Here is a 60,819-nt window from a genome sequence, read left to right as displayed (position 1 = left end):
ATTCCTGCCGTGTAATAAGTCAAATAACAGCACATGTTTACAGCAATGCAGGTGGTTTCATGATGAGTGAAAGCAACCAGCGGCTTTCCCTTTTTACCACTTCTGTAGTCTACTGGGATTTACTGCACAGACAAATACCATCTGTGTTTTTGTAGGTTAAAACTGAAACCTGTACAGATCAGTGCACGTTGATTTACCAATTCATAATATTGTTTAGAAGAAACGTAACATTAGGGCCAGATGATGTGTGATCATGATAAAATTATCCACCTCAGCCAACATCAATAATCATCATAATTAAAGTCAAATAATATTTTTCAGTTGAAAGCTGATTTTTTTTAAGAAACCAGACACTAATATGTGGTTTCAAATGATTCTTTATGAAACATGACAAGAACTTCAGACATATTTCAGAAATGTAGAGGTAGAACACTTAAAACTATTACAATGATAACATGTAGGTTCAATGAATATAATTAACCCTTTAACCTTTGACAGGTCTGTGGTGAGCATTCTCAATGTATGATTTATTTTAAATATTCATGAAAAAAATTCAACTGTTGACTCAATAGGAACAATGCTGAAACATGCTGATAGAATAGACCTTGTGCTTTCCATAGACATCTGAACATACCCAATGTACCCCCCACCGCCTGTGGAATGGGGGGCGAAACACAGAGCAGTGAGTGAGACCAACTCGCTACAAAAATAGATGGTTGTTTTTTGTTTGTTTGTTTGTTTGTTTGTGTTTTTTTTACACAGTTTTCCTTGCCATTTTTTGTTTTTACTGTTTGCAGTGTTGTGATTTTCCTTTTTTTTTTTTACTGCGTTATCACCAAGCTTTTACCATGTAATTGCTTTTTGGGGTTCAACCAGATGCCAAAAAGCAGTTGGAATTATTTAAAAAAAAAAAAAAAAAAAAAAAGAGGAGTCCCAAAACAAAAACTACGAGGCCAAACTTCAAATACTTGTTGTTCAGTGTGTTCCAGTTCAAAGTTCATTTTCAACATCCTAAATCTCTTATTAATGTACATTCTAAGTGCCTGATTTTGTAAAAACCTGCAAAACTTTAGTTCCTCTTTATCTTTTTCTGTTATGCCATCCTGTTTTTACCCTAAAACACACAGTAAAGCAAAACCACTGAAGAAAAGGAACACAAGCACATCCTCACAGCAGCTTTTATGACACTGCTACAGACGCAAATTCACAGGAGCTCATTTAATTGAAATAATGTCTCAGGGACATTATTTCAGGGATATTATTCAGTGACACAACCAAATATTATAAACTTTGTTATTCAACAGTGCAAACAAAATAAACCCTAAAGACAAAAATATTTATATTGTGATAACAATAATCAACTTTCATCACCTCTGACCTCACAGGAAAATTGTCACAAAGTATAAAAATGATTCTGTGATATGATATATAATTGCCACAGTAATTATCAATATTATTTTACTGCCCAGATCAAGTTTACACTGTAGTTAATCTGATTTTACAACAGAAATCTCACTGTACGCACACACAGATCACTTGTTTAATTGATATTTATATTTATGATATTTATTTTTTGTGGCAGAATGTGCTTTTTACACTACAGTGTAAATGCAGACATGATGAATACATTATACACCAGTAAATATAGATACACTTATAAATTACACAAAAACATTCTCACAATCTTCATATCGGTTAATAGTGACAACATCTAATCATTCTTTTTTTTAAGTTTAAAAGTTTATTTTATATGAAAGTGGAAGAAATTAGACATTTTTTGGTTTTAACTTATTGGTAAAAAAAAAAAGAAAGAAAAAGTAAAAACACACAATGAGATGGAAACCATCTAAAGACACAGTAAGACAAAAACAATGGAAAACAGCAAAAGGACAAAAAAGCACAAGGAGAAAACAATGTAAAACTGAAAAAAAGGAAAAGTCAAAAACAACCTAATAGATGCTTCAAAACAAAAATGACGTAGAACACAAAAATGACAAACAATATAAAAGACCCAACAAGATGAAAATGACGCAAAACACAAAAAGGACATAAAAGATGTAATGAGATGTAAATAACATAGAAGACAAAAACAACATCAAAGACAAAAATGGCATTGAATATGAAAACAATGTGAAAGATGTGCACAAAACAAAAATGACATAAAACACTAAAAATTACACAAAAGACAAAAACAATGTAATCAGAAAAAATACAATGAAAGACAAAAATCAAAAGATAAAAACAACATAAATGGTGAAAATGTCATGAAGATTAACATAATGTAAAACGTAAACCTCTAAAACTACATTAAAGAAAAAAAAATGTAAATGATGCAACAAAATTTGTATGATGAAAAAAAAAACACAGCCAGAACAAACACTGATAAAGACAGAAATGAAATGAGAGACAAAAATGACACAAAACAGAAAGAGGATGTAAAAGATGCAAAAAGATTGAAAATGATGTGAAGACAAAAACAACATAAAAGGTGAAAGCAATGTAAAAGATACATCAAGACAAAAACAATGTCAATGACAAAAAATGACATAAAAGACAGAAAATTATGTTAAGGATGAAAATGGCATATAGATTAAAACAATGAGATAGACAGAAACAAAACAAAATAATATAAAACACAAATATTAGCTACATAAAAGATGAAAGATGAAAATGACAAAAAAAAAAACCTGAACTATTATAATCATAAAATGTTTGATGTGCATTATGTATGCAGTAATATTAAGTAAAACAACATAACATGCAACATTTGTAAGTGTTTCAGCTGAAAATGTTAAATACAATATGCAAAATATAAACAGTCAGTATAGTCTATGGTCAGATTCTTTCTGTGCAAGATGTTGTGGACATCTATCTGAAACAATGCTCTGTAATGAAATTTACAATCCAACAGATACCTGAGTTGAGGTTTGACTGAAAGAGACCTGACACCAGTATGAATGATTGAAGAGGGACTGGGACACTTCCACAGCTGTTAGCATTGCACAGTGAAGATATACAATACACCTTAAAAGGAAATGTCATGTACCTCTGCTTTAACCCATAAAGATCCAAACAGCTGACGACGACCAAAACCATCTACTGATCTAAACTGTGTAATACCTGTTGATCCACTAATCCTATCAATGCGTGTAAAAAATTGGTGTAAAATGCAGTTTGTCATCTTTTCATGGTCATCAGATAAGACCCCTTTGGACGTTCAGAGGCTCTGTAGTTACCGTGGAAACACCGTCATTTTCTACAACATTGATTCACGAGTAAAACCCATGGAATTTGATCAACAACAGTGGATGCAGACACTTGGTATATATATTACGTTAGCGATAGATCTAGTGGAAAAATTTGCTTTTTCTTCAGCTTTCTCTGTTTCTAATATAATGACCCTTAACTGTAATTTGAACTTTAATGAACATCTGTATGATCAATGAATTAAATAGAGGAAAATACCTGATTTTTACTGTAAAAACAAAAAATACAGAGGATAATATTAGAATAAATAGTGAAAAATCACTTAAGAAATGTTAAATATAGAGAAAAAACTATTTTGGAACTGCCACATAAACAGCACTGGATCTTTATGGGTTAAACTTCTAAAGTCATCTACAAGTAACGTCTTACATACAGTAAGTATCTGACAAGCCACTGCCAGTTTAATATACCTTAACCCACTCTAACTGTGAGTGAATTGGCTATTCATGCAGCCATGCATCAGTGAGTGCATTTCGTATGATAAAAAGCTACACCACATTGAAATGTCAGCTTATTTTGCATGTGCAGAAGTCCTTTTACTTCCCCTTTTCTTTGGTCACACATCATTTTTTCCACTTCCTCTTGTTAATCGGAAGACACCGTGTAGCTTTCCATCAGGGCCATTTATGGGAGAAATGGTGAAAAAGACAGCTGCAGCAGGAAGTATCTATATGTCCCACTACTTTAAACAGCCAGTGAGTCTATCTAAAGAAAATATAGTGTGTCCATGTAAGTTATCTGGGTGCCTGAATGAATCCTATTTATTACTGAGCTATATATGTGCAGACTGACCGTACTCAGCAAATAGAAGCAAATAGAGTGACTGTGTGTGCCCCAGTTCCCTTCAGTTAGATTAGAATAAAACTGAAATAATTGACTTCAGGGCCAAAGAAGGAAGAATAGAAGTCAGTTCACTCCAAATCACAGATCGCACAGAAGTTAAGTTTGAAGAAAATCAGGTCAATACAAGTCATTTAGAATAATCAAAATCCCTGTTAGATTAAATGACCTGAATGGACTCGAACTCCCACTAGGCTTCAAGAACTTACTTTAAAACACTGCTGTTTATTAATTATTTAGCACACTATAATAAAATATAACTGGCTTTGTACTGCACCTCTGATCCCAGCCTGCAACTGGAAGTTCATCGTCAATTCATCTGATAATTATTTCCTCAATTAATAAAATGGAACAGAATAGAAATACTTTATTGACATTGTACATAAAGAATCATATACAACAGGATTTGTGTGGCCACATCTGTTCAGCGCAAGATGATTAAGAACAGATAATAAATGGGTAAATGAATGAGTAAAAACCAAAAAGTAACTGTTGCATTACTTAACTGGGTAAATCAGTGATTATTTAGAATACTTTGTTTTACAGCAGAGAGAGTGAAAAATTACAATCAATATGACATCCTTCAACATCTCATTTGACTCAAGATATTCAGTTTACTGTCACAGAGAAGGAAAGAAAAACAAAAATATTCAATAAATAGGTCTGATATAAATGATTTATTGTGTGTTAACAAGCAAATTATGCCCTCACAATTCTACTTCATACATTTCTCCTCCTAATGGAAATAAAAGAGAAAGCAAGTTATTTAATATAAATTGTTCATTTTGATGTTGTGAAAGAAGTGTTTGAAGATAAAAAATAAACAGAAAATCAATCAAAATTATCAAAGTAATGAACACAATCAATGTAATAATCACAAAATGAATAAAATATTCACCAAATGATTAAAAGGCAGAAGAAAATCATGAGTAAAATGAACAGAAATGAACACAGTAGCACATGACTAAAAGGATAAAGAAGAGACCAAATTTTCAACAAAATCAACAAAAATGAATTAGTCAGTAAAATGAAAAACAATAAGAAATACAAATGCTGGCTTTCACAGCGTTAATGGAAAATAACCAAAAAAGTTCTTATTGGACTTTAAAAAAAGAAATTGCAGACAAAATGAACAACATTATCAACAAACGGAACAAAAAAATTACCAAAAATTAAAAAGCAATCATGAAAATGAATGAAAACAAACAAAATAAACAACTAATTGAAAAGAAATTAAAAAAAAAAAAAAAAAGCAAAATAATGAACAAATCCACACAACATTTGAAAAAAATCAACAAAAAAATCAAATGTACAAAATAAGCTGCCGAAGTGAACCTTTGGATTACTGTGTCCTATCTTATGTTCATTTTACTTGGTGGTTATGTTGTTCAGTAAATGAAGTGAGGAGCATGTAGAGGGTCACATTAATAATCTGTCTGTACATATAAAAGTGTCTCATTGGTTCATTTTATTTTACAGTGACTGATAACTGAGGGAACGTATTTTAACATCTCCTGGTGAGAACTTGGCCTGAGCTGCTGTTGAACAGACTTCTGGAGCTGATCTCATTCCAAGGTGTGTCTAGAAGATAAGCACTCCACATGCATCAACCAGCAGATATATGTTATGTGGCTCAACCTGTTCTGTTTTTTTTTTCTTCTTTTACTCAAGGCGCTATGACTGCACATGAGAAGATGGAAACATACTGCAGTGTCTGTGCCTGAAGAATGACACCGTGTGGTCGGTCGGGGAAAAGCAAAAACAACTCCACTGCAAACAGCTCAGGAGACACACGGGTACATCTGAGTCATGAAAAAAACATCACAGTACAGAGCCGGGAACTGGATGGAGCTCAGGGTGCAGGGTGAGTCTCAAAGCTGTTCTCTGGCATCTTCAGGAGATGAAGTCTGTGGAGTAGAGTCTAAATCTGGGCTAATGCATTGAACAGACTGCTGCAAGGGTGGATCCTGACTAAGCCTCATGTCAGAGCAGAGACAGGAAGTAGAAAAAAGTGAGAAAAAAAACTTCAGTCCACATCTGCACTTCATCTCAAGGTTCATTTTGCTGGCCACTTTCTTTCCTACATTTTCATACAAATATCTGCACTTTCTACTCCTTGCATCTGCAAAACAGGCTCATTACTTGGCTTTTAACAGGGAAATATTGGTTATGTTTATTTTATGTGCTTGTGTGCCCTCTTGACATCAACTTAAATTCACTGTAACACAAGTAAAAGTCATTCACAAAACAAAAAAAAGGTGAAAGACAAAAAATTCTAAATGAAAACAAATGAGTGGTCTTTGAGTTTTGGTGTTTTAGTCCTCAGAAAAGATCAAGTAAACTAAATATTAGACAGTCAATATAATAATGATAGTTTAGAGCCATTACCCTCCAACCAAATATGTTCACGCTTAAAAAAGATTAAGCATGTGTAAAATTAAACTTTTTATTTATTTGGAAAAGTGTTTACACTGAACATCCAAGTCAAAGTAATACATTTCAATAAAGTTCAGTTTTATTTATACATGATCGATCATAAAACATGATTTTAAATATGCTATAGAGCAAATAAATGAAATTTGAATGAATGAATAAAGGAATTTATTTTTGGTTTTACATCAATCATTGTACTTAGTACATTAATCGTAATAAACATAAAAACCAAAAAAGGAATAGGCTAGAAGCAAAAGTGTATTTTTTTGCCTATCCTTTTCACCTAATATGCTGCTTACATCAACTTAAATGTGCACAGTGTGGAGCATTCACACCATAATAATAATAATAATAATAATAATAATAATAATAATAATAATAATAATAATAATAATCAACAACTATAAAAAAAACGTATCTACCATCTCAATTCAATATTTCTGAATAATTTTAAGCTTAAGGCACTTTTTTTTTTTTTAAACTTGGCCAAAGGAGTGAATAACTTGAATGCATCATAAGGTCCATTCCATAATTTCACACCCACAATCCCAGTCTATATTTTAAAAAAAAAAGAGAAAAAGATTGGGGTTCAAATTGGAGTGAATGGAAAAGAAGAGTGGAAAGCATAAATAAAGAGCAACAAACACCAAGACATGAGACAATACAGTCAGAAACTGAACAGGTTGGAATCCAGAACCAGATATGAGGACCACAGAGCTCCAGAATCAAAGATACCTGCAGAATGGAACAGGAGAGAAGACAGAAATAATCAGAAAAAAAAGAAAGAACTAAAACAAACAAACAAACTATAGCAAAGAGGAGACACATACAGTCAGGCATGCCTGCAGAGTGAAATTGTGAGGTACGCATGGACCGCACGCACAGGGTGGGGTGAATAGTTTGTAAGACGGGGGAGTTACCACGTGCAATGTACCATACCTACCTCTCGCTCTCAAACTTCACTCAGTACGCACAGGCCGAATGGCTGCAGGCGCCAATGCCTTCAGTTACCAGGCCAGTTTTTTAAGTACACCTGTTCACTTAAAAGAAAACATCTGATAGACCAACAACTCAATGCAGTCGTGTAGACATGGTCAAGACAGTCTGCTGAAGTTCAAACTGAGGAGCAGAATGAGGAAGAAAAGTGATTTAGGTGGCACAATCGATATCAACATCTGCCAATATCGATGATGACTGAAAACAGCATATAAGATGAAATGAGAGCAACATGTGTGACAAAGATGTCACATTAATTTTATGGTGTCAAGATGTCTTATCACGTATGTCTTATTTTGTATTATTGCACACCCCCATAACATCAAGACAAATTTCAACCTACATGGATGGAGCAATAATACATAGAAAAGACAACCCATTGATATGTAGACAATATCACACATGGCAAATGTGGACATGTAAAAGTTGTAACAGCACAACAAATGGAGAAAAAGTGTGTATTAATGAGTCTAACATGGATGTTCCAGTAAAAATGTAGAAATACTTTGTACTTTTGGTGTGTCAGTACCTTTCAAAACATGTACTTTGTAAAGAAGAATCAATGTTCCTGCTTTTACAGATTAAATTTCAAAACCTTAGAAGTTTTCCAAGACTGATAATTTTCATGACCATTCACAACCTGTAAGTATATAAACAGAATAATATGTTTCTGTATATAAACAGAAACATTGTTTTTTTTTTTGTTTTTTTTTTTGAATGAAAACTAAAAATAAACCTTTTCACTCTTTAATTTTCAATATTCACTTCAATCCTGAGAACCAATGAATTGTTTTCTAAGGGTAAAATATAACAGATCCAAAATTAGGGAAAAATAGTGTTTTTAGTCAAATCATGTCAACCAAAAGGTACCTTAACCTTCCATGAACTTGAGGTCGACTCTGTTTTTAACATTTGGCCTCAGTGTCCAGATTTTTCCTAATTATTGTAAAACCAAACTGATATGAATTGACACGGACACCAAGAAAACAAAGTAAGACTTTTCTAGCGTCTGGTGATGTCTTTTCTTTTTTAATTGATGTTTCTGTCCTCCAGCTTTCCATCAGCTTTGAAAAGATTTAGTAATAATAATAAACAAAAAAAAAACAACCACATATTTTCCAGTAACAGAAATGATGTGAAATATTGTACTTTGTGTATAAATGGGTCATGCTACTCTGTTTTTGTGAATTTCTTTACATGTAAAACTCAAGGGTGCAAGCTCATCTGTGGCAAAAATGACAAATCAGCATCCCTATGAAGACAGCTTTAAAATTTAGATGTTTTGTTTTCACATTAACATGAAGGGAAACGCATGTTCTAGTATTATTGTACAATGCCAGTAGTGTGAAATGTCTGACTTTAAACCCATTTTTCTGAGTGCATTTGACCTGAATGTCACACTTATTGAAGACATTCTGTGGCCAAACAATGAGGTTTATTCATCCAAATTCTTCCCAAATCTTTTTACTTAATTTTGTGATTGTTCAAGGGTTTTCATGAGAACCCTGCTTTTTACAGTTTCTGTTGTTCTACTTCATAAAGTGTAAAGAATCTGTAGACCTTTGCTTATTGTCTGCAAACATCTTCACAAATTCACCTGATGAACAAAATTCAACAAAAACTCAAGTTTGTTAAAATATTCTCAATCTATTTTTTTGTAGTGAAATCCGAACAAACAGCTACTAGGCTGAAACAACATAATAAAGTCATAAAATTATGGGTAGTTTTAACTATGATGAGATTTTATGTGTTAAAGCCTGCAAATGCACAGGCTGTTCATCTTTAATATTGAAATAACAGTGAAAAATGAATTACATTACAAGCACAGCTACAGTATAACTCCAGGACAAATCCATGTGAAGAAAAAAATAAAAATACAAACTTTAAATTTAAAAAATGTACAGAAATTACAGAAAAATCATCTGAGTTAAAAACCAATATCTGAAAATGGATTTAACAAGCCAGAATCCTAAGAACAAAATGCACTTGGCTTGGAAGTTGGTATTTACATGTTTATACACACCCAATGCCGTCAGCGTTATATACATATGATATTTGAGTGATACTGCAGAAATCAGACCAGGGGGAGGTTTTCTTGATAGAGGTCTGTGATTTTGTGTAAGTTGTGGTTTCCTTGTACAAACATACCTGTCAAGAGCTAATACAATGCCAAACGACAACCAAATCCACTTAGAGATGAAAATGGGAACTGAGAATGGACATGCTGGGGAAAAGACTCATCTCATGGCTACGATTGTGTACAAAAATCATCAGAATTTATCATCAGCCACAGTTCTTTTCTTTATTTTACAGCAGTGCCACGAGTGTTCAATGATGGCTTTAAGTCAAAGAAAGTCCAAAATATGTGCTTTTTTTTTTTTTTGCATAGTCTCAATGTGGTTTGTGTTTCCTTTTCTTGTGTTTTTTGTCTTTCTTCTTGCTGGAACATTTAACACAAAACCAAGGCTGGTCCTCTGGAGGAGCTGTTAGGATCCCCACACAAGGCCTGAGCACAAAACAGAAAGAACCAGTGAATTAAAAACAGAGCAAATCATCATGAACTATTTACTACTGTTACAGTCTTCAGCCACTTGATACTAATCCTGCCTTAACATGCAATTGGCATTATGGTAAATACTTGTTACGTGCTTGAAAATTACACATGAACGCCTCCTCACATCGTATTTTCCACTGGAGAATTGGATTTTTTTTTTTTTTTCATACACAAGTTGCCAAGATGAAAATAACCTTTGAACTTTTCAACATGGCAGAGAGCAATGAAGGGATTTATTGCAAATAATAAACAATGCTTTTATTAATGTTCTGCTACTGTTAGCTGATGATTTTGTACATTTATAGCACATACAATTTGCAAAAAGTATTTACAAAAAAGAAAAAAATGCTGTAGGAAATGAATTAACACTAAAACTGTTTTATCCAAGTAGCAAGTCATCATAAATTGGCAGCCATTTTTCCTTTTGTTAAGACAACAAAAGCACTTGAAGACAATGCACTAATTTCACAAGTGGCAAGTATCATCTTCCTGATAGCACATGAAGGCAGCATAAATAAGTGTTGTAGACCATTCTTAATATGATCTGTTTGAGGTTGGCCAAATTGTTTTAAAAACAGATACAACGGCAGCTTCTCATAGATAAAAAAGCCCATATCAAAAAGTATACACTCAAAGAGCCTTATTACAACCTAAATTAAAACTGAAAGTAATAAAGTGACATGCCATTGCCTTCTAGTCTTTCTGGACCGTTTTTTTTTTTTTTTTTTTAAATCTCAGATTTAGTGTGGATGAGATGCCTGAATGAAGGGAAAAATATTAATTTTGCAAAATATCTGGACAGTGAACAGGATGTGAATTCCAGCAAAAGGAAATGTCACACAAAAGAATGTCTTTGTCAAAACTTGCCATTTTCAGTGTTACAGTTACAAAATGTAAATCCAATTTAGTTAAAGAATGGTCTGAGTACACCCTCTGAGCCAGACCTTACCCTCAGTGATGATACATGATCCACCAAGACATTCACACCTTCATTTTTAAATGAAACAAACTAATGTGGTAAATCTGATTTTCCCAAACTGAGTCAGAACCCAAAATGGGTCATGGAGTGTTGTGTAATGAGTCAAATATACAACAATGATATGATACACGTATGTGAATTATGAATTATTGTTCTTAATCTAAAAAGGAAGAAGAGTGTTCCCAGGAGTTTCTGAATATTGACCAAAGCAATGAAAACACTGTGAAAATAATAATAAGGAATGCATGCATGCATACATACAGACAGACTTCATTGATCCCAAACTGGGAAATGCAGCATGACACAGTAAAAATAAAATACAAGAATAACAGAACACAAGAGCAAACACACTATACTTAATAAATTAGAAATAAAAAAGAACAGAACTGGGTAAAAAAAACAAAACATGGATAATTAAACAGTAAAGTGCAACAATAAACAGTAATGTGCAAAGTAAAATGTAATTTTTCAGTAGGATGAAGGTGAATAAATAACATTTAAGTGCATAATGGAAATAGGTTCATGACTGGAGTTAAAATACCAGGCAGAGGTGAGTGTATTGTAAAGTGAAATGGCACGTGGTAGGAAAGATTTCCTATATCTGTCCATTCAACAGCGGATGATGGAAAGTAGGAAATTCTAGAGAAAAATCAGTTGAACTTTGATGTCCTAACTTTGATATTTCGTATTTTTGTTGTTTCATTTCTCTGTCGCATACTAGTTTGTTCACTACTCATTAGAACTGATAGTGGATGTTATTACTCTGATTAATGTGCTTTTATTCAACATTGTTTTCACAAACATTAAGGACAGTTGAGACACTTTTGAGTCCTGACAAGACACAAACCTAGAGGACTATGGTCCTAATTTCTGTAAATCATTGTAACAACTGGTCTCAAGTTACCGTTTCTGCCAAACTACATTCAAACTGACCACAGCACAAAGGATAAGTGTCTCACCAATGGTACCAGTCGTCACAGTCATCACATCCTATCATGGGGCTGCCGTCGTCAGGTTTGTTGCATCCAGGACAAATCCAGATCTGGTTTCCCCACTCATCTCGAATCTTGGATTAAAACAGCAGACAGACAGAGGCAGGTTTTAATGGCTAAATATATCATGAAAAAACAGGAGGGGGAGTTATGGTGGGTGACAGGACTCACACACATTGTACTCCTTTTCACAGACAGATCATGTAATCACCAGACCTGAGTATTTGATCATCATTATTTAATCAAAATAACATACCTACCTTTTGCCATTCTATTGTTTATTTTCATACTTGCTTCAAAAGCTATTAATCTAACCACTCTGTCACAAACCTGATGATTCTGATCAATCCTGGCATTGTCTAATCTTTTTGACGTTAAAGAAATGAGAGGCTACTTGCTGCAGTTAGAGTTAAATAAACAGCCTGGCCCAAAAAAGGTAACTGCATGGATTTAACTAAGCAAATAGTTGAGATCCTTCCATCGGTAAGTACTGCAGTGGTTAATAATGTTTCAGCTGTAACAGGTTATTTAACTCTAACTGATGCAGTTAGTAGCCTCTCATGTCTTTAATGTTGAAAAGATTGGACAATGCCAAGATTGATCTGGATCATCAGGCTTGTGACAGAAGGGTTCAGGGAGAATGAGACATCATTTACACACATGGATTAGCCACCATAAATTCCAGACTCTAATTTGGGATGTGATGAAGACTTGATGCAGCGGTCCAATTCTCCATCATCAAAAATCAAAAATTAATGCAACTATGGATGGGAAAAATATTATGAACTTTATTGTGACATTACATAAGCATTATGTGACAAAAAAGATGTCATAATGATTTTCTCCTGTGATCAAAACCAAAGGTGGTGCAGTGAAATATTGCATATGTGACTTTTTTTTTTGGCTGGGCAGTGTATTATACTGTTGACAATTCACTTTTAATACCACCCAAATAAACAAGAAAACAAACTCCTAGAGTTCCCTTCAAATCTTCATAAATCTCAGAGGTAACCTATTTTGAAATGGATAATTTAAAAAAAATCCTTTAAAATGAAATCCCATGAATTTTCTAGGTCTTTCATGGCTCTTGGAACCTTGTCCTTATTTAGTACTGTCTCAAACTACTAAGATAAATATTGCAGTAAATCCTGTCCTGTTGCAATCCTTAGTAAATACTAGACCAGAATATAAGTACTCACCACATAGGTACTGACAGTCTCAGTCACTACGCTTCGGACCGGCGTTTTGAGGGCAGTAGATGGCGAGAGCAGAGGCCCCGGAGACAGGAGCAATGAAGGAGCTGGAGCAGGGGGGAGCGGGGAGGCAGGAGGGGGCAGAATGGGAGCAACTGGGGTGAGAATGGGTGGCGGCGGTGGTGTCCGAGGCCGATTTCCTGGTCCAGACTTGGTAGCCGGCGTCTTGGGTGCTGGTGTTTTGGGCTCTGAATTTGGGACTACCTTACTAATGACACTGTTAACAAACAATAGGAAGTTAATGAGAGGGGAGAACTTTGATATGAAGATGTGTGTCAGGTTTAGTGGAATGTATATTTTTTGTATTTATGTTGGTTTATGTAGAGATGGGCAATGCTGCCTCAAAATTAAATCCTACAATTTTAATATTATAATTAAGGACTTTAATCAATTGTTTTTTGGCTACAAGGCCTGAAAAGAAAGCATTAATACTATACTAAAACTATATGCCATGTATGACTGTAGAAACACATTCACAATTAATATATATAATTAATGAAACACCATCAGGTTGTGTTCTGAAATTCCTCCAAAGAAATACGCTACATTTTGCATTTTTCAAGATATTCAGGAGGCAAAAACTTAATCTAATTAATTTCATATATTATCTGGCCTTAGTTTCATGTCATTAGAAATAATATTTGCACCTTTTGCAAACATTTTGACTAACTGATTAAAAACTTCAATTCCTCAGAAGAAGAATGTATGAAAGTATGTTCTAAATTTACTTCCAAATTTAGCTAAACAAAGAGACCCAAAATCTTCACACATTAGGAATACAGTTAATAGCTGAAATGAATTTGTTATGTAGCAGCTACCACCCACCATCACTCCACAAAACAATACTTTTTAACTCTACAGTATGTATCAGAAAAAAGTAGACTCTCAGAAAAAACAACATAAAACCAAAATGCAAAGACATTTTAGAAATCTGATCATATGTCTTTATTGACCATGTAATTCTCCCTTAATTGACACCAGTGTCCTGGGTCAGTTTTCATGCATCAGTGAACAACGCTAATTTGAATTGTGTAAAATAAGTCTTTTGCGCATGGAAGTGTAAGGTTTAATATGAGATCGGTCGCCATGGATGACAAGTTCCATTGGTCTTTTACTTACATGCATTAAAACTGGAATAAAATAATTACACGTTAACCCCCTAATGCTGTTAGTGAGGATTCTTTAGGCTTGTTTTGAGCTGACCACTTGAAATTTTATACATTTCAGTCAGCATACGTAATTCATTGCATCATCACAGCTGAAGTGGAACTCCTGAGGCAGGACCGGGGCATGATTAGTTGCAGATTTGTTGGGGAGGGCACAAATTTGTGTGGCAAGGAACAGGGCCTGTGTGGAAGACTAAATGTGCTGAAATCCTTTAACTAACAGAAGTGTGTGCCTTCAATTAAAAATACTCATTGAGCAAATTTTGCTATTAATTTTCAGTTTCTCACAGATGTTCTTTGTATCGATGGTAGGGGATTAAATGCAGTTATTTTTTTCCTGTTTTATGTATGCAAGTATAAGACCAATGGAACTTGTCATCTATGGCGACAGAGCTCATATTAACCCTTACACTTCCATGCGCAAAAGACTTTTATTTTGTACAATTCAAATTAGCGTTTTTCACTGAAGCATAAAAACTGACCCAGGACACTGGTGTCAATCAAGGGAGCATTACATGGTCAATAAACACATACAACAAGATTTTCAAAATGTCTTCGCATTTTGGATTTATATTGTTATTTCTGAGAGTCCACTTTTTTTCTGATACACCCTGTGTAGGGAAATCAACATTTGTTTATCCATTACTTGTACTAAAATAACACTGGATATGAAAAAAACTGCTCACAAACAAAATGGAAACAGGAGTAAAATGCAAACGATCAATGCCAGTTTTCTTTGTGACACTAATGCTGAGGGAAACACACATAACACTGCAGTGAGATAATGTGATAATGTTACCAGGTTAAGACTGAAACATCACTTTGAAGCCTTACATTTTGTCCTGACCAGCTCCCACTCTGAGAGTCAGTCTGGGAATGACCGGAGATGGCAGAGCAGCTGGAGTTTCTACTTTAACCTGAAGAAACAGGAAGGACATGGTGAATATCACTGCCTCCGAATAGAGCACAAACACACACTGATCCCAAACTGAAAAACACTCACCTTCTCCAACCTTATCCTCTCTTTTTCTTTCTCTTTCTCCTTTTCTCGTTTTTCCTTTTCCCTCTCCTTTTCTTTCCGCTTCTCTTCTTTCTCCCTCTCCTTTTCTTTGGCCTTCTCTCGCTCTTTGTCCTTTTCCTTGTCTTTCTTCTTCTTTTTCTCCTTCTTTTCTTTCTTCTTGTCCTTTTCCTTGCTCTTTATGTCCTTTTCTTGGAGAATGGGGGCCAGAGGAGGCAACATGGGGGGCATGCGAAGGCAGGCAGAGGGGCTGAACAGTGGTGGGACTTCCCCCAGAGCAAAAGGAGCCAAGGCAGGCTGTTTCTGCCGGTCCTCCTTACTCCTGTCCTTACCCTTGTCCCTCTTATCTTTGTCCTTCTTACTTTTCTCTTTATCCTTCTTTTTGTCTTTATGTTTCTCCTTGTCCTTTTTAGGACCATCACCATCTCTGGATTTTATCTTGATGGAGCCTTCGGGCAGAGTGAAATCTCGAGGACCAAAGTGCTCATCATCCTTCACACCAAACTCCTTCCAGGGCATCTTTCCATCCTTGGAAAAGTCCTTGTTCTTATCCTTGTTTTTGTCCTTATTCTTTTCTTTGAGTTTACCTTTGTCCTTTTCCCGGTCTTTATCTTTTGGTTTATCTTTTTCTTTCTTTTTCATTTTAGTTTTAAGCTCCTTCTTCAGCTTCTTTTTAACATCTACTGATGGAACAATCTTGTTCTTCTCCTCAAACACCTTGAGCAGTGGTTCAGGGGTAGGCGGTGAGGCAGATCCTGATGACACATATTCTCCTTGGTTTGGCAGAGGTGCCGAAGGCCCACCTTGGTTGACCTTTCGAATCACCTCATTGATTGAATCCTCCATAGTCCAATTTCCCAGTCCTGTATGTGACTGGAGGTGAAGTGGTGTTGACGTGTCTTTAAGCAAGTTGCTGGCCCCAATCAGGACTTTAGGTGTAGAAGGCTCCATAATGGTCAGCCTCCTGGGGCTGGAGAATCCATTGCTATCTGAATCTGAGCCTGAGGAGAAGGCAAATGGATCAGGCTCCCGCTCAGCACAAGCTCTGGCAATCACAGCATCGATGGAGTCATCGATAGCTGTATTGTCAGGCTCTAGTTTCTTAAAGGGGCCTTCAGCCAATTCCCTGTCCTCTAAATTTTGACGCATATGGATGTTCTCTTTGCCCATCCGTTCACTGAGTGCAGACAGCGGCAGCTTATGCACAATGTCCGTCTTGCTCTGGGGTTGAGATGCTTTGGCAGAGCCCATCTTTGGGCTCTTGGGGCTTTTAGGACTCTTTGTTCTGCCTGGGGATTTCTTTCTTTCCTTAGATGGTTTTGGAGAATGGATGGGACTACTCCCCACTGGAACAGGAATTACCCCTTTAGGGGATTTAGTCCGTTGTCTTCCCGGTGACAATGCCTTAGGCTTTCTTCCTGGAGTGGTATGGACCTTTTGATCAGAGTGTTTTGGTACAATTGGCTGAGGCCTGAATGAGGGCAAGGCTCCAGAAGGTGTTTCAGGTGACAAGGGGACAAGGCTATCATGAGAAGGCAGCATGCCTGGGGGAACACGTTGTGGGTTGAGAGAGGTAAGGGGCTCCCTGGGCTCCATGCCCCACTCGGGGCTGAGGCCAGGGTACATACGGGGTCTCTTGGAGGTTGGCATCATGCCCTTAGCTGCATCAGGACTATCCAGGTGCCTCTTCAGAGGGTGGTTCTCGTCGTTGACCGTCTCATCTTCATCCATGTCCTCTTCATCCTCTTCCAGTGCTACCTGCATGGCTTCTGCTGAGGTGCCCATATCAGCGAGGTCCTCTTCCTCCTCCTCTTCTAGATAAAAAAAGAAGAAAGTCAAAAACACATATTTCTTATAAACACACCACCAGGTATACGTTTTAAATAATTATGTGATGATGCATATTGATACATTTTACACACAACTAAATTGTGATTGTATAGAGTTTATTAGGTATACACAGACAGAAACAATGTAGGGTTCAGCTCAGTGTACAGCATAATCAGTCTTTGTTAAGATTTAACAGTTAAACGTCAACAATGTTCCAGCTGCTAATTGAACACCATGGTCATTCTTGAGGCTGCAACTGGACTATACTGGTCAATGCTACAAGATGTTTCTCTTATAGATATAAATGGGTGAGTGAAACAAACATACCATTCTTACCCTTATGACAGACCAGTAGTATTACCTGGATGAGGCCTTAGAAATGGACTTTTAATTGGTGTCACTATTTCTCAAATTCCTAGAATTCTTGAAAATGTATTTTAAACCGCAAATAGCAATATACAAAAACTATTGCATTTGCTCTCTGAAAATTGTAGTAACAATTTGTGAAATGTGAACAAATTTGAAGTCACACATACAACCTGCAACCAGCATAAAAAATGGAAAAAGTACAAAAACACCATCACCAGACACACACTGGACATTTTAATGGCTGCCTTTTGCAAGTACATAATCACTCACAATGTACAATGTGTGGGCCTTCAGATTAATTGTGCAGCTTGAGTTTGCACCTAACAAGTATGTTTATTTACATCTAAAGAATAAGATTTTTAACCAGGGTATTTGTGTGCCTGGTCAGCACCGCTATGTTTTATCTGCAATGATATAATGTGACAGAATTTAACTTTCTTTAAAAAAAAAAAAAAATTAAAAATCAGCTCCTGTAATTTCGATATTACATCTGGCCAAGTTGCAATGGCAATAGCCATTTGAGTTACAATTCACCCCTAAACATACCCACCTGGATGGATTTGTTTAATGTAACTAAATTACATTTTTCAGCCAACTCTCAGATTTATCACAGCTCTGCAATGGCCCATAAATGATAACCTTCCCCATCATCTGTCAACCCTACAAATAAACACTAAACCTGTAGACACGACACACAGATGTGCCCAAAATGTTGTTCAATGTTACAAAAACTGACCTTCCTGCAGGGAGACCAGGGGTGGCATGTAATCTGGAATGTAATCCTTCCTTTCCTCTGCATCTCTGGCTCCAGGTTGGGGAAACTGCAGGACATTGTTTTTGCTCACAGGAAACAGTGGTGTTTGATGAATGAATGCAACCGGCTCCAGGTTGTGCACATAGTCCTCCAGTTCACTCAGACTCACACCAAGCAGCCTGAAGGCCTGGCTGACATCATCTAGGACTGGATCTGTTCTTCCATCTGGAACACAGGATCAAAACAGCTGCATAAATATGAATGCCTTCACTAATGTTGTGCTACTTCTGCATTCAGCTGCTCTATGTTTGGGCTGCATGTAAGTTAGACACACGATTTTACTACATCTTACAAATTAGAATAGCTAATGCTTAGGCTAATATTGACATCCAGTCTATGGGGGAAAATAATGACCAACAAGTTTAAGTTTATCAGCTAAAAAGTCAATCATTTAACTGTATGTGATAAGCGTTTGTAACAGTAGGTTTCATTTAAGTGAAAAGCATGTGCCGCCATAATAACAATACATAAAACTGCTAAGTATAAAGCTACTGTACTTGTTGACATGTGATCACTTGCTAGGGGGCGCCAGACAGAATCAGGCAACAACAACGTGATCGCCTACTGAGGGTTAAAAAAGTAATCGGTAGAGTAAATGAAACACTTACAGAGCTCGGAATACCGATGGCAGACTCTGGCCAACTGCTGGATATATCTGTGCAGCACATCGGACAGCAGATCGCATGCAGTTAACTGAACCGCATCCCAACCCAGAGCCTGGCAGATCTGCGCCACCGAAACACGCAGCAGCGACCGGGCATAGCTCTCGCACATCTCGCTGACTTTGTTATGGTCTGAATCCCGGTCAATTCCTGTTCCAAAACATTCTCCAGGTCTTCATGTTTCACAGAACCCCCTTGGGGCTTGAACAAATACCGCTTAAGCGGCTGATTTGAAACATCTACTTCAGTAAATATGTTGGCGCTTTTGCCTGAGACGCCATCTTGAGTCCATCGATAGACCATCCCCGAAATCCAGACCGCGCATGCGCAGAAGTTAGCGTCTTCCTCGGCTGTGTTTCGGGTGCGTCATCAATGTGAGGCGACACGTAGCGGCGAAGATTAACGTCCAAATTCTGTGTCTTGTCTGTCGTTACTGCTGCTCACTGTGTTTATTGGTCTATCAGAGGTTAGAAGCATTTTCTGAGAAGGTCGCTGAGAGAGGTTTTGTTCTAACTCAGGACACGGTTCATGGTGGAGGAAGCGATCCGATCCGGGTATTTACTTCGCTGAGTCACAATGAAGATGGAGGAAGTAACTTCACAGGCTACTGCAACGATATCAACAAGTAGCTTTTACACAAGCAGTCAAGGCTGATTCCATACAGTATCAAAGCACCGATTTAAGCCATCAATCGGGTCTCTTTTGCTGTAATAACGTAATTTACTCCCATCAGCTGTATGATGAGTATGATTTCTTCTTAGCAGTGAAGGGGTTAATAGGTAGTTCGAAACTAATGGGGGACAAACCAGTCTGAACTCAAGTAGTTTATTTAATGCCTAACTAGTTTCGGTCTCTGCTTTTCAAAATTTAACAATTAAGACTAATAAGAAAAGGAATAAGATTAGGTTTAGTTCCAAAACGGTGAAGACATTTCAAGCGGTTTCAGTTTCAGTGTTTCATTTCGAAGCCCGACAGACCTGAAAAACTTGTCTTTACACGCACCGGAAGTGTGGATTATGTTGAAATTAATCATTAAAATGAGCTCACGTTGGACCCCTGAGGCTTGTAACCTTTCAGTTTTGATACCTTTTGTCTCTGACCTCAAAGCACATAGACGCAGTTCAACCATAGTTATACTGCAGTAAGTGGATGTTAAATGAGCTGTATGTACACTGAACAAAAATATAAATGTAACACTTGTGTTTTTGCTCCCATTTTTCATGAGCTGAACTCAACAATCTAAAACTTTTTCTATGTACACAAAAGGCCTGTTTCTCTCAAATATTGTTCATAAATTTGTCTAAATCTGTGTTAGTGAGCACTTCTTTGTTGAGATAATCCATCCACCTCACAGGTGTGGCATATCAAGATGCTGATTAGACAGCATGATTATTGCACAGGTGTGTCTTAGGCTGGCCACAATAAAAGGCCACTCTAAAATGTGCACTTTTACTGTATTGGGTGGTCCAGGGGGGTCAGAAAACCAGTCAGTATTTGGTGTGACCACCATTTTCCTTACGCAGTCTTCTTCATGAATTCTCTGAAACACCTTTGGAGATGGCTTGTGGTAGAGAAATGAATATTCAATTCACAGGCAAAAGCTCTGGTGGACATTCCTGAAGTCAGCATGCCAATTGCATATTCCCTCAAAACTTGTGACATCTGTGGTAATGTGCTATGTGATAAAACTGCACATTTTAGAGTGGCCTTTTATTGTGACCAGCCTAAGGCAAACCTGTGCAATAATCATGCTGTCTAATCAGCATCTTGATATGCCACACCAATGAGGTGGATGGATTATCTCGGCAAAGGAGAAGTGTTCACTAACAAATTTAGACAGATTTGTGGACAGTATTTGAGAGAAATAAACCTTGTGTGTACACAGAAAGAGTTTTAAATCTTTGAGTTCAGCTCATGAAAAATGGGAGCAAAAACAAGTGTTGCATTTATATTTTTGTTCAGTGTATGAATTATGTTCCAAGTAATCATAAAATGGCCTTAAATGTCACCAGACATTAAAGAATCATGTTCATTTCAAATACTGATATCACTGACAGTAGTGGTCCGGCCAGAATATTCACATTTGAAAAGCTAAGTGGCAACCCACAAGTAACGTTTATGTTGTCATTTTGTGTTTTGGTCTGATGCACCACCCATCACCTATCTCCCAATCACAAAGTCAGTAGCGTCTCAGCATCCAGGTTGAGCGTTCCCACTGAGGTGCATCTTGGAACATTTCTGATCATAAATTTCTCACATTACTAAACTTAAAAGGCCTCGTTATGATTCCCAAATATGTCATGACAAAGTGAGAAACAAAACAAGGATATGTATAGGAGATGCTTTTGAAACATGGAGACAGCTGAAAGCGGAGAGGAATTTGAAGACTGCCGGTTCTCCCGTGGTCAACCACAACCTGGGGCTCACCGCCCAGTGAGAGCCACCAGGTGAAGAGACCACCTGGGCCGGTATTTATTTTAAACCATGTTGGACTCGTTGCTTGCTATGGTAGCTCCTTGTAGTAGATGCTCATACTGGATCTGGCATCCCCTAGTCTGGAGGGGAGGGGGAGGGGATACCACGCCTTACAGTGTTTTGAATGTGATTGCAGTACTAGTTTTGGCCACAATCCTACATACAACTCCTTTAATGCATGTTTAACAGGGTGTTGGGTTAAAGGGAAAGCGAATCTTAGTTTGTAGTTACATTAAAAAAATATTTTAGAAATGTCTCACTCAGCTTACTTCCGTTTTTAATTTTCATGTGTGTTCTTGAACATTTTAGCATAAAAAAGCATCCTGCTCTAATTTAGGTCTTCTCATTTTAAATGTCAGGTCTAAATCTTGAAAAAGTGTATATCACACTTTACACTATACATGTTATTAATGCTGCCTCATATTTTATCATTATTTGTAAAAGTTGATTTTCTTGTAGTATCATGTCTACAGATGTTCTGATTACAATTAACTTGCTCATGGATTATGGCTAATTTTTAACTCCATATACTTAAAGTGTTGTTTAGTTCAGCTTTTAACCCCTTTAAAAAAAAAAAAAAGACCTGTTCTGTTGTATTAAAGCTTTTTTTCATAGCCATATTTGGTGTCTGAGTGGTACCTTCATATTAATTGTGGTAGATGAAATATACAAACATTATAGTTAAATACTACTATAAATGTAGTGGGTTTTCAAAATTCACACTGGGTGACTGCCACAGACCTTAACATTTACACTGGTGCTTGTCTAGATTTTACCATTTCCCCTTGTTATGGATAATTTTGGAGACAAGGTTCAATGAGAAACCTGACAAGAATAAATTGCAGAAATAAAACATGAATATACAGTACAGGCCAAAGGTTTGGACACACCTTCTCATTCTTTGCATTTTCTTTATTTTCATGACTATTTACATTGTAGATTCTCACTGAAGGCATCAAAACTATGAATGAACACGTGGAATTATGTACTTAACAAAAAAGTGTGAAATAACTGAAAACATCTCTTATATCTAGTTTCTTCAAAGTAGCCACCCTTAGCTCTGATGACTGTTTTGCACACTCTTGGCATTCTCAAGAGGTAGTCACCTGAAATGGTTTCCTAACAGTCTTGAAGAAGTTCCCAGAGATGCTTAGCACTTGTTGGCCCTTTTGCCTTCACTCTGCGGTCCAGCTCACCCCAAACCATCTCAATTGGGTTCAGGTCCGGTGACTGTGGAGGCCAGGTTGTCTGGCGCAGCACTCCATCACTCTCCTTCTTGGTCAAATATCCCTCACACAGCCTGGAGGTGTGTTTGGGGTCATTGTCCTGTTGAAACATAAATGATGGTCCAACTAAATGCAAACCGGATGGAATGGCATGTCACTTCAGGATGCTGTGGTAGCCATGCTGATTCAGGTTGCCTTCAATCTTGAATAAATCCCCAACAGCGTCACCAGCAAAGCACCCCCACACCATCACACCTCCCCCTCCATGCTTCACGGTGGGAACCAGGCATGTAGCATCCATCCGTTCACCTTTTCTGCGTCGCACAAAGACACGGCGGTTGGATCCAAAGATCTCAAATTTGGACTCATCAGACCAAAGCACAGATTTCCACTGGTCTAATGTCCATTCCTTGGGTTTCTTGGCCCAAATAAATCTCTTCTGTTTGTTGCCTCTCCTGAGCAGTGGTTTCCTAGCAGCTATTTGACCATGAAGGCCTGATTCACGCAGTCTCCTCTTAACAGTTGTTGTAGAGATGTGTCTGCTGCTAGAGCTCTGTGTGGTATTCATCTGGTCTCTAATCTGAGCTGCTGTTAATTTGCGATTTCTGAGGCTGGTGACTCAGATGAACTTATCTTCAGCATCAGAGGTGACTCTTGGTCTTCCTTTCCTGGGGCGGTCCTCATGTGAGCCAGTTTCGTTGGAGCGCTTGATGGTTTTTGCGACTGCACTTGGGGACACATTCAAAGTTTTTGAAATTTTCTAGACTGACCTTCATTTCTTAAAGTAATGATGGCCACTCGTTTGTCTTTACTTAGCTGATTGGTTCTCGCCATAATATGCATTCTAACAGTTGTCCAATAGGGCTGTCAGCTGTGCATCAACCTGACTTCTGCACAACACAACTGATGGTCCCAACCCCATCAATAAGGCAAGAAATTCCACTAAGTAACCCTGACAAGGCACAGCTATGAAGTGAAAACCATTTCAGGTGACTACCTCTTGATGCTCATCAAGAGAATGCCAAGGGTGTGCAAGGCAGTCATCAGAGCTAAGGGTGGCTACTTTGAAGAAACTAGAATATAAGAGATGTTTTCAGTTATTTCACACTTTTTTGTTAAGTACATAATTCCACATGTGTTCATTCATAGTTTTGATGCCTTCAGTGAGAATCTACAATGTAAATAGTCATGAAAATAAAGAAAATATGAAGAATGAGAAGGTGTGTCCAAACTTTTGGCCTGTACTGTATCTATTCATCGCAAATTATTTCATGAGCAAAATTGAAGATAAAGAAATTGAATGCACTGGGATGTATCACCAGTACCATTTCAGTAAGTTTTGGGTCTTTGAGCTGATCAGAATTTCTAACCCTTGGGACCCACTCTGGGACTGATCAGACCCCATTTTGAGCCGTAACCACCTACAGGAGGATCAAGGTCTGTACACTCTTTGCAATTCTGAAATATCTCACTAATTTTCCAAGCACCTGCATTAGAAGCACCATCATGAAGTTCCTTAAAGGTTAGAGATTGTGGAATTTAATTGCACAAATAAAACTTCTTCCACAAAATAAAACAAAGATACAGTTGAACCTTCTGAAAACACTGCCAACAAAAGCACAATCACAGTATTGGGATTCATAGCTGCACAAGTCTGCTGGGATGTTCTTCCACTCTTCTGTGCTAATCTTTGAGCTGCCTGATATTGGACATTGATGTTCTACCTTGCATTTGTGTTTCAAGAAGTGTTTGATTGGTTCCAGATAATGCCAGGCCACTCCTTCAGTCTGTGCTCTCCTTGGAGCAAAGCTGTCGGTCTCGGTCATGCTTAAAATAAAAAACAAGCTTCATAAGTAACGGGATCATCTTCAGAGTACTTAAGATCTCGGTGGAATCCATTGTTCCATCAATACATTTGAGCCCTCCAGTCTTAGCAGCACTCATGCAGCCTCGAAACATGATGACATGACACACTTTTCTTGGTACTGATAATCAGGCCCTCACCAAACATACTGCACCCCATCACATACAAAAAAGTTCTCATTAGACTTCAAGAGAGTAATACTAAGTATTGACATTGGTACAGACCGGTCATTGTTTCAGAAATCTGTTTGTTATCCTGAATCTGTTTGGTTTATGCAAATATATGAGAATGTAAAACTTTTAAACTTTTAATGAGCTTTATGCCACTGCTCTAATCCCACCGCTTCAAAAGTTACAGTGAAATTATTAGAAGTGCAAAGGATGTGCATACTTTTGTGAGCTTCTGTAGTTGCACCCTCTGTGGCCTCAACTACTGATCTTGAGGCTTTCCTTCTGGCTACTCGACACGTTAAATGCTTTGAGGATCGAGCGTCTTGCAAAGATTTAGGTAGATGTTCCAGTGATTACATCCCAGAGCACAGCTCAGAGGAAGAGGTGCTGGTCTTCCCCCTGTGGTGGAGGTTTCTGAGACTTGGAAGGATGTAGTAAAACAGCCAAAATATCTCTTTATTCTCAGTTGTCTCACTGTACAGACTGAATGTTATCAAAATTAAACAAGCAGTAAAAACATACTAAGAATCATTGCGAGTAGCTTTAACAGTGTAAAGTATATTAAATATGTAACATACATAGCTTGTCAACAGCCTACTTTGGCCAGAATGTACCTACAGAAAAAAAAGTTACAGAAACACAATAATATATTTATAATAATTACAATAATGAAAATCAAAAATCTGAACAGCCTTTTGACCATAAAAGACAAACTAATCCAACAAATGATCAAATGCTGAATAGTCTGGGTTTTAAGGGGAAAAAAATATATGCTCGACTTAAAAATAGCTTTCTAGGATAAAAATACAATGTACAGGTTGCATACAGTATATACATAGACATCTGCCTGCATATTGGCATGATTGTCACTTCAATCATTAACTGAATGTTAAACACGATTTTTGCTGAAATGGTGGGCTGTGAATACTAAAGAAATATATTTTAAAGAATCATCACAGATTCTCCCCTCCAATAGAAGAGTTTTTAATTTTCGTTTACTTGCAATCATATGGTACAGTTCAATCGTCTTCAGCTGTCATCAACTTTTTCAAGTGAATATATTTACCGAGTTCATCAAGAAAGAGTTGACAGTCATTGTTAAGATTCCACTCCTTCCAAAAGTGTTGTCTGTTGTGTTATCTGTGAGGAAAAGAAAACATATCAATCCTTTTTACACAGTAAACAATTACTACATTTTCTAACACTGTGTGGCTATTCTAGCATACATGAGCCTCATTAGAGTGCAAGACTTGTAATACTCCATATACTTATGGAGACTGGGTTCATTTGAACACAAAAACAATAATAATACAAAAAAAGTTTCATTCAAAATCTGTGCAAATGTGAGCTAAATGGTGTCAAAGTTCCAAAGATCCTGAACAGAAGTGGTGCAAGAATCAAAACTAATTTGGTGAAAAGGAGAACTTAAATTGAATTTTTGTTTCCATTCAATGAGATATGTTGTATACTAGCTTACTAGGCTGAAGCTTTAAAAGCACACAATCTTAATTAACAGTAATACAGTGGAGATGTTATGTGATTTACCAAATGTTGAGTAAGTACACAGTATCTCACCTGTTACATAAACAGGGTAACGGGCTGAGATATTCTGGACTTGCAGATGGCAAAGGCAAGTGAGATAGTCAGGTTGTTGTCTCGACATGAGGTCACACTCGTGATAAGGCAAAAGCTCCAGTATTCCTTCATCTTGGCACTTGTTTAAGAAGAGGTTCCTCTCCTTTGCTTCAGTACACAACCTAGAAAACAGTGGAGTAGTTTAGACACATTTATCTTTTTCTCAGCTGATAAGGGTATTTCTTGGTTTTCTGACAAAGTTGACAATGACCTTGCATTTTCTTTTAATCGACGACTCTCTCGGTAGTGCATAAACCATTTCCACTTTCCCGTTTGGCTTAGCTCTTGCAAAACATCAGCCAATTTTTTCACGTTACCTAAATATCCAAAGTTGAGGTCAGTTCATGAGTTACACTGGGTTAAATGGGGAAAAAAACAAAACAAAAAAAAAACCAAACATATATATATATATATATATATATATATATATATATATATATATATATATATATATATATATATATACACACACACACACAGTAACAAATTGACTTACAAAGGCTGAGGGAATCCAGTGCTGCTCCATCGAACATTACAAAACCACCCCTGTTGAAGAGCTCCTGATGTGTTAGATTCACAATATCATCTGGTTCGTCTATTCCTACAAACCGTACACCTTTGGACATCTTCAGCTTAAGCAAATGTGGGACCTGAGACAGCCAAGTGCAGAGTCATTATTCCTGATCATCTACTGCTACTACTACAAAGTCAATCATCCTTTTTACAACAATTCGTTACCTCACAAATGTGCTCTGCAATGTCCTCATTCCTGATAATGATGAGTAGAGATGGACTATCCTCATCCAGAAAAAATGTAGATGGATGTACAGCAGTGTGGCCCTCTGCTTCTAAATGTACCTTTTTGGGGAAAAAAGCAAGAAATTACAAAAGCTGAAAAAGGCCAATTTACATGCAACTTAAAATTTCCAGTGAATAAGGAATTTGATTTTGTTATTGTTATTTATTTGTGATGCTTTAATCTTTATTCTTCTATTGTACAGCACTTTGGTCAGCTTTGGTTGTTGTAAAGCGTTTTAGAAATAAAAATGGATTAACTGATTGATAAGGAATTTGATTTGATAATGACAACTACATACATTAAAACTAACACAGAAACCCCATTTCAAAGAAGCTGTATTTTAGAAAATATCTCAACCTTTCTGGAAATAAGATGTATATAAACATGCTGTCCTTTTGATTTTGACAGTTACTGCAATTTTTTGCTATGTGGTGGTTCATTCAATTTAAAGGAGGATTTGTGATCTAGTTGTGATTCACTAGGAAGTTGCTCAACAGAATGTTCCACTTCTTTGTTCAATACATACAACATGTGGTCTGCCCAGCGTGTGTTCCTCTTTCGTTATATTCTGGTCTACTTTTATTACCCCTGCCAATGAGTTGACCACCACCCCGGGTTTGTAGACAAAAACTATAGTTTTGGTACAGTTTTGGAACACAGTCATAAAAAGAAGCAGAGACTGGAACCATTTATCACTTTACCACTGATAAGCCCAAAGCTAACTAAGATTAACTTCACCAACTGGAAAAATTAGCTGCATGTAGTGCCTCATGGCTTTTATATTTATTAATTTTGTAGAATACATTGTTATATCTATTTGTATAAAGTAAACATGTCACATTTTATCACATTTATAGACTGTTTAATGTTCCAGTTATACTGACCAGTGCCATCAACCTACAAAAATGAGGAAAACAAAGGTCAAGGATGACGTCTTTTCTGCAATGAATTAGGAAGCATATATAGTGACTGGTAAGACCTAATCAGGCAGTGACTGCAGAAGTCTGCATCAATGATTCTAAAAGTAATTTTGTCTGTCCACATTCTAAAGCAATCCTGGAGGCAATTTATGACTGGGTCAGCAGTGGTTTTAAAATTCTAGGGAGGTTAAAAAAGGCTGGAGTAGTGTGGACGATGAGGGTAATGCCATCAAAATGTATGTTTTAAAACAATACATATTAGTGTGGAAGTAACACTAGAAATGTACTCTATTGACAGTATTTAACTGGAAAAAAAACAGTATTATGAATTCTGTTTAGGTGACAGTGTTATATGTCTTACCTTCGTTTCTTCAAAAAAGGCGCTGTCTGATGTCACCAACATGAAGAATCTGTATTTTGTTTTGCAGGATTTCTTCACAACTGAATTCAGGTGACTGCGAAAACTCTCATCAAGCTCTCTCTTCATTTGACTACAGAAGTCAAAATAATTGCCTGGATCACTCTTTGGATGACCCCCATGCATTTGAGAATGCTTGGTTGTCGATGAGACCTTCAAGCCAGAACAGATGTCATTCATCAAGTCCTCATATAGCCTGGTACACTCTTCTGTCATAGCAGAAACCCCAACCTTGTCCATTGGGTTTCTTGTGTCACAAGAAATTTTTTGAAGCTGTAAAGGCCTTTTTTCTTCTGTGGCATCTCTCAATTGGTTTCTGTCAGACATGTCTACTTTAATTTTTTGTCCAACAAGTGATGGGAGCACCTCAAAGTCCTCACTTGAATCATCTTCCTCATCAAGACTGGAAAAGTGCACAGTCATCCAGCCAGTGCATGGGAGTTCTGATTTGTCCACAGGTGCCTGTTGGTGAGGAAATTGCCTTTTCAAAAGCCGTTTCATTTGTTCTGAGAAGATAAGGCACTCTTGGTCCATTGATGCCTGAGTGGGGTCCTCTTGTAAGCACCTGCTAGAAACTTGCTCCAGAAAAGAACAAGAACTCTTTTCATTGGTATTATTATGGACTGTACATACAAGGGAGGTTTGGGTTCCTGGAATAAGGGTGTCATCTGTTACTTTATTAGTTTTGTAATCCACAAAAGAAGTTGGTTGCAAGCAATCATCTGGATCCTCACCAAGGTTGGATTTTGCTGCCCCAACTTTCTTAGAAAAATTCCGTAATTGTTGATGCCCATCAAAATGCTTGGAGGCAGTGTTTGTGGGATTAAAGGGCTGTACAGAGAAAGACGATGTTGAAGTCCCAAATGCTGGACTGTCCATGTGTTGGTGCTGATAAAAAGAATCACAATGTAGAAATGTATCTTTATTCAAGTTAAACCTTCTGTCAGTTGAGGTGCTACTATCCTTGAAAGAAAGCTCACTGGCTTCTTTGTGATCAACATTTTGTCCACCAGACTTGAAACTTGTTGTCTTTCTGACAGAAGGCATGGACTTAGGTGTAGATACTTTTCCCTTTGGGATTTTAGTCTCTGCATTTTTGGAGGAAGCTGACTGTTCACTTGATCCATCTTTTGAGATGAAATCTCTTTGGCTTTCATCACTTTTGGATGGTTTTACAGCCATGACAGGACGGTGACTGGTTGAACAGGGTTCATGGCCCAAATTTGACTTTGATTTTGTATTAGGTCTGTCTTCTGCATCACTTGTTGTAATTGTTTGTAAAAATTCACTTGACGAAAAGAGTCTGTTGGAATCCTCTTGCTGCACAGAGTCTTCCTGTAATTTAACTACTTGTCCAAAACTGGGGGCATGATGAACTGCTGAATTCATTTTCTTGACTTGGAGCTTAACACCTACTGCTTCCTCAAACTTATCTGTGAATGACAATGCAAGACCATCCTCTGGTGATTCTGTATGGAGTTCTTGTGAGGTAGATGCTAATGCTGAAATGTTGTTTGGGGATGAGTGTTGTTTTCAGCTGTTTGAGTCTGACTGGATTCATTTGTGTGGGGCAGTGTGAAGAACTCACCTACACTCTGTAGGACTCTAAGTGTTCTTAGTTCAAGATCAGATTTAACACCATCGCAGAAAGAGTCGCTCAATATGGACTTGTGTTCAAGAGCGGTTTCATCCATCACAGGTGTTGAACTTCTACTGTGGTCTTTAAGAGTGATGTCTCTGTGAATCACACTATTTAAAGCAGCTGTAGGGCCAGAAAATGCATACCGATAAGGTCTTTCATCAATGGTTGGGGTAGGACATCTGTCATCAGACCCACTTTCTTTGCAGACCACTTGTTCTTTGGTGTCACTTGCATTGAATGGCATTTTACCACAAAACAGTTCTGCATGTTCACTGTTCACATGAGTTTCACTGTTTACCTCTGTGAGCAGAATCTCTTCAGTACCTGTAGTTGTACTGATGAATGGTATTGCCTCCTTGCCTTGAACCTCCCATTTTGGATCTGAAAACCGTGATTCCATTATTTCCTCAAAGGAAGTGTCAACACCAATGAATGGAATTATAACCCTACCGTGGGTGTTCCAGAGTCCCTTACGTTCTTCATCATATTTGACATATAGTTCATCAGTCATTCCCAATTCAGTTTCCATGTTTTTTATAACCTCATCTTGAAATACAGGAGCTTGGTGATCAACTGGTTCTTGGGTAGTATTATCAACTTTTTGCTGTTCCATCACTGATTTAATGTCACCTTCATTATGCATGTTTAAGTTTGTCATTAATTCAGCCTGGATTACTGGCTCAAGATTGTCCATCTGGATACTGGGCTCACCTGCTTTAGACACATCTAAGCAGGCTGTGCTGTTCTTGTATGTTGCCTTATCTGACAAACAAATATTTTCTGAACATGTTTCAGTGGCAGTTTCTCTATTAACATCCTCTTTATTTATAAAAGCATTTTCTGAAACAGCACATTTATCTGGCAACACATTGTCATTTGCACACAGCCTCTTAAAAGGCAAGTCTTTAACTGCACCTCTTCTGCTGCCTGCTTGCAACTGTTCCTCAGTAACTGGAGCTTGGCAATCCAATTCTGGAATGCAATCATCCTTTACAGAGTCAGGTCCATCACAAACGATAGACAATGGCTGATCACTCAAATCGCTGCCAGTTTCCACATCTTTCTTGGATTTGTCTTCTTTTTCAAAGGAATTTCCATCTCCAATCACTTTACTTTCGTGTTCTGTACAGTCCTTGTCTTCAACAGCATTTTCAGACTGACACGGTGAGTGCACTTTTAAGTGCCTTGTTTCCTTTTCAAAAACATGTTCATTGCACACTGCATCTGGCTTTTTATCTGTAGAATTATCATCTGTACAAACCACTGTTGAAGAATCTTCTACAGTGGCTCCAGTGGCATGTGAATCATCTTTCACTTCAAAGTTTTCACCATTTTTGGATACATTTTTGTAATGCACAACTGAATGAAGCTCAATTCTTGGGTCAGTGTTGGATTTGACTTCATCACATGTCACCACTTTCTTCAAATCTAATTCTGGTTTATGCACCAAACACATCGTGGTATTGTCTGAATGTTCCATTCCATCTTTGAAACCTGTTCTCTCATTGCAGGATCCATGTGACATGTTGTTAATCTCTAAAGCAGGAGGAACACTTGGTAACTGAATGCTTACATTTTCCTTTCCTCCTCCTACTGAAATTCTGTCATTTTCAGAAGATGGTTTATCAGTATGCTCTAGACAGTCATCTTTCTGTGAAGGAACACAAGTCCTCTGCTTTGCATGGATACTTCTGGAATCATTCACCTTACGAACAATTCCTTTGGAGTGTACCATATTCCTGTAACACTGTAGAAACACAATATATAAAAGTTATTTTATACAACACACTCCACACACACACAGAAATTGTCTTCATGTATACCCACACTTAACTATGTCAGCTGGAATAACCAGCTCCAAAGAGTAAGGGCAGGACAGACCAAGGGGGTGTTAAGGGAGGCATATGAATCAGATACATCTACTAACTTTGCATCATAATCTATTCACGCAGATCTGTTAAATGCTACTAAGCTCCAAATAGTGACAGACATTTAATTTTACTGATATGTAGTTAAAATTATCATCTTAGATCTTTGAGTAAAAAAACTGTCTCAGTTCATCTTCAAGTCCAAGTGAATGATTATATATCAAATTTTAAAACATTCTGTCAAGTCATTTTTCAAATATCTCGCTATTAAGATAATTGGGACAAACAAAATGTCTAGAGTTGTGTGGATGCACATGGAATAAAAAGTTTGCATGGAAACATCAAAAGAGTCAATTGAACTCCATCTCCCTGACTTATACTGCATTGAATTCAGACCTGTCGTTTTGGAGACAATCTGAGCCAGTCATATAACATCAAAATTTGGCTCATCAAAGTTGCTTTGATCCATACACTTTCCACACATCAACTTCAAACATTTAACATACACTTGCTGTCTAATATATCCCAACCACTTAACGTCATCATTATTAAACTATATCATTACCACAAAACTCTATAAAATTATTTTTCCTAATAATTACTATTTAAGCCAACGATTGTTAGTGATCCTATCACTATGTGATATGTAATAATAATACAATGTTCTGTATCATAGACCATCTGAAAATATTGACAAAAACAATCAATACCTTAAATACCAAAGTCACATTACAAGGTAATACCTGAAATGGGCTCGCCACATGTAGTCCCAGGGATGGTATCAATGCATTCTGAGTTTCACAAAGTCCTTTCTGTTCATCGGTCTCCAGTAAATGTTTGTTGCTGACTTTTGGATCCAAAGTGGCAACGTCTGCATCAGTGGTTCTCAGTGACAAATCCAAAAGAACAGATCCCTGGTCCAAGACAGAGTTACTGTTTTTGCTCAGGTCCAGAGCTTGTGAGGGTGAAGTGTCAGTTGCACTTGGCACAGGATCATTAGATACAGGCTCTGAATGTAATGCATCTGACATCTTGCCACTGGACATTTCCAAACCATTACTGTCTTCTGAAGGTGAAAATGTAAAGTTTGGGTCAAGATGAAAGAACCTGGCTGTGGACCGACTATAAAAGAGCCCTATCCACATGTGGATGATGAGCCGCACCTCTTCAGTGGTGTCATACATGGAGAGATCCCATGGGCTATTGAAAATGCAAAATGCAGAAGAATGAGCTGATTATTTGGCATGCAAAGTAAAAGTCAACTAATAACCACCATTGCCTTCATTTTTGAGCTGAATAGAAATATGAAATCATACATTTTTTTCCACATTTCTGTTGAGAACATTGTGTACATAAGTAACACAAAACACATAACTTACCCATGTAAGGCTCTGTTGACAGCTTTATCCAGTGAGTCAATTGTAAATCTGCTGTCTAGATTAAAGTCATAGTTTTCTTCCCATTGCCTAGTGACTTGGACAGTTCTATCCTTGTTAACAAAGGTCCTTGAGTGTCGAAACTTTCTCCTGCGTGTGCATTTTTTCAGCCAGCCTGGAGTCCTTTGGTTGAGTTCAACTTTTTCTTCCAGATAAACAGAGGGTTGTAGTGTTTGTGTTCCATCACTATACTTTTGCTGGGGATGGAGCAGAAGTCTGGTAGAACCACTTAAAGGTGATACTTGGAAAGGTGTACCTGGCAAACCCAACAGTAAAGAGGAAGATGGGGGCAATGAGTAAGCATGTTCTATAGATACCACATCAACCAATTCACTGCCTCCCAAAACAGGGCTCGGTGAAGGAGGCTCAAGAGGCTGAATGGGTCTAGCAGCAGGCTGTCTAAGTAAAGCATGAAGAAATGACTCTGTTTCAGGACTGGTAACACCTTTTGTAAGGTCACAATTCTTCAAACTTGACTCAGGTTTTGTTGCAAGTGCTTGGGCTGGTTGTGGTGGAACCTGGTCTTTATTGGCACTAAGTGCCAAGTCAGCAAGCAAGTTCAAAGCATCTGTAGGTGAACAAGCTGCCCGCATTCTTTCCTTAACAGTCTTCCTGACTGAAATATCCCTACCACACTCTTTGTATTTGAGTTTTTCAGTGTCAAAACAAGCTGGGGTTTGAAAATGCAACCACCCTGTGAAGACAAGAGAGGAGAAAAAGAGAAACTGCATGAAAATATAAAGTAGCACATTGAAAGCATTTGAAATATGTACATAGTTTTCACCAACATATAAACTAGCCAAGATATTGAAGAAAGGGACTGGTTTATCAAGCAAAAAAACACCACCACTGATTGCAGATGTGCAGGATGAGCAGGAGAGACATGCGCAAAAGCAAGATAAGGAGGAGCAAGGATTAAGCAAAGTGCAGCAATAGCATGCGGAGTATGTTTGCATAAGTGTCAAAAGAGTAAAATGGTTAGTTTCTCTGATATGCACCATGTTGTGGACATTTCACACAGTATAAACAAACAATTGACATCCAATGACAAGAATTAATTATGACTCACATTTGCTTCTAATGTGTTCGGCAGGAACGCTTTGATGCTTTTTGAGCATTTTAATCCTACTTCTTCTTGGGAAAATGGAAGGGGGTCGCAGAATAATTTGTGGTTGTTTGTGTGCAATGCTTTGTTCTTCTGTCTCTGGCGAGTCTTTCCTTTGTTGAACTTTGTGACCAACAGCTTTCTGTAATTTATCTGGTGTCTCTTTAGGAGTAAGGCCCAAGGCCTGCGCAAAAACAAGGTCAACTGATAGCATCTTAGAGACTTCCTGGACACACACATTGGTCTCCTGGACACATGTAATTGCATTGTTACTCTTCAGCATCTCATCATCCAAGTCACTTCTTATTTTTTTTGGAGAAACCTCGGAGTCAGAGGCAGTTTCTGCATTGGGCTTCTGTGAGACGTGATCGCCTTTTCTTTTACTTCTGAAAAGAACTGATTTCAGCTTTGTCAACATAGTTTCCTCTTTTGATGCACACTTCATTGAGGAGAGGGTCTCCAAAAGGTGTTCCTGAACAGTTGCTTTACCCTGTGGCGTCTCTGAAACATCATTAGATTCATGCTCCATTTCACCCATGGTTCCAGTATGCACAGGGGCATCAACCAACATTTTTTCGGGGCACTGTTCAACTGCTGAAGACCAAAGCTTCCCCTTCAAAGATTCAATTTTATCAGTGAATTCCAGAGTGCCATGAGGAACCAAAATTTTTCCGCATTCACTGATAACTGGTTTCAAGTCCCACCGCTCGGTTTTCTTTCTTAGTGAGTAAGCTTCTAGTTCATGTAAAACTGTGTCTTCCAACATATCCTTTGGAGAGTCTTGCTGTTTCTCTTCTCCTGCTTCCCTTCTAGATAGGAGATTCCCAAATTTCCGCTTAGCCCTTCGGACATTGCCAGTGTCATGCTTTACTGGTACTACTTTACTGGGTGACAGTAATCTGGGGGTCTCAGTACAATGTTTAGATCCCTTTTGCTGAACTCGGGGATGTCCTTTGCACTGTTTTCCCCAATGTGGTTTAGTAGGATTTTTGGCCTCTGTACACTCCAAAGTCTGTTTGGTTTTGACAACCTCATCATTTAAAGAGTTCAGACCCACCATTTGTAATTTTTCCATGGATGAAACAGAAAGTTGACTGTCATTAAGCTTTGTAGCTGATGCAGTACTGATCACAGTCAGATCCTCCTCACTAACAGTTTGTGCTGCTGAAGTGATGCTCACAATCAGCTCTGCTGGAAGGTCATCAGATATAGGGGGAATCAAGACATTTCTTAACCCTGATTTTTCTGTTTCTGTTGAGCTTGTTTTGCCCTCTCCATCCTGGAAGTCATCTGGCACAGTGTTCTGAGGGACAGCTGTTACAACAAGCCGTTTTTCCATATTTGTTGTATGACTCTCCAGAGATGCCCCAGCATCTGCTGGAGATGTCTCAGCATCTGCAATAGATGTCTCAGCATCCGCAATAGATGCCTCAGCATCCGCAATAGACGTCTCAACATCTCCAAGAGATGACTCAACCTCTGGAAGAGATGTTTCAACATCTGTAAGAGATGTTTCAACATCTGCAAGAGATGGTTCAACCTCTGGAAGAGATGTCTCAACTTCTGGAAGAGATGTTTCAACTTCTGGAAGAGATGTTTCAACCTCTGCAAGAGATGTTTCAACCTCTGCAAGAGATGTCTGAACCTCTGCAAGAGATGTCTCAACCTCTGCAAGAGATGTTTTAAACACTGCAAGAGAAGTCTCAACTTCTGCAAGAAATGTCTTGGCATCTGCTGCAGGGGACTTGGCTTCTGCTGGAGAAGTCTCAGTATCTGGAGAAAATCTCTGGTCTACTTGCTCTTCTGATGCTTTACTGACAAAATCTGCAGGTGCCTCCTCAGGAGATGACAAACAGATGTAGACATCATCGTCAAGCTCTTCTCTTCGATCCTCTTGTCCGGCTGCCAGAATTTCTGTGGCTGTCAAAACTGGCACTTGAAAGGAGACTGGTTTGCTCAAGTAAGACCTAAAGCTCTGCCATGACAGGTCAGTCCACTCAGGGGAAGCATAAAGGTGTTTGTGGGCATCAGGTACATCATACTGATCCACAAAGATACTGACTTCCCTGAGGGGGCTTAATGCAAGCACAGGATTTATCAGTGCTGCATAACTTTGCATATGCTGGACAATTATTTTATTGCGTTCTTTACTTGGGTTGAGAAGTGTTTTCTCAGCTTCACCCTCTGCATAAGTTAGCAGTGGAAGTGCCCGTTGAATATCAGATGGAATGGCAAGCCTCTTCTGTTCAAATTTGATATCTGTGGATGACAAAAACAAAACAAAATTAGTTTCAGTTCAGTTGTTTGGCTGATGCCATTAAATTGTATAAAAGGTAAAATATATAAAAATCACCTCTCTGTGTGACTTGAGAATCTGGAAACACAAACATGCCTTGCAGAACATCTTTTGAGTTAGACCCAGTATCTGATGAAGAAAACAAGTTTTGTAGGCACCTGATCAATGGGTTATATACTGTTTGCCACAAATGTAATTACTCTAGCATTTTCCTATCTTACCATTTTCATACATGCAGAAATGGGAAGAGTGCAACAGGATAAGAAAACCAGCATCATCCAATGGAACAGTGAAAGCCTGTCCAAAGATAAGCATGTTTGCTTGTTAAGACTTGCAGATACTTGATATAAATTTTTGTAATGCACAAATGATTTGCACTGATACAAACAATTTATTACAATAATGCATAAATACCAGTTACAGTTCTGTTAAAACAAGTTTTATTTTTTGGCAGTAACAGGTTACAGTGGGCATTTTTTATGGATACAATATATAAGATACACAATCATTAAATGGGTAGCAGTAAACAGACACTCACAAGGTCTTTGTATTTGATCTCCTGCAAAAGCTGAGAGAAAGAGCTGTTTTCTTCAACCACAGAAACGGTTAATTCACACAGACTGCAGTACAAGCCATCTAGAAAGGCTAAACAAAAGACAGAAACAAAGACGGTAAATTCAGCAATGATTCCATTTTTGTCCAATTATGCAGAACATTTCTTGCTCATACTTTAAAACAACATTTAGCTTCTGACATCTTGAACAAGAATCTTAAATTTCATCTGATGTGTCCACTACTCTTGTATGATAGCTGAAATCTTGTGTTATGCCCAAAAGTTTGTTTTAAGGTGCCAGCAACCTACATCTTTGGCAACCAAAATCTAACCTCAAATTGGACAAAGTTGAGATAATATGAAAAGACCAACTAAAAAAGTTATATTTAAGTTACATTTACTCTGTTTTTCATTGTAGACAGTAGGAACACAACATATTTTCAGATTTTTCTGGTCAAATTTTTCTGGACACTGATGCCCTGGGCTAGGATTAATAATTAAAATGACCATCCAGACTTCCAACCAGGCATAATATCAAAAGCCTGAGTCTGTCATAGCTTGTGGTTGTGCCAATGCAAGAAACAAAGGTTATTATCACTTCGTTGATGCTGCATTGTGCTGAAAAGTAGAACATTTTGCAGCAACTATACTTCCCCCATGATGACTACTTTCCCCAGAAATGCCCATGCATATTTCAACATGCATGGGCATGCATTTGCACGTGCAAATCCACAATCTACACATATCGCAAAGGACTGGATGATAAAACAAAGGATGTGGGTTCAAGACTGACCTGATCCAGCCCTCACTTGCGCCCAATAGAGTACATCTTTAATCACAAAACGCAATGACAAAACGACTTTCTGTTGCACACTTCTTGATTGGTTCTTTGGGAGAGTGACAGAAAACTACATCTGAAATATTTCATCACTTGGTATCTTCAGGCCCTGAACATCATTTAAAACTTGTGAAGAAAAATGGCAATGTTACAAGGTAGCAAAAGCATTACAACCCCAAAGACAGTTTGCATACTGTCCCAAATTTATCCCATTTGAAACTGATAAAACATCATTCTTGATAAGTTATAGGTTGAACAAAATTTGAAGAAATTTTCCAAAGGTTATGCTGGTAATAGCAGAATAACCTTTAGGAAATTTCTTCAAATTCTGTCCATTCTTTTGATTGATAGAAATGAACAGATGTGAGGTCAGCGTGACCTTGAGCTTAGGGCACCAAACTATTTTTACTCTATCCTTGAGTTCAACTGAGCATGTGTTCCAAATTCTAAGACAATGTGTTTGTTCCAAAATGCACTGCATTGGCACACCTACCGAAGATTTCATGAAAGGAAGGATTTCTTAAAGATTCTGTAGTGTGTCTGTGAGGATTTCTCCACATCCATCCAAAAGAGGATTTGTACTGTCTGATGTTGGACGACAAGGCATAGCTTGCAATCTCCATTCAAGTTCACCCCAAAGGGTTGAAGCCAGGGCTTTGTGCCACCCAGTCAAGTTCTTCAAAACCAAACTGATCCAACCACACCTTTCTGGACTTGCTTTGTGCTCTAGGGCACAGTGATGGTGGACCAGGACCTTCCCCAAACTGTTCCCACAAAGTTGGAAGCAAAGAAATGTCCAAAATGTCTTGATAAGCGGGAGCATTAAAATGTCCAATTCCAGAAAAACCATCCTATAGTATCATCCCTCCTCCACCAACTTTACAAGAGACACACTGCAATTAGGCAGGTAACATTGTCTTGGTATTGACCAAATCCAGACTCGTTCATTAGATGGACAAATGGAAAAGTATGGTTCATTACTCTGCTGAATACATTTACACTGTTCCAGAGTCTAGTAGCAGTGTGCTTTACACCACTCCCTTCAACACTTAGCACTGTGCTTGGTGATTGAACGCTTGCATGCAGCTGCTTCGTCATGGAAACCCATGCCACAAAGTCCCATGCCACATGTGTTTTGTGCTCATGTTAATACCAGAGGAGGTCTGGTATTGTACGGTTATTAAACACTTCCACTTAACCCTTTCATGCATGAATTATGAGAACGTTAGCCAAGATATTTCTTCCTGAGTGTTTTTATACCTCTTTAGGCATGAGTTTTTTTTTTTTTTTAAGGAGTTACAAAAATGTCCATTCAGCCGGACACCATGCATTTAATTTTTGAAGCAAAGAAACATGTATTTAAAACCTAATATCAGTAAGTAGTCATTTTTCCATTGACCCTCAAATTGTGCCAATTTAACTTTTTTTTGGATTAGAAGTTTTTGCGCTGGCAAGAGGTGGTTTTTCAGGCGTAGCGCAAATGGTATATCATGCATAACTGCAATAGAAAGACCTTTTTCCACAACTAGTCAGGTGAATTTAAAAAAACAGATGCTGACGTATGTTACAACAAGCGAAGAAGAAGAAGAAACATGTTGCGGTATGTGTGGACAAACCCAATCATTTTTTAATACGAGATAGAGGGGTAATATATAATAATAATGAATATATCTGTAAAACAACACCATATTTACGTTCATCAACATGTTTATGGAATGACTTCTTGTGTCATCTTGCAATAATAAATAAATAAATCATCGCATTTATGATTTAATGGAAAATCCAACATTACGCAGTTCTGTTTTTTCAACATTTAGTAAATATGGGTAAAGTTTTGTGCAGATGTCCAATGGAAAAGTGACTAGTGATACGGAAAACTACGCAATAAAAACATTTTTAATGCTGCTAATCTGATGTTTTCTCACATTTTAACATACTCTAATACTAGTTATTCTTCACTTCATGGAGATAATATGCAAAAAAAAAAAAAAAAAACCCTGGTAATTAAAGTCTATTATCAATTAGCAATTGATTTACACTGAAACATGTTAGTGCAGATCAGGTTTATTAAGAACAGAAAAGTTACAGTACTGGTATGAATGTCAGTGTATGGGATGGTGCATAAGAGTCCACTGTGTTGTCTGATATGGAACTAAAACTACAAAATCCATGAATATACAAGAGAACAGCTGGAGAAGAACTATCCACTGGAGTGACCACTGTGCATGAAAGGGTTAAAGTTGTAAGTGGAATACCTGTGTTGTAGAATATCTAAGAGGGAAGAAATTTCACAACTGACTTTTTTCAACAGTGGTAACCTATTTATGGTACCACAGTGACCTCTTTAGACTGAACCATTCTCGACAAATGTTTGTAAGGGCATACCAAATGGCTCTATGGTGGACTATACATCTGTGGCAATGGGACTGTATGAAACATCTCAATTCAATAACAAAGACATTTGTCCTTATAGTGTATTTGGTAATGTAATAGGAAGAGACCGACTGAAAAATCCTCTCATAAAGATGCAGCATTTCTGAAAACACACCTTCTCCAGAGAAAGAAGTTTCAAAGGCAGCTCTTGGCAACAGCTGTCTCAGATCCAACATGGAAATGGCTCGCTCAACTTTAACAACTGGTGGCCTTACACAGAAAAATATGACAGAGGAGAAAATGGGTCATATATCCTAAACAATCAAAATCATTTTTCATTGTGGACATTTTACTTACAGTTTTGCACGGACCAAGGACCCTGCTGTTGATCGTAGCCCAACACTGTGAAATTGGGTGCCTAATTGAAGTTGACCTGTCCATGCTAAATAGGGAAAAGCTAAGCATATCAAATACAACAGTTCATTAGAATGAAATGTATTTACAAAAAACATTCCAGTGATTTACTCACCTAAAGAAAATCCTATGACAAGGGTGTAAAATGTCTGAAAACTTCACAATTTGAAATTATATCTCTTTCAGCGTAGTAACTGTAAATGTATATTCCGTATGTTTCTGTTTGAAAGCAGATGTACACAAGGCCATACAAAACTGGGTACTTACCCACATTTTTCACCGCACTGAAAATAAAAGTTAGAAAAAAAAAATGTAACTAAACTGTTGACCATTTGATGAAAGAAATGTTGTCAAATACAGAGTGTAGGATATTGATGTTGTAGTACCTTTTCTCCTCTGTTGTTTCAGTAGTTGCTTTAGTGTCTGTATATGAAAATGCTACAACCGCAAATGGACACACAAGGCTGGGAGCTTCTGCCGTTTTATCACTTCCACTGTCTAGCAGCTCATACATATAATACTGCCAGATCAAAACAGGAGACATATGAGCAGTTTCATACGTTAACATGCATTCATGTATAATGTATAACAACAAAATTTATCTAGAGCAACAGAAGAGAAAAACACACATACGCAATTACAACCGGAGCATTTGGACATTAGAAATGAAATATAATATTTAAATCAGTACAATATATTAGAAAAAGCATTTGTATTTACTGTAAGTGAAGCACAAGCAGTTTAAAATGTGTGCTGAGCTACATTTATATCAACAAGCAAATAATTTAAATTAAGTTATCTGTAACATTTCTACTTCTAACACAAAAAAATTTATATATGTAATTAGAGTGTTCAGAAATTAGCATAACACAATATACTGTATTGCAATGATCTATGCTAAATATTAGGTTATAACTTTAAACACTAGAATGAGTAGGGAACACTTGTAGCCTCAACCAAAAACCAAAATATTCGGTTCAGTCTGCTGACAGATGGTAAAAAAGGAAGTTGTTCAATTCTAACCTATTTTCATTCTGGTGGAAGGACAAGTATACACAGCAATGGCTAAAGCACAAAGCAACCATTATCATCAATAGCATCTGAAGCCATAAGAAAGACAGTTCTGGTCAAAGAAAATAAATTCTAAAAATAGAAGGACTGCTGTATATTGACGTTTGGTGCTAAAATTGCAATTGCAGTGTTTCCTCTACACTGCCTAAGAATGCAAAGTTGCAATATTTCTGAAGGGGCAATGTTTCAATTTGAGGTTATGTTGCCGAGTTTGTTGTTTGTTGGTCCACAGCTCAGGTTAAAATGTGACAGTTCTGACCTTGTCTGGACAATTCCAAACTGATTTTTAGTGCCTTTAGTGTCTAAAAACAGAGACAACCTCATAGAGCTATAATGCAAACTATCAGCTGATGCAGTACATGAAAATGATAATTTCAGTCTGAGTGACTTTGTTTTTGTTGACTCAATAATACCACAAAATAGATGTAGGTAGATATGGACTGGTATAGGGTTAATTTTGTGATGGTTTAAGTGCTTGTGGGCAATTTCTTGTATACTATTGTCCCCTACTGTTACTTAAATAGGTTAGAGAAAGTTTTGATTCTCAAAATGATAAATAACCCCTTCAGAAGGCATATCCCCCCAGCTCCACTAACTGTAAAACCTAGTACACATTATTTCTTTAAATGAGTAAAGTCAAGGCGTTTCAGAAAATGGCATCTTGAATCACTCAACATACCTGGCTGCTGAAACAACAGAAGGACATCAAATGACTAGCAAAAGGCAGCAGTTCAACAAATAGGTAATAAACTGTAACAGGTCTGGTGGAAAACACATACAGTTCTCTACTTAAATTTCAGACAAAACCTTACCTGCGTTCTCTCAAAAGCAAGAAAGGAACTGGTTTTAGAGGAAACTGTAGGCAGCTGTTCAGACACATGACAGTCAAAGCCCACAGTCGGTGTAGTGAAATTCTGAGTATAGTTTTCCAAAACCTTTTTAACTCTCCCCTGTAAAGAACAACAAAGAACGATTGTATTTGTAGACCTACATATTTTCCTTGAAAGACAACCTGTTGGAGGTGTTAGCCAGTTCAAATATTTCACATTTTTCTATACCTGTGTCAGTCGAATGATGGCTATGTATCCAGATTTCCCATGATACCAGCTATTTAGGTCCAGACAGTCAGAGTACATTGATAAATAAATACCTGAGTAAAACAGAAAAAAATATTTAGCTCAAAATTAATTCAGGAGAAATCGTTTATTGGGGTATATAGACATTTTAACAGCCATATTTACTGTTTAAAGCTTATTTAAAACTACAACGACACTCCTACAATACAAAAAGCTAGCAGCCAAAGATTTAATTTTAGACAAAACTGCTGAATATGATCATACTGTAAGGAAAATACAGGATTTCAGGTTTCAAACACAACAATTTAGAGAACAGATAAGTTGCTTTAGAATAGCTCACGTTCATACTCACACATGGAAACGAACAAGGTAAAAATCTGCGTAGGCGTAAGATCAAACAACAAAAACTGGTTCCGCAAGTTAGATGTGTTTTACATTCACTCACCAGCAATGTGCTGCCAACATATCCAAACTTACCACGTTTGAAGACTATAAGCTGTACAAATGTCAGTTTAATACATATCCTTTTGTTAAGAGTTCATATTTTTATCTGATGTTCATGTTTATGAACAAAATAACAGATGTAAAATAAGATCAGGAATTATGGAAAAGGATGTAAAGCAATATACTATCATACCATATCTTTGTGCAACACTACTACATTAGATTACATGCGACTATGACTGGACGATACAATATTATGGCAATATAATTTTTAAGTCACTTTTTGTCATGTTTCTTGTTAAATATGAAGTAAGACGGCACTTACTTTCTTCATTGTTATTTCTTCTTTTATTCTAGCCTTCAAATTAGAAAGATATTGTGAATTATTTAGCACTTGTGATAATTATAGACTTCAACTGATGTGCTTTATAAATACAGCTGACTTAAGTAAATACTACATAAGGCTAAATATATTAATGAAATAAATACTAAACACTTCCTATTCAGTGTCCTACACGTGTATACATGTCCATGCTGTTTGTTTCATTTCTTAAACCTTTCCACTTTCATTCTTATACATACGCACATAAAGGTCTTGACTGAAAGTTTCACTTTCATAACCAGCGGAGACTCACCGCACGGATGACTCCTGATTTAGACCAGACTGTACACTTTGGACACTCTGAAGGTAATAACTTTAATTTATTACTTAAAATAATTACAAAGGGCTTAATTGATTGATCAACTAAAAAAACACAACAAAAAATTGTATAAAAAAAAAAGAAGTAGAGACGCTCTATCTGACAGCATAAACATTTTTTGGGTAATGTCACAGTGATTCGTCTTATTCAGACTTCTGACACAGTGGAAATTAAAGCGTAAAAAAAAGTTTACCCTTGGAGGGATCTCCCAGAGTTGAGCATGTCCCGTTTCTGGTAAGCACACCACCCTCTCCAACTGCTTTTGCCTTAATAAACATATATGAATATTCTCTTCAGAATCATAAGTTGTATTTTAGCATGTCATGTAAAGTGTAGCAGCGTTTTTAGACAATACCTTGCTAAGTTCATCGAACAATAAAAACCCGTAGGTTTCCTTCAGTTCCTCTTCAGAATATCCCAGATCCTTTCTTTTGGCTCGATAGGCATTGTACTGTATGAAAAAAAAAGAAAAAAAAGAAGAAGAAGGAAGTTTCAGTTTTTCTCATTGCATTAAAGTCCTATTTTGTGCATTGTTTTTTTTTTTTTTTACTTTATAAGACACTGTTTTCAGAGTACATTACTTCTATTTTGACACACTCAGCTGACTTTTTATTTAATTATTTTACGGTTTATAAGTGAAACGTAGACAGTGAACTTTTCTGAACTTACCTTTTCTTCCAGTGCGGGGTTCTTTATCAAAAAGCCAGACTTGTATCTGAATGACTGCTTTGACTCCTCAAACAAATACGCACTTTGAAGTGGTGCCAAAATGTTGTTTTTAAAGTCGTCGGTGTTTTCTGACACAGGTCTTAAAACACCTAAAAGTGAAGAAAAACATGAGAAATAAGCAGAGGGTACATAGAAGCTGGATGTGTGTTCTTTTTGGGGTTAAAAGTTTTGTGTTATTTCACGGGCTCGGTTTGTGTGTCGTGGGTGACACTTGATCCATGGGTCGTTTTCCACCGAAAGGCGAAAAAACCGAGTTAAAAATCCATGTCACCAGTCACGCCACGACTTGTGCTCGGCTTGTGGCTCATGAAACTCTGTCGGAAAATCGTAATCACCTGTACTCGATGAAACGTCGCTTTCTCTCTCCATTGCTCAACAGTTATGAAATCTGTCGTTCTTCTTTGTCCTTCCCTGGAAACAGTCGTGTCTTGTTTTTAACATTACAAACGCAGTGTGAAGCCTTATGACTCCCGTGTTCGTGGAGCTTCTCAAAGTCACTCGGGCTTTAACACCAGTTTCTACAGACATATTATTGCGACAACCAGGAAGTTACAAGAAACGCCGTTGGTTGGGTTGAAATCGTAATTTCACCGGACATCCACATCTTTTTCGCTCCACTTTCACAAATCCGTTCACACGTAAAATCTCCAAAGTGTTCCGCGTGTTTGTAATTGTCGATGACCACCGCATGTACAGCCGGATCCGAAAAAGAAACAGAAACCTATCTAGACGAGAGCATCCATCTTGAAAGTCTACACCAACTGAGGCGATGGGAGTGGGGCAGTTCAGCCTTTGCGCCTGCTATGCACTTTCCTGTTTTTCTGCTTCGCTTCTGCTGGTGAAAAATCAATGATTGACAAACGAACAGCCGCTGTCACGTGTTTGGAAGGTTATAATCTAAAGCAGAGACATACTTTTAGTTTATCTGTCAAGGTTAAAGGGGAAATTGAGTACAACACATTAAATTCAGCTAGTCTCTGACATGTTCAACCACTTGTAAACAGCATAAATTCATCCATAAAACAACGTCAATACTGGTTAAATGTAAGCGATCCCCTGGATTCAGAATTACTGCAACAAAAAATACACAGAAATTTCATATTTTTGTAAATACTGATTCTTTACATGGAATTAGTGACTTAAAAGCACTATGAAACAATATTTATAGGATTCTTCTAGGTTTCTGAAGGGCGTTAGGTGCTGTAAACGTTGTTATTTAAATGAAAACTATGTTTTGTTTTGTTTTTTAATTAAATTTTTGTTTGCATAATTTCAGACCAAAGGGCCAAGCCCTCAGCTCCAAAATGGGGAAACCTGGAAGCCAATACTGAAGTATGTGAAAGATGTAATACCGCTGATGGCCCCTAAATGATGCTTCCATAAGCCCCAGAACCTATTGACTTACATTGGAAATCTCTCCAAAAGAAATGAATCAATAAATATTTGTCCTTAAGTCATTCCAATCTCACCTTTATCATTTATAACCTATAATAAATTTTGTGGTCCATCTTTAAAGTTTTCATCCATTAATTTGATCACAGGTTGAATAGAAGCTTTAATGTGGAGTCATAGTTCCTCCATACACTCATTATAGTCTATGTTTTGGACCTGTATTATTGCATCTTAAATGAACACAAAATCATTAACAGTCAATGATACCAAAACCATGCAAAGCTAATGTATGTAATTCCACCAAGAAAAACTGTGGGTTCAGTCAGATACATTCACTCTCTTTGCATCGAAAAACATTCAGGTTATGATGGTATAATGTTATAATGTGTTAGGTGTGTTAGGTGAGGTCACAACGACTTTGATTTTGGCCAACAATATTTAATCAGTTCATCCCTGAGTCCTAGAGCAGCATATGAAATTCCATACTAACATGGGCTCCATGAGATTGGCCTGGTTACCAAGGTTAAGTACTGGCAAAGAGGCTTTTGGGAAGTGACATGTATTCACACCATGAGCAATGTTTCCCGAAGTATACATTCTACTATTTATCTACACAAAAGTATGTTTAATATTAGTATACATATTGTATGGGACATTGGATGGACTTGTAGCATACAATGATTGTAAATTTGAAAAAATCTCTAAAATATTTCATTCATAAGAATAGACAGACATGAGGTCACAGTGACCTTGACCTTCATCCACCACAATCCTTTTGGTTTATCCCTCTGTAAAAGCGAACATTTGGGCCACCAATTTGACAACATTATGTCAAACTGTTTGTGAACATAAAGGAGACAAACAGTTTAACCACCTTATAGAGATGGTTTGATGCATTCAAAAAACATTGCCTCTCTGGGTTAATATGGTATCTTTTAATGCTAGTGGTTGAGTTTTTGTATTTCTTCAGTTTAGGTGCATCCTCTGAATCTTATAATTGCAGAAAAAATTATTTGTGATATTTGCCTATGTGGACAATGTGAAGTTGCTTCTAGTTGTTGAAAACCATTCTAACTTTTGGTTTCAGTTTTTTGTTCCTCACACTATTTGAAAAGAAGTGTGTTTTGCATGTAAAGTAGAACATGACAGTCCTCCAAATAGGGATTTCCCCTTGTGGCTAGCAGCATAGTATCTGACCTGTGTGTCTATATCATCAGAAATTCCCAATATAGGGAATAGGAAAGAAATGTAAAACCCAATCAGCACTTAAAGCAGAACTATGTAACATTTTTATCTTAATTAAACAGCTTCAAAGTAATTGTTATGGTTAAATGGCTTGTTAGGGTTACAATGGAAGACCTTCCCCTTCCCGCTGGGGTTTCTAGGGACAAATATGCCACTTGAAACTTCTCTGGCACCGTCCCAGTGGCCTAGATCTCATCTCTCGTGAGACATAGTGCGGTTTACACCACTATGACACAAACAAACCCCCAGCCAGGTACTGCCGGCTAGCTGTAAACACAAGCCAGCCATGCCTTCATTTCACAGGTGTTTACCATGGCAGAGAAAAGGAAGAGGTGGCCATTGTCAGAGGATGCTAGGAAGAAGAAGAGTGAGTGACCAAATGAGGAACAAAACAGCACTCTGCCTTGGTCCAGCTTTTGCAGAATGGCAAGAGCGGAAAGAAAACAAAGCATGCAAAATGGATGCAGACTTGGCATTGTTGCTGTTGCACTTGTAAGTATCGCTGAGATAAATTCTCTATACTCTATGTATTTCAGAGTATTCGCACGCTCTTGTTGATTACTATTGGTTGAAACAGTGCTTCCTTGTCTATGACCTCATTTTATGAATGATGCCCAGATGCTTGCTAGCTAGCAGAGATATTAGCATATTCACTAGTCATCAAGGTTGTTCGTATCACATAGGTGTGTATTTGTTTACTAGATTACCCTTTGTCTGCCTCAGGAGTACATTTTTACTACTTGCCACATAATTTTGTCTGTTGAATCTAGTTGTTGTGAGATGAATGTACTTCATTATATGACCAATGTGTAATTTGTTTCAGACTCAGCTTTATTGTCATTTGATCAATGGTACATGATAGAACAAAATATAGTTACCCAGGTCTCGGTTTTGTAGCAAAGAAGATAAAAGGATAAAATTTAAATAAAATACATAAAAGGTGAAATGTGCAAACAAAATAAAAAAATTAAAAAAAAACAAAAAACTAATTAGTATATAAAAAATTTCACAGCATGCAGCAACTTTACAGTTTAACCCATACCGACCCAATGCTACTTTGTAGCAGTTCCCATATGATTTCTTCTTTTAAAATTTCCATTGAGCAACAATGGAACAATGAAATGAAGTGGCAATTGTGACTGCCGCATCATGATTCTGTTTGGGTGCATGGTGGACAGTCTATGGGGGCGGTGTATGGGGGAGGTGGAGCAGTTCAGCAGTCTGACGGCCTCCAGGTAGTAGGTGTTTTTCAGTCTCGATATTTTTGCCTGGTTGCAGTGCAGCCTCTTACTAGAGGGCGGGGGGTGAACAGTTCGTGTGCAGGGTGGGTGGGGTCTTGAGGGATGCAGGTGGCTCTCTCCCAGCATCTGGTGGTGTAAATATCCCCTATGGGTGGCAAACTGCACCCGATGGTCCTCTGTGCCGACCTAACCACCCTCTGCAGTGCCTCCTTTTCTGCCACAGTGCAGCCACCGTACCACACAGTGAGGCAGGAGGTCACCATGCTCTCCACCATACAGCTATAGAAGGTCCTGAGGAGGTCAATATCCAATCCTGCCCTCTTCAGCCTCCTCATTAAGTAGAGGTGCTGGTGGGCCTTCTTTGCTACGGCTGTGGTGTTGGTGCGTCAGGCATAGGTGGTGCTATTAAGAGGCTAGGGGAAGCATGGCTTCCCCAAAATTGCCACTAAAAAAAGGCTATAGCGTATATATATTTATTTTATTTTATTCTGTTTTATTTTTTTTGTGAAATTGGACATCAAGACATCAAAAAAAAAAAAAAAAAAACAACACACTTTGAGGTATTATTTATTTATTACATTGATATATGTGCCAGATATTTGATAGGATACCTGCATTATTTCCTTTACACAATGCGCAAAATAGAAGCTAATGTTTAATATTATTGCTAGTTTCATACTCTCCTGTTTTACTGTACGGTGTCCTTGACTGCCAAGAAAGGCGCCTATAAATAAAATGTATTATTATCATTATTATTATTATTATTATTATTATTATTATGTTATAACCTAGCCACCTACGTCACCATACTGCAAAATGAAAAGAAGACAGCCAACTGATAAGGTGGTCATGAAAACGGACATTAGAAATTTTTTTAATGTCAAAATCAACAATGACAGTAAAGAAGACGAAGCCAACACTGTCTCAGACTATCTCGTTGTCATGCCCGCAGCCAGACGTTAGTCTGGTTTTGTCTGTCTTTTATGTTTTGTTTGTCTTTTCCTGTTTTATTTTGTTAGTTTCCCCTCATGTGTCTTGTCTGTCGTCTTTACTTCCTGTTCCCTGTTCTCCCTGACCTTTTACCTGATTACCTGTCTCCGCCCTGATTTGCTCCACCTGTGTCTAGTTGTCTTCCCTCCCTTTTGTGTATTTAAACCCTGTCTCTTCCCCCAGTCAGACGCCAGTTTGTAACTCTCGTAGTTCTTACCAGCGTTTTGACCTCGTCTGTTCGTTTGTCTGCCTGTTGTGACCCTTTTTGGATTCCTCGGTTTTTTGCCTACTGCCTGCTCCCTGTCGGTTTTGTCTGCCTCATCTGATTTCCTGGTTTCGATCTTCTCACCCTGACTTACTGGTACGTGAGTATTTGTCTAGCCCTTATGTCCTGTTGCCTGAGTGATAGCCTGCCTGTGCATGACCTGTTTCCGTCCCTGACCTCCCTTTGCTTTTCCCCAGTCGGGAAAGATACCCCAAACGCCGCTCGGGGAGACGGGCTGCCGCCCTCGAACCGGAGGACGAATCAGAGGAGGATATTTCCAACCTTTATCCTCAAGATTCTGTCATTATTATTATTCTTTCACCTGTGTGTGAATAATAAATCTTTTGAACCTTATTTTTGTGTCCGAGTTACTGCATTGGATTCAGTGTTTGTACTAACGCCATTACAGTACAAACTGGCCATAAAATGAATCCAGCAGAACTCACACAGGTCAAGGAGGCTATCCAGTCCCAGGGGCACAGGCTGGGTGGACATGATCAGGCCCTCCACACCCTCCTCGACAAGATGAACCAGCTCACTACTCAGGTCGCCCTACTCACCAGTACCCAAGCTGCGGCTGCAGCTGTGTCAGGCGAGAATCGGGCCACTATCCCGCCAGTTCGAGACTCGGTTGAGCCGAACATTCCGGCGCCATCCAAATATTCTGGTAACCCTGACACCTGTCGTGATTTTTTCACCCAGCTCCAGTTAATTTTTGATTCCCAGCCCGTTCGATTTGCTAAAGACTCTGTTAAGATTGCCTATGTGGCCAGCCTGTTGGAGGGTCCTCCTTTAAGCTATTTCAATGCTCTTTTTGAGCAAGAATCCCCTGCTGTTCAGTCTTTTTCGGCTCTTGTTTCAGAACTTAAGAGGGTATATGACCACCCGGTCCGGAGCCAATTTGCTGGTCATCAGCTCATGAGGCTAAGACAGGGAGATAAGACTATCAGGCAGTATGTGAGCGCCTTTCGTTCCCTAGCGGTTGAATCGGGGTGGAACAACCAGGCCCTGATTACTGCTTTTTTGACCGGCCTAAATCGTTCTGTTGGCCGGGAGATGGCGCTTCGCCAACAGCTGCACTCCCTAGACGACGTCATCACCGAGGCTATCCGGGTCGCAGATCAAGAATCAGTCTGGCAGTCAGAAGAACCCGAGGTCCGCACTCTGACTAGTAAGGGACCTGGTCGTGAGGTGGTTCGTCTCCCAGTTGCTGAGACCGACGGCAACAAAGAGGAGCCAATGCAACTGGGCCAGGCTCACATCTCAGCTGAAGAACGCCGACGACGTATGGTTGAAGGCCTCTGTTTATACTGCGGACAAGGAGGGCACAGGGTCAGCAACTGTACTTTAAGACCGGATGCTAAGACAGGTGAGGGGTCGCTACTGAGCCGAACTGTTTGTCTATCCACTGTCACTCGTCCGTTTCCTGTGGTTCTTCTGTGCTCTGATTCTCTGTCTCTCCAGCACCCCGTCCTGATCGATTCCGGTTCCGACGCTAATCTTATGGACCAGAATCTGGTGCTTAAGTTGGGACTCAGCTCTACTCCTATCCAGCGTCCACTAGAAGCTCGAGCCCTGGATGATCACGTGATCTGCAGGATAACCCACTGTACCGAGCCGGTCGCTGTGCAGTTCATGGACGGACACACTGAGAACATTAGTTTTCATATTTATAACTCTGACACTCAGCCACTAATTCTGGGTTATCCTTGGTTGCAGAAACACGAACCCTTTATTGATTGGGGCACGGGGGAGGTTTATTCTTGGGGTAAAGAATGTGGAGCTCGTTGCAAGTTTGTTAAGTTACCTGTTTGTCCTCCCAAGATGCCTCAGATCTCCGTGGCCCGGTTAGTGTTCCTCAGGAGGAGGATAAGGACTTTCCTGCACTGGAAAAGGTTCCTCCATGTTACCATGACCTTAAGGAGGTTTTCAGTAAATCTAAGGCTACGGCCCTACCACCTCATCGTCCTTATGACTGCTCCATTGACTTACGCCCTGGTACCTCTCCTCCTAAAGGGAGGTTATATTCTCTGTCTGGTCCAGAAAACTTAGCCATGAAAAAGTACATAGATGAGTCCCTGGCAGCTGGGTTAATTCGGCCCTCGTCGTCGCCTGCAGGAGCAGGCTTCTTTTTTGTTGATAAGAAGGATAAGTCTCTAAGGCCATGCATAGACTATCGGGGCTTAACGACATTACAATCCGTAACAGATATCCTTTGCCGCTAATGTCATCTGCCTTTGAACTGTTACATGGGGCCAAAATTTTCTCCAAACTAGACCTTCGCAATGCTTACCACTTGGTTAGAATCAGAGAAGGAGATGAGTGGAAGACAGCATTCAACACCCCCAGTGGCCACTACGAGTACCTGGTAATGCCTTTTGGCCTCACCAACGCCCCTGCTGTCTTCCAGGCCCTTGTTAATGACGTGCTCAGGGATATGCTAAATGTGTTTGTGTTTGTCTATCTGGACGACATTCTGATTTTTTCCCCAGACGAGGAGACACACATTCAACATGTTCGCCAGGTGCTTCAAAAGCTACTCGCCAACCAACTATTCGTCAAGGCAGAAAAATGCGAGTTCCACCAGCCTACGGTTTCCTTTCTGGGCTTCATCATTTCAGAGGGAAGTGTCCAGATGGACCCTGAGAAGGTTAGTGCGGTGAGGGAGTGGCCTACTCCTGTTTCCCGGAAGGATGTTCAGAGGTTTCTTGGCTTCGCTAACTTTTATAGAAAGTTTATCCGGGGGTTCAGCAGTGTGGCTGCCCCCCTGCATTCTCTCACCTCTTCCAAGTCTGCATTCAGGTGGAGTCCGGGAGCTGATAAGGCGTTTAACCGCCTGAAGGGGGTGTTCTCCACCGCTCCTGTCCTGTCCGTCCCTGATCCAGCTCTGCAGTTTGTGGTGGAAGTCGATGCCTCTGATTTGGGTGTTGGGGCTGTCATATCTCAACGCTCTCCTGCTGACAATAGGCTCCACCCCTGCGCCTACCTGTCAAAGAGACTGTCCCCAGCTGAGAGGAATTATGACATTGGTAATCGTGAGCTGTTGGCCATCAAGGTGGCGTTGGAGGAATGGCGGCATTGGCTGGAGGGGACGGATGTGCCGTTTCTCATCTGGACGGACCATAAGAACCTTGAATACCTCCGATCGGCTAAGCGCCTTAACTCCCGTCAGGCCAGGTGGGCTCTATTTTTCACTCGCTTCAACTTCACCCTTTCCTACCGTCCTGGCTCCAAGAATGGGAAGCCGGATGCTCTCTCCAGAGTTTTCTCTCCTGACACATCTGTTTCTGAACCTGAAACTATTCTACCCAGTTCCTGTATGGTGGGGGCTTTTCAATGGGGTGTTGAAAAATTGGTTATGGAGGCCCTGAATGACTGTGAGATCCCGGATGGCGTACCGCCAGACCGCCTGTTTGTCCCTCCTCACCTCCGCCCCCAGGTGATCCAGTGGGGCCACGCTTCCAAGATGGCGTGCCACCCCGGGGTGAAGAGGACCCTGTTTGTGCTAAAGCAACGTTTTTGGTGGACAGCCATGGAGAAGGACGTCGCTGAATACGTGGCCGCCTGTCCTGTATGTGCTGTCAATAAGACCTCCAATAAGTCTCCCATGGGGGAGCTGCGGCCGTTACCTATCCCCAAAAGGCCCTGGTCGGACATTGCTCTGGACTTCGTGACTGGTTTGCCCTTGTCCAACGGTAACACAGTTGTTCTTACAGTGGTGGATAGGTTCTCTAAGATGGTGCACTTTATTCCCCTACCTAAGCTCCCTTCAGCTAAGGAAACAGCAGAGGCGCTGTTGACTCATGTTTTTCGCCTACATGGTTTCTCTAGAGACGTGGTCTCCGATAGGGGGCCCCAGTTCATTGCTAGTTTTTGGAAAGCCTTTTGTTCTCTCGTTGGTGCTTCTGTCAGTTTGTCTTCTGGTTTTCACCCGCAGACCAACGGCCAAACGGAGAGGCTCAATCAGGTCCTGGAGGTGGGTCTCCGTGTGGTGGCCTCTCAGAACCCCGCCTCCTGGAGTCGGCATCTGGTGTGGGTGGAGTTTGCTCACAACTCGCTCCCCAGTGCCTCTTCTGGCCTATCACCATTTCACGTGGTGTATGGTTATCAACCGCCCTTGTTCCCTTCACTGGAGAAGGAGGTGGGCGTGCCTTCGGCCTTGGCTCTAATCCACAGATGCAAGAGGACCTGGACTCGAGCTAGACAGGCCCTGTTGAAGGCTTCAGGCCGTTACAAGACCTCGGCGGATTCACATAGAAGCCCCGCTCCCGTTTACCATCCGGACCAGCGGGTTTGGCTGTCGGCCAAACATCTTCCTCTTTGCATTGAGAATCGCAAGTTGGCACCCAGGTTTGTAGGTCCATTTCCTATCTCGAAAATTATTAATCCTGTTTCTGTACGCCTAAAACTGCCAAGGTCTATGAGGATCCATCCCACTTTTCATGTGAGCCAAATCAAACCCGTGAAAGAAAGCCACCTGGTCTCGCCCACCCAACCTCCATCTCCTCCTCGGATGATTGATGGGGATCCAGCCTACACGGTTCGACGTCTTATGGCTGCTCGTCAGCGAGGGAGAGGTTTCCAGTACCTCGTGGATTGGGAGGGTTATGGACCTGAGGAACGCTCCTGGGTGCCGGCTTCCCGGATTCTGGACCCGGACCTGATACGACAGTTCCACCGGAGTCATCCTGAGGTCCCTGGTCCATCTGGTGCCGTCCCTAGGAGGGGGGGTACTGTCATGCCCGCAGACAGACATTAGTCTGGTTTTGTCTGTCTTTTATGTTTTGTTTGTGTTTTCCTGTTTTATTTTGTTAGTTTCCCCTCATGTGTCTTGTCTGTCGTCTTTACTTCCTGTTCCCTGTTCTCCCTGACCTTTTATCTGATTACCTGTCTCCGCCCTGATTTGCTCCACCTGTGTCTAGTTGTCTTCCCTCCCTTTTGTGTATTTAAAGCCTGTCTCTTCCCCCAGTCAGACGCCAGTTTGTAACTCTCGTAGTTCTTACCAGCATTTTGACCTCGTCTGTTCGTTTTGTCTGCCTGTTGTGACCCTTTTTGGATTCCTCGGTTTTTTGCCTACTGCCTGCTCCCTGTCGGTTTTGTCTGCCTCATCTGATTTCCTGGTTTCGATCTTCTCACCCTGACTTACTGGTACGTGAGTATTTGTCTAGCCCTTATGTCCTGTTGCCTGAGTGATAGCCTGCCTGTGCATGACCTGTTTCCGTCCCTGACCTCCCTTTGCTTTTCCCCAGTCGGGAAAGATACCCCAAACGCCGCTCGGGGAGACGGGCTGCCGCCCTCGAACCGGAGGACGAATCAGAGGAGGATATTTCCAACCTTTATCCTCAAGATTCTGTCATTATTATTATTCTTTCACCTGTGTGTGAATAATAAATCTTTTGAACCTTATTTTTGTGTCCGAGTTACTGCATTTGGATTCAGTGTTTGTACTAACGCCATTACACTCGTTGCTCCAAACGCCAGCCAGCCCACAGAGGTTCCCGACCTTACAGAGTGTCCCATGAATGTTGTGAGCTACAGCAGCACTCAAGCTGTTCAGGATGCTTCCACCGCTTGCTGCCTTCCAGACACCGGCTCCCACAATCCAGAAACCAGCTCCCGCCCACCAGACACTGGCCAAATTCACACACTTGTTACCCGTCAGAATTTGAGGACTAAGGATAGCGGTCCTGCTCAGCCGATTTTACCGGACTACGCCAAAACGGTTTGGCAAACAGACCAGAGGCTTTAGCTCTGAATATTTCATGACTTACTCATGGCTTAAACCTGAGGACATTGTTGATGCATACGACTCAAAGGTGACAGATGCTGCTCCATTAAGGTAGGAAATTAATTAATTAATTAGTTAATACAGGTAACTACATTGTAAGTATTACTCGGTGCAGCAGAATAATTCATTAATTCTTTACACAATCTCAGTTTGATGACATCAGCAATAATATCAGCCGATAGGAAATATTATTGTAATTTTGAGTGTAATGCTCAGTAATAGGGTTCATTAGGTCATGATACCAAGATGAAGCCTTTGCTATTATAAGTGTCAGTCTGCTGCTGCTGGCTAAATGCTTTTTTTTTTTTGTCCCATGAAATTTAGCTTCCCCATTCCCGATGCCCTAGTGCTGTCTATGGCGCCAGGTGAGGGTGTTGGTGTACCCTGAGATACTGAACAGAGGGGACTATTTCCACAGCTGCATCACTGATGTGGAGAGAAGGCAATGATACCAGACCTACGGAAATCCACAACCATGTCCTTGGTCATCTGAATGTTCAAAATGAGATTGTTGTGTCCGCACCACTGTGTCAGGTCCTCCACTTCAAGCCTTTTTGTCAACTTGTCTCCGTTGGTAATGAGTCCAACCACTGCTGTATCATCTGCAAACTTCACCACCAGGTTATTTTTGAAGAGAGCTCTGTAGTTTCATCTGAATAGCAACTAGCATAATAACTAGCCTTGATGTTCGATCTTACCTGGTGTTGAATGATACTTGTCCCTTGTCCAGGTGAAGGTGTAGGATTGTTATTGTTATAAATGTTAGCCCCTGGATGACAGTGTACTAATTGCTAATGGGGCCGGGATGCGGTGACAGATGGGAGCTGCTGATGTTTGTAGCCTGTTAGCTCTTAAGCTGTGCAGCTAACGTTAGCAGCGCAGTGCTAGCGGCTGCAGACAGAGCCCCAGATCAGCGGTGTCTGCAACAACAACTGGCATGTCAATATGGCCCGTCCACCTGAAAGGCCAGGGGGTTGATGTCCACATGTCCCCCTGCTGCAGCTCCAGTTCTGCGTCCTCCTCCGTGAAGTGAAAACAAATGTCCGAAACTTCAATGTCTGCCTAAAGTTTCCCACTCTGCACCACTCCAGTAGCATCTTTGATCACCGTTTTTTGCCTTCTCATCACCGGTTTCATTGAAAACAAATGCACATGGTCAGAGGCACAGGGTAAGTGTGGGTTTTACAACAGTGAATATGTACTTTCAAAACTGTAGGGGGAGCTCCACTGAGAACCAAGAAAAGCACTTGGAGAGCACAGACCTCCGCCAAGACAGATCTGTGACCTGCTAACAAACACGCAAACAAATAAACATGCAAACAAACACACACACACACACACACACACACACACACACAAAGCAAAGGGATCACAATACCTCCTGGTGGAGGTAATAATAAAAATACTACAAAAACTGTGACAAAGAACCAAAACGGTAAAATGTTACACAGTTCCGCTTTAAAAACCCTAAATATGCAGCATGGTTTCTTTCTTGCTGTTCTAACAGATTTGAATCAAGAAACATATTAAGCTGTCATTCTAACAATTTACACGTGACAATAATGAAATGACTGGTGTTGATAAAGTTACAATTCTTAAATGAATAAAGAAAAACACAATTTGGCACCATCTTATGATAGCATGTTAGCTAACTAAACTTCATATGCCAAACTATATAATTTGCCATAAAACAGAACAAAGAAAAGATAACATCTATCCTCCAGGAACATGGTAATGCATCAACTGCACAACATTGTGGATGGAGTGGAAGTATCCTGCTCTTCTGTGCACGACCACCTCACTCAAAGGTTACAAACAAAACAGTTCTTATTTTCAGGTGATGTTAATCTCTTATTTTCTAAAATGGGAAGGTTCTGCCTGAGTAAAATAATTTATCAATAAGCAGTGTTGGGCAGTAACCCAAGTAGTAACTTACTACAATTTTCAGTAGCTTGGCGGTAACGTCACTATTTCCTGAATGAAGTAACCTTTCAGTAGCTTAACTCTTTTATTGATCAAGTAGCATGGTAATGACCACAGACGCTATTTTTATATGGCTTAACACAGTGGAGAAGCAGTTTGTAGACTAGAAAATGTAATTATATAATCCACATCACAAGTACTCAAGATTTGTTTGGGACGGGGCACCCACACTGTCTGCACAAGACTCACTATGAACCACAATGTCATCATGCACATTCTTGGAAGCACCGTGCCTGCGTGTAGCAAAATCTGGGGAGTGATGGAGCTTTTCCCCACATACTGTTCTCCGACATCCTACTGCGTCATTGCTGGCGGTACCAAAGAACTGACAGCAGATAGGGTATGGAGCGGACCAGGTGCATCATGCGGGGCTGAGTTTCCATGGCGGAGTTGGAGATGAGACCTGCACCGCACACCTGTCAGATGACGGCGTTCACTTCAGTGCAGAGGGAGCCAGTGTTCTGCAGAACATCCAATGGTTGTTAGCTGAGGTGTATGGACGTTGATCACCACAAAGGCTCTTTTCAGAGCCGCCAAACCCACAGTAAAGAGCAGTACAGCTGGTTTCCCTCTTAAAAATAACTTAGATTTTAGATTTTTGCTAAATAAACTCAACCAGACTGCTTCCTGAGACAATATTTTTGCCAAATACAAATAGGAAATGTGCAATTATCTTACAACTATGACAGTAAAGTTCCTTTTTTTAGAACAACTAATTTGGTTCCACAGATGAATATGTGACCAATATCAGTGGGTCAGTGAGCCATTGGACATCTGAGAACATTCAAGTCCAAACTGTCTAAACTGGTTCAAACATGTCTGTCCATGGTACAGACATGTCTGTCCATATGTCTTTCTCAGTCCAGTCCTTGTCCATTGTCCAAACCTAAACTCTTTGTCTAGTCTAGTGACAGATCACCATGGCAGTAGATTGGTTTGGTGTACGTCCCTAAAATGAGTCCAGGGTGCTCCAACGCTAAAACATTAGTTCCACCTGATACATGTTCTAACCTAAAGAACAAAAAAACACCCAGGACTGATCCCATGACCCCCCTGGCAAGACTTCACACCCCCACTTTAAAAACACTGCACTAAAGGAACCAGTTTGTCAGTGGTGTAGTGGTCCCTGGAGAAGTGGGTATACTCTCCATTTCTGCTTTTTTTTTTAAGTAGTCCAGTGAAACACCCTGTTTTAGAAACAGTGACATGTCAGACTACTCCATTTAGTTTGCCCAAAAATCCATCGATGGTATTTGCTCACTATTATAAAATGATCCTGACTTGATCAGGAGCAGTTTGGAGGTTTTACTGGTCACACAAGCAGCTGCATGACTGTAAATGTATTCAACATGAGGTAAACATAGGGCTACAGTTATTTTTGAACATTTGTTTAAATAAAATTCTTAAATCTGAAGTTGACAGCATCCTTGTTCATATTTCACCTTAAATAAATTATTCTCTTCCACACATCAAAACCAATCAGATAGACTCAAAAGTGCACTGTCCATGATGTCCACGATGTGTGTGATGCAGGACGTAGAGCCCAGTGGTGGCTGCTCGTCTTTCAGACAGGGGAAGCTCATTGTTGGCTTACATAAAAAAACAAAACAAACAAACAAACAAAAAAAAAGTCAAGTTATTTAAGCATACATTCGGCCCTCCGTTCCTTTTTAAGAAAATGGTCAGTGACCTTATCGTACCAAGTAGGCGTCTTTTCCAGGGACTGGACCAGTGTCCTCTTAATGGCCAGCAGAGCAAGGCTGCTTAGATTGCCTTGGCCCATTGTGTTGCGAGTGTAAGACTTCAGCCTTTTTAAACTAGAGATGCTCCTTTCGCTCCGACCTAGCCGACAGTATGATTGATTTAACTGTCTACAAAACGAAATTAAACTCGAACAAGAAATGATTAAATTATGTAACTGAAACAAGAAAACGCTGAAATGATCTTAAATTGAAACAAGGAAGTACAATGAGTGTGTTTTATTTACAGTGCAAGAAATGAACAAGTCCTTTCGGAGCGGTTTCTCTCCTGATTTCACAGCAGAATGCGCAATGGTATTAAACTGAACTGTGTCAGTGAAGGAGTAGATCTCAAACTAGCTGTCAATCAAACGGGATTCAGCCTTTCAACTGATCCTCCAATCAGCACGTGGGATTCTGGCGTCCAGCCCGGCTGAGCTCCGCCCACAGCTCCATTCACCCCCAGAGACGCCCAGCGTCCGTGGGCGGGACAACATTGTGGCATTTATCCAATTACCGTCCAGGTTTGAGGCAATGAAATAAACTGTTCCACTCAGTCCCATTGAAGCCCATAGACGCCCGGCGTCTACAGGCAAATGCACTGAGCAGAGATTGAATGAGAAAACAGCTCAATGGGAATGTATGATAAGTGAACAACATCATGTCCGTTGATTTGTGATAAAGCTGATTCTGAACGAACTCGTCTTTGAGATGAACATGTTCTAACACATTTGTAGTCATTAAAATGTCAACACAACTGTACATATTTAACCATTTAATTTTCATAATTTTAGGGGAAGCCGGGCTTCCCTTGCAGTCTATGAGAAATTGCCACTGGTAGAGCCCCACCCCTGGTTTTTAGTGAGTCCCCTGCCTACACAGCCATCCAAACTATTCTGTTTACTGCCCTTGACTTCCACGTGACTTTGAACTCCAATTGGACCGTAGTG

General features: G+C 39.2%; 2 protein-coding genes across 6 annotated transcripts; both read right to left on the bottom strand.

Moving 5' to 3' along the window:
* Positions 1–9,163: 9,163 nt before the first annotated feature.
* On the bottom strand, positions 9,164–19,499 carry taf3 (TAF3 RNA polymerase II, TATA box binding protein (TBP)-associated facto). Its single transcript, XM_030137029.1, has 7 exons — positions 19,120–19,499; positions 18,434–18,676; positions 15,484–17,312; positions 15,315–15,397; positions 13,261–13,531; positions 12,029–12,135; positions 9,164–10,042 (listed from the first exon to the last, which is right to left on the bottom strand). The coding sequence occupies exons 1-7, from the start codon at positions 19,283–19,285 to the stop codon at positions 9,928–9,930; spliced, it is 2,814 nt and encodes a 937-aa protein (XP_029992889.1). The 5' UTR covers positions 19,286–19,499; the 3' UTR covers positions 9,164–9,927.
* A 5,844-nt stretch (positions 19,500–25,343) lies between these two features.
* On the bottom strand, positions 25,344–46,117 carry tasor2 (transcription activation suppressor family member 2). 5 transcript variants are annotated; one of them, XM_030137025.1, is made up of 23 exons: positions 45,562–46,116; positions 45,167–45,315; positions 44,853–44,948; positions 44,691–44,763; positions 43,335–43,426; positions 43,089–43,226; positions 41,592–41,725; positions 41,473–41,489; positions 41,149–41,248; positions 40,967–41,061; positions 37,566–37,672; positions 37,249–37,324; positions 37,085–37,156; positions 35,678–36,990; positions 34,696–35,632; positions 33,570–34,320; positions 32,934–33,390; positions 28,624–32,069; positions 27,282–27,401; positions 27,040–27,193; positions 26,755–26,860; positions 26,484–26,665; positions 25,344–26,048 (listed from the first exon to the last, which is right to left on the bottom strand). In XM_030137025.1, the coding sequence occupies exons 1-18, from the start codon at positions 45,593–45,595 to the stop codon at positions 30,177–30,179; spliced, it is 6,534 nt and encodes a 2,177-aa protein (XP_029992885.1). In that variant the 5' UTR covers positions 45,596–46,116; the 3' UTR covers positions 25,344–26,048; positions 26,484–26,665; positions 26,755–26,860; positions 27,040–27,193; positions 27,282–27,401; positions 28,624–30,176. The 5 variants fall into 5 exon arrangements, with proteins under 5 accessions (XP_029992885.1, XP_029992886.1, XP_029992887.1 ...); XM_030137026.1 differs by having other exon boundaries at positions 34,696–36,208; positions 36,314–36,990; XM_030137027.1 differs by having other exon boundaries at positions 34,696–36,208; positions 36,356–36,990; positions 45,562–46,115.
* Positions 46,118–60,819: the final 14,702 nt, after the last annotated feature.

Source organism: Sphaeramia orbicularis, chromosome 6 (genome assembly GCF_902148855.1).
Source record: "Sphaeramia orbicularis chromosome 6, fSphaOr1.1, whole genome shotgun sequence".
NCBI classification, from domain to species: Eukaryota; Metazoa; Chordata; class Actinopteri; order Kurtiformes; family Apogonidae; genus Sphaeramia; species Sphaeramia orbicularis.
This window is presented reverse-complemented; position numbering and strand designations above follow the sequence as displayed.

Bases quoted from the DNA above. Each gene is read 5' to 3' on its own strand.
- taf3 (XM_030137029.1), bottom strand. From the start codon at position 19,285: ATGTGCGAGAGCTATGCCCGGTCGCTGCTGCGTGTTTCGGTGGCGCAG. The intron at 18,677-19,119 runs GTAAGTGTTTCA...CCTGTGTTCCAG, and splicing joins CCATCGGTATTCCGAGCTCT to ATGGAAGAACAGATCCAGTC. The intron at 12,136-13,260 runs GTGAGTACTTAT...TTTTAATCCAAG, and splicing joins AGACTGTCAGTACCTATGTG to ATTCGAGATGAGTGGGGAAA.
- tasor2 (XM_030137024.1), bottom strand. From the start codon at position 45,595: ATGGAGAGAGAAAGCGACGTTTCATCGAGTACAG. The intron at 37,325-37,565 runs GTGAGTGTCTGT...ATCTTTGGACAG, and splicing joins AGATCAAATACAAAGACCTT to GCTTTCACTGTTCCATTGGA. The intron at 33,391-33,569 runs GTAAGTTATGTG...CATTTTCAATAG, and splicing joins GTCAACAGAGCCTTACATGG to CCCATGGGATCTCTCCATGT.